General features: G+C 29.9%; 2 protein-coding genes and 1 pseudogene across 7 annotated transcripts in view; all 3 read left to right on the top strand.

The window, feature by feature from the left end:
• LOC111281225 (ABC transporter G family member 35-like) overlaps window positions 1-204 on the top strand; it is a 9541-nt gene extending 9337 nt beyond the window's left edge. The window contains exon 22 of the mRNA XM_022868890.2: window positions 1-204. This exon is cut by the window's left edge and continues 386 nt beyond it. The gene's annotated coding sequence lies outside the window, so the exon portion shown is untranslated.
• Window positions 205-25701: 25497 nt separating this feature from the next.
• On the top strand, window positions 25702-39125 carry LOC111280588 (NADP-dependent malic enzyme-like; annotated as a pseudogene). The gene is made up of 19 exons (XR_016335042.1): window positions 25702-25900; window positions 32807-33086; window positions 33732-33853; window positions 33955-34029; window positions 35144-35296; window positions 35403-35508; window positions 35595-35660; window positions 35867-35962; window positions 36056-36127; window positions 36241-36324; window positions 36411-36508; window positions 37136-37183; window positions 37286-37339; window positions 37450-37548; window positions 37678-37939; window positions 38112-38186; window positions 38270-38351; window positions 38545-38695; window positions 38756-39125. The product of XR_016335042.1 is annotated as an NADP-dependent malic enzyme-like (transcript).
• Window positions 39126-46901: 7776 nt separating this feature from the next.
• LOC111281135 (transcription factor MYBS3-like) lies at window positions 46902-53200 on the top strand. 5 transcript variants are annotated; one of them, XR_016335010.1, is made up of 5 exons: window positions 46902-47374; window positions 49614-49825; window positions 50438-50985; window positions 51726-51831; window positions 52710-53200. XR_016335010.1 is itself a non-coding variant. In XM_022868769.2 (4 exons), the coding sequence occupies exons 1-3, from the start codon at window positions 47059-47061 to the stop codon at window positions 50966-50968; spliced, it is 1059 nt and encodes a 352-aa protein (XP_022724504.2). In that variant the 5' UTR covers window positions 46902-47058; the 3' UTR covers window positions 50969-50985; window positions 51726-52399. The 5 variants fall into 5 exon arrangements, 2 of the variants coding, with proteins under 2 accessions (XP_022724504.2, XP_089613128.1); XR_016335009.1 differs by lacking the exon at window positions 52710-53200 and adding an exon at window positions 51993-52399; XR_002689092.2 differs by lacking the exon at window positions 52710-53200 and adding an exon at window positions 51993-52399 and having other exon boundaries at window positions 51726-51913.
• Window positions 53201-72089: the final 18889 nt, after the last annotated feature.

The following is a 72089-nucleotide window of genomic DNA, read 5'->3' as shown; positions in this document are numbered from 1 at the left end:
ATGTGGTGTCGGTTGTATTGGGGCGATGTTGATCTTTCTAGGAATTTCAGATACTGTTTTGAATTATAAATTGCGTATGATAATAGTATAGATGATCATGACGATGAATTTTAGTTTGCAAAAAGTTTCAGGAGTTGTACCTGGAAATGTACAAGTTGTGTTGGATAACACTATATACAGTCTTAAAGGAACAAATTATTTCTATGTTCTTGCATTGCACCTTTAGTTTCCTTAATTTATTCCCTTCAGCTGTTTCATTTCAGTCCTTAGATTAAACATAGAAAAACAGATCAAAAATTCAGAAAGACAGCTCCATTTTTTTTTTTTGTCACTCCAGGTTTTGTTTAAAGCAATATGAGTTAACTTTACAATGGCCTTTTAAGCAAAATCTCTCGCCATCCATTTAGTTCGGAGAATAATTAACGGGAGAAATCAAGTTACACTAAAAAAAAAAGTTTTATATTTTTTTAGTAGTTGATTTCAAGAGATTTAAAAGATAAAAAAGATAGTAAAAAAAAAGTTTAATTTCATCTCTTGCTTCTATCGAAATTAATAATTAAAAAATTTTATACTAGTATAACTTGATCATTCCCCTTAATTAATATATATATATATATATATTTATATATATATATATATATGAAGAGAATTAATTTACGTCAGTGTGAAATTAAAAAGTTTTACACTTTTTTAATTATTAATTTCAAGAGATTCAATGAATGAGGGAGCAAGTGAAAAAAAGAAAAAAATGGTTTAATTTCATTATTTGGATCTACTAAAATCAATTATTAAAAAAAAGTGTAAAATGTTTTAGTATAGAAAGTAAAGATCCACTTATATTAGTATAAGAACCACATATTTTGTTAATTTTTGGATCAAAATTAAATTTATAACACTTACACTAGTATAACATTTATATAGGAGGGATCTACCTACACTAATATAAGTGTTACACCTTTTTTGGCTTTTAAATCAAAATTAAATCTATAATACTTACATTAGTGTAATATTTATATATACTAGATCAAACATTTTTTTGCCCTCTCTATTCACCATTTTCTTTTTTGGTTGCAAAATTTGCTTAAATAAAAAGAGATGAAAGGTAGAAAAAAAGAGTCAAATAGGGATGATACGTAAATACCTCAATTGGTTTTTTTTTTTCATAAAATTTATCTAATAAAAAAATAAAAACAAAGAAAAAAAGTAAAAAAATAAAGTGAACAAAAATAAAAAGAAAAAAGTAAAAAACTTATAAAGATTGCCACATTAACATTTCCATTGAGTTCAAAAATTAATTTTTTAAATTAAAATATCAAATGATAACTTTATTAATATAATACATATATAAATATCAAATTAAATTAATAATAAAATATACACTTTTATATATACCACGAAATAGGATATGACAAAGTACTTAAAATACGTTTTTAAATCTCAACTCATCCCAACTTGATACTGATTTATAAACAAATCTACTATTACTATATCAAGATGAATTGAACCCATCATATATGAATTATTTTGATATTTTTCTCAATTGGTATAATTTATTGCAAAATTTATCTAATTAAAAAAATTTAAAAATATGAAAGATAAAAAAAACAAAATGAGATGCCATGACATCTCCATTGGCCTCATTTTTTTTTTTTCACATAATTAATTTAATAAAAATGCATTCAAAAAGTGAAAAAAGAAAAGTTGAAAAAAAATAAAAAACAAAAAATATGATAAAAGGGAAAAGAAAAATCATTAGGGCATTATGTAGATATCCCAATTGAACTTAAAATGTTAGTATCTTAAATTAAGGTATTCAATAATAACTTTATTAATAAAAAAATGAAAAAAGCAAAATTAAAAAAGAAAAAAGAAACAAAATGCAAAACACAGAACACAAAACACAAAAAATTTATCTAATTAAAAAATACAAAAAAAAAAAAAAACACAAATGGCTCATTTTGTTGTAAAATTTACCTAATTAAAAAACATAAAAAAAAATCCTATCAATTAACTCATTTTGTTGTAAAATTTATCAAATTAAAATACATAAAAATTTTGAAAGGAAATAAACAAATGGAGCTACAACATAGACAACTCCATTGACAATATTTTTTTACAAAATTTATCTAATTTAAAAATTAATAAATAAAAAAGCAAAAAGCAAAAAATAAAAAATAAAAACAAAAAAAGAAAAAAAAATTGTCCTCTTATCTTATATGGTGAGGTTAAAATCCAGCAAATACAAATTGTTTTTCATTTTTATCTATTGACCCCTTTTGTTCCAAAATTTATCTAATTTAAAAAAAAGAAAAAAACAAATTGGGTTGTCAAGTAAGCACTTCCATTAAGTTTTTTCCATAAAATTTGTCTAAATAAAAAAATAAAAAACCAAAAAAGGGAAAAATGAAACATATGGTGCCATGTAGATACCTTGAATGAGAGTAAAACAAAAGTAAAAATTAGAAAAAAATTATATAATTGATGGATAAATGCATGAATTGTTGAATTACATCTTAATTATATATAAATATAATATTGTTATTAAATTAAAATACTAAATAATAATATTATTAATATAATATATATAAATATAAAATTAAATAATTAATTAAAAAATATATAGATATATATATATATATACACACTTTGTGTAAGATAATATATCTTAAATTCGCCTTTAACCTAACCCAATTTAAAAAAAAAAAATTCTTGACTTCATCTAAAATTTTTTAAAAACCTACACACGTTAGTTCAGAACAAATCAAAACTCATAAAATATAAATTGTTTTATTATCTCTATATTTTTTTGCACAAAATTTATTTAATTAAAAAAGTCAAACACTTAAAAAAAAAAGAAATTACAAGACATAAGAGCTAAATGAGGATGCAACATGGATTTATTAAATTAATGTATTAAATAATAATTTTATTATAATAATATATGTATAAATATAAATTAAATAAATAATATATATTTATATATCCGAGTAAGATAAAACACTTTAAACTCGCATCAAATTAGACAATGACTTTTGAAAAAAGAACTTTATTCAATCATAAATAAAACTACACTTATTGGATCCCAACAAATTGAAAATTACTGGATATAAGTTGTTTTGTTATTCATACCTTCATTGATATTTTTTTTAAAAAAATTTATTTATTAGCTTCCTTTGTTGCAAAATTCATATAATTAAAAAACAAAAAAAAAAAAAAAACAGAAAAGGCAAAAAAGGCAAAGAAAATAAAATAGGGTATCAAATATATGCAAAAGGCAAAGAAAATAAAATAGGTTATCAAATGTGCACATCTTTTGGCTTATTTTCCAAAACATATATAATAAAAAAACAAAAAATTGATTTTTTATTAAAAATAAATTAAAAAAATTCGTTAACTACAAATTAAAAATGTAAAAGCAAATAAAAAAACATTAAATATAAAGTAAAAAAAGGAAAAGTAAATTAAAAAAACAAAAAATGCAACACGTGACATAATGTATATGCAAGACTTATCTTATATATATATATATATATATATATATAAGATTCACTTATAATAGTGCGGGTATGCCACTTTTTTTAACCCTTGAATCAAAATGGTTACGTGCAACTGTTATAAATTTAATTTTGATCTAAAGATAAAAAAATGTAACATTTACAATAGTGTAAAAGATTTTCTATTTATATATATATATATATATATTTTGTAGACACCTACCCTAAAAGTAAATAAAAGGATAAAATATAAAAAAAAATAGAAAAGATAAAACAGGTGATAAGATTTGGTTTAAAATTCAATTGCTTTTCGAAATTAAAATTCAAATTGAATGGGATAGGATGCTCAGTTTTAAACTGAGATCCTATCCTCATCACCATTATTTAATAAAACTGAGCATCCTATCCTCATCACCATTATTTAATCCATTGGCAGACCATAAAAAAGGAAGGGCACTTGACAGAGGAAATGAAGGGAAGGAGGAGCCAAACCTAGCTCTCTCGATCATCCTCGGGCCTCAATCGGAGAATGGTCTCCATCAAAAATAGCCTTCATTTTCCATAGTATCTTACACCCAAAAATCACCCATAACAAAACTCAAAAACCACCACCTCTGCCCTTCTCTATCTCAGCCGAATATACTGCCTCCACCACCATAATCTAAACCTCTCCCTCTATTGACCATCATCACCATTTTTTTAAAGCTAATACCTAAACTGAATCACTACTCTATACGGCCATTGAAACCACCCTAGCCACAAAATCTTGATAACAGGGACCAACCCATTGTGAACCCATCTTCATATTCACCATCTTGCCCAAAACCCAATCTCGTAAATAGAGAACATGGAAACGAGCATCAAACTGCACGCTGACGGTGGAAGCACCAATCCTCATCGACGGTCGATCCTGTCTTCATCATCAGCCTTTCGTCGAACAACCATCTCCTATAAAAAAGAGAATCAGAAACAAAAAAAGAAAGTCAGAAACAAAAATGTGAAAGAAAAAAAGAGGTTTTTTGGGGTTTCAGTTTAACAGTTTTCCTAAAGGCTTCGACGTTCCAAATTCAACGAAAGATAGACAAGAGCAAGTATAAGACTATACCTTAAAGCAGCGATCATCGAAGTAGCAGAGCAAATATGGAGGTTACGACTTTCGAATGTAGATCTACAATGATCTAGATAGTTTTAGAGGAAATCAGCTAAAGTATAAGAAAGAAGAGATCGAGATAAGTTTGTGATAAATTTTTAAAGTAGTTTTGGTACCGGTGAACAGCAGTATACAACGACGATCTCCATTAGATTATGGGTTCTGAATGGTAGTGTTTATAGTACCTAGAAGGAGAAACGAGAATATGTGTTAGAAAGAGAAAAGTAAAACTGAAAATTAAGAAAAAATATCAAAAGAAGATTTTATAGTATTGGTAAAACGGTGTCGTCTTAAATAAAGGACTGGGTTCTATTTGACCCACTTTAAGGATCCGCGTAGTACTCCACGGGTGACCTGATCTGCTTTGCGAAGCCATGCTTTAAAGTCGTTTAGCCGAGTCTAAGCCAATTCTCTAGCCACACCCATTTCCATAGCCAATTCATTTAGCAACCGAGCTGCCAAACCATTTCAGTACAAAAAAGTCAAGCCGCTCCTTGCTAAACCAAGCCAAGATTTTTGGTATTTCATTTTGGTGTTATTCTGCTTATTTGTTTAATGTTTTGTTGTGAAATAAATAATAATAATCTCAAAAATATTAAAAAAAATTTTCAAAATGATGTTTAAGGAAAAATTAAAAGTAACAATTTTTTTAAAAAAATAAAAAAAATTCAAAATATGTTTCAAAATAAATGTTTTAAGAAAAAATTGAAAGTATCAATTTTTCTTAAAAATAAAAACTTCAAAAAATGCTCTTTGAGAAAAAGTTAAAAGTATCAATTTCTCTTGAAGATAAAATTTTCAAAAGATGTTTTTGAGAAAAAGTTGAATGTATCAATTTTTCTTAAAAATATAAATTTCAAAAGATATTTTTTAAGGAAAAGTTGAAAGTATCAATTTTCTTTAAAAATAAAAACTTTAAAAAGCATTTTTGAGAAAATGTTGAAAGTATCAATTTTTCTTGAAAATAAAAATTTTAAAAAGCATTTTTGAGGAAAAGTTGAAAGTATCAATTTTTCTTGAAAATAAAAATTTTAAAAAGCATTTTTGAGGAAAAGTTGAAAGTATCAATTTTTCTTGAAAATAAAAATTTTCAAAAAAGATATTTTTGAAAAAAAGTTGAAAATATCAACTTCCCTTGAAAATAAAATTTTCGAAAATGTATTTTTTTTAAAAAAATTGAAAGTATCAATTTTTCTTGAAAATGAAATTTTCAAAAAAAGTATATTTAAGGAAAGTTGAAAGTATCAATTTTTCTAAAAAATATTTTTTAAGAAAAGTTGGAAGTATCAATTTTTTAAAAAAATAAAAATTTTAAAATACTTTGAGGAGAGTTAAAAGTATCAACTTTTTTTGTATAAAGGCATGAATTTTTTAAATAAAATAAAACAAAATAATGAAAGAGATCCCTATCAAAGGTTGAAGCATTATTCTTTTTTGTTTTTCTCTTTTTCTTTCTTGAAAATCTTTTAATGTTAAATAATCCGACGATGGAATTTCTGCAAGAGAAATAATAGTTTTCTTATATACTCTTGAGGTAAGAGAATTTTATTAATTTTCTGTTAAAAGTATTAGAGTCAATTAAGAATAATTTTCAATAATTAATTACTTAGTAAAATTTTTAAGGTTTAATGGATAACACGAAATCGAGTTGGTACCATCTTTTGATGGACGTTGTAAGGGTTCTATAACCTTTCTCACACGTAACCTGTCAAAAGTATTGGAGTCAATTAAATTTAGGATTTCTCTTTAAAAAAGGATAGATTTAGTTAGGTGGCCAATCGCACCTAAACAAAAAATATTTGTGACGATTCCTTACGTCAATGTTCAATAATAGGTTCATGGATCTAGACGTTATGACAATTTGAAGACTCTACTGAGGATAGGTCGAAAGTCAAGCCAGTAAATAAATTCGTGTTATCCAAAAAGCATAATAAAATTGAATTCTTTGTAAGGATTTTTTTTCTTTTCCATTCATTTTATTTATTTATGTTGCTAACTATATCATTCATATACATGTGCATAATATGAGCTCTATACCCGAGCTCCGTCCCTCTAGGAAAGAGTAAGGTACCTATACTTTCATGAGGTTTTAATGCCTCCGTAGTGACTAGCAAAATACTTTCACTCAAATTGAACTTTTTTCGCTTACAGCTTGTAATGGATGAGGATTAAGGTGCTTTACTAGTCTATGATGGACAATGATGTAAGGAGCAATTTGAGAACCTTTAGATTATCAACCTTAAACCACATATAGTGAGCATAAGGAACCTAACCTGTAGTTAGAGCCTTACCTTCCCTTTTCGTAGAAAAATCCAACAGCTAAGTTACAATTTTTACAATGATTGATTTTTCTTGAGTTGAAATTAACTGTTGTTGTCATGTTGTATGAATTGTCATAATAAGATGCATGTTAGTTGAATTTTTTTCTTTCATCTATTTCTCTTTCATTTAAAGTAAGATAACATTAGGCTGCATATATTTTTGGCATTCATTTCGCATATGTTAACTTGAAATCATATTAAGATTATTTTTATAGTCCTTCTTTCATGACATGAGCATGTAATAATGCAAGCATTTTAATTTGTGGTAATCAAAGGTTCAAGGATAGCTCGACCATTTACAAATTCAAGCCAACTTGCATGTCACCTATATAATACTCAATCACGAGCATGGCAAATGGAACAGGAACAAAGTACCCATATGGATAAGATCGAGAAAGCCTAAGAGGAGATAAAAGAAGAGTTAGCAAAAATGATAAAGATGCTAAAAAAATTAGATAAAGGTAAAACAGTAAAAGAGACCCTCAATTTAAATGAAAAATAAGATATTGTGGATCCTCTACACCCCTCCGAGTTTGGCTCAAATCAAAGCCAATCTCCTCAAAATACACAAGCCCCACGGATGCCATTTTCTGGGGCATATCCTAAAGTACCATTTCATAGCTACACTAATCCTACCTTTGGGGCAAAGGCATATGATCCAATGGAGGTTCCTGATTTCAATGATCCTAAAGAGAATGAGAGACTGAAGATGAAAACTTCTAAGGTGATGGAAAATTTAAACATGCAACAAATGCACCTTTTAAAAGAAATAGTGCAAGTTATCGAAGAAATGAATTATTTTGGCTCTATAGATGTAGTTGAACTATGCTTAGTTCCAGAAGTGATTATCTCACTAAAATTTAAAGTCCCTGAATTTAAAAAATATGATGGGACAAAATGCTCGATAACTCATGTAACTATGTACTATCGTAAAATGGCAACCCATGCTCATAATGAAAAATTATTGACGCATATATTTTAAGATGGTCTTATCAACTCAACCGCAAGATGGTATGTCCAGTTAGATCTAGCTCGTATCCATTTTTGAAACAATTTGGCAAAAGCATTCATCACCCAATACCAACACATTATAGACTTAGCTCCAGATCGTCTATCTTTACAAAATATGAAAAAGAAACCTTCTGAAAGCTTTAAAGAGTATGCACATAGGTGGAGAGATATAGCTACTCAAGTTTAACCCCATTTTATTGAAAAAATGATTATTTTATTTGTAAGTACATTGAAGCCTACATATTATGAGAATATGATTGGGAATACTACCAAAAATTTTATCGATATGGTGATCTTCAAAGAAATGATAGAGAATGTTATTAAGAGTGACAAGCCTGAAAAAAGAAAGACCTCAAGTACAAATAAGGGTAGAATGTCTAAGAGAAAAGAAAGTGAAGCTCACGCTACGAGTTTTAAACGACAACAGTTTAAAAATTATGCCTCATACACATAGCCAATATATCCTGTCTATTATCCAACCATTAATCATGTTGCACCAGTTTCTTACCATTCTGTTTTACAACTAGCTTACCTATCAACTTTTCAAACACCCACATATAGGCCTAGTCCTATTGCTACCCTAGTTTCAATGCCTAATAACTAAGCGGTTGGTTTGAGGAGATCTCGAAATAACCAAGAAAGGGCTTACATTGACCTTATTTTTATGACTTACACTGAGTTATTCTCAGAACTGGTTAAAAATAACTTAGTATCTCTAGTTATTCTAGAACCATTAAAGCCACCCTATCCCCAATGATATGATGCTAATGCCACATGTGATTATCATAATGGGAATGTGGGTCATTTTATAGAAACTTACCCTGACTTCAAGCATAAGATGCAAAGCTTGATTTGAAAAAGCTAGGTGAGCTTTTACAAATTAGAAAAATTAGATGTCAGTAAAAACCCTTTACCTAATCAAACAGGGGCATAGTTTTGGGGAAAGACAAGAACATTGATACTGGTTGAAAGTTACTTAGATTTTTTTTAGAGTAATGTTAAGATTTCTTTTATGTAATAAGATTTCATTTTTTATCATTTTAATAAAAGGTAGATTAATGCATTTCATTACATTTTCTCTTTCATCTAAACTATTATTTTTGTTAATTTCCATATCTATTTTATTCCCACTCTTAAATTCCAAATGGTGAATGTTTGGACAATTATAAACAATAATTCTATGATTTAATTTTGAAAACTCATTCATATTGGTTTGTGGAGATTATTTGAGCAAAAAGCAATCTATGAGCAAATATCATTCATGAAAAATAGACATGTCTTGGAAGCATCTAATCAGTTTATCTTTGTTCAAAATATAGTCTTCAAAGAAAAAATTCACATTTGAGATGATAAATGGTCGTATTTCTTTTACCGTTCATAAAAATAAAATCATCAATTGCTATCCCTTTGAGCCTATTATGATTTTTTTAAGGAACCCTAACCGAGGATCACCCTTCACACTATGGGGCAAATTTTAGAAAAAAACCTACTTGAAAGAAAATAAAAAATCACAAAAGGTCTCAAAGATAGAGAGTGAAAAGAAAAAAGAATCCTTCATACAGAAAAAAAAAAAGAAAAATAAATGCCATAAATGATTTGCGACAAAATAGTGAGAATCTTTTTGTGAGGAATAAGATGAATAAAAAAAGAAAAGGTAGTGAAATGATGTGGTATGGGATAAAATGCCAAATTGCATCACATGATGGGAAATAATCCTTTGGTTTGAACCCTTTAAACACATATCTTGAGCTTATTTCATCCATTTCTTTCATGACCCCTCACCATAGCCTACATTATAACCTTTAAAAATTTATTTTGATCAAATGTGAATACTCGAATTGAGTAATCATATGTTGGACCAAGGCATGCTTATGATGGAGTAATGGAATTATGCTATGGGGGGAAACTAATAATGGATGGAGTGAAAAAGTGAAAAAGCAAAAAAATAAAAAAGGTGAAAAAAAAAAAAAAAAAAAAAAAAAGACTCAAATTGAAAACTCGAAAGGGCAATTTGGGTAAATTTTTTTTTGTTGAGCTAAAAACTAGAATGATGGTTCAATATATGAAAGGTCAATGTCATTTGAAGATCATTTGAAACTAAGGCAAAGTGTGAGAGCTCAAAATGATTTTGAAAGTCAACAGAATGAGTTTTTGAAAAAGAACTTTGGATTAATGTTAAAATTTGTCTGAATATTCATTATTTAGATATTATTATACCATTCAAACATTTACCCTAGTGACATGCTTTGAATTTGTTCCTTGATCTATTTATTTTTGTACCAAATCTGTTCTTGTATTGATTATTTTTTTCTTTTAATTCACTTTACCCTTACTCATTTTGGCTTCCCTAGAATAAATCAAGAAATTATATAATTGCATTGTATTTGTCATGGATTGAAATGATAATAAATGAATGACAATGTCCGTAAAAGATTCATGCATTCCTTTAAAAAGAAATTCAAAATGACAGGGGCAAAAAATCGAAAAAGATGAAAGAAGGCTAAGAAGTTGATTTGAGAAGGCAAATGTGATACCCAAGTGGTGAATATGGTGATGGATCAACCAATATAATATGTAAGTTGTGACCAAATGCTGGAAATAACATGGATCAATTAGCAAAATGGGTGAATTGATGCCGAAAATGTACTATTGGAAAGTTAAAAAAGAAATGTGAGATGGTAGAGTCTTGAAAATCTTATTACCATAATTATTTAGAATGTCATGGTATTGATTTTAATGACATTTGCATTTCATTGCATTTGCATCATGGTTTAGTCATGCATTTGCATCATGTAGTGAACATGTGAATCATGGTTTAGAGTATAGCATTTGCATTATTGTGAGAATATGGGTTATTGTATTTGCATCGTTATCATACAAATTTTTTACTTTGGTAGGAGAAATTTGAAATCTTGAAACCTCAACTAAGGAAAACCTTTCATGATAAGATTTTTTATGAGGAAAACATTCAAAAGTTTAAAAGCTGTCAAGTTGCGAAACCTTTTCAAGAAACATTTTCAATGTTGAGGATGATTTGTGAGACCTCCAGGCATAATCTCTAAGAATTTTCAAATGAGAATATTTGAGTTTCAAATGAGGATCTTTGACTTTTTAATGAAAATCTTGAAATTTTTTTATGTGAATCCTTAAAGTTTTTGAATTAGAATCTTTGAAATTCTAGTTGTGAATCTTTAGAAGTCTTTTGAATGCAAATCTTTGAATTTTTTGTATCTTCAATTCTTGTGAATCGAAAAATCTTACAAATCTAAAATTTTTGTGAACTAAAAATTCTTGCGAATCTCCAATCTATTTCTTGTGAATTTTCAAATCTTACAAATCTCTAATTTCGTAAATCTTCAATTCTTACGAATCTTTAATTCTTGCGAATCTATTTTCTTACAAATTTTTGAATCTTATGAATCTTTGAATTGTAAACCTTTGAATTTCGAATTTGTGATTTTTTTTTATACTCAAATTGTGAATCTTTGAGTTTCAACTTATATTGTGAATTTTCGATTATGAAATTTTTGAATACTTCAAGTCCTGAACCTTTGAAGTTTTGAAATTTGGTAATTGTTGTAAAGTCAAACTTCGGTTCAATCCAAGTCATTTTGTTTTAATTTCAACTTATATCATATCTTCTTTCAATTTAGTCCAAGTTAATTATTTCATACTTTGGTTCTATCCAGGTCATTTTGTTTTAGATTTTGACCTATGCTAGATCCCTCTTTGGTTCAGTCCAAGTTAATTATTTCAGACTTTGGTTCCATCCAAGTCATTTTGTTTTAGATTTCGATCTATGCCAAATCTTTCTTTGATTTAGTCTAAGTTAATTTAATTATCTCATACTTTGATTCCATCCAGGTTATTTTGTTTTGAATTTCGACCTATGTCAGATCCTTCTTTGGTTTAGTCCAAGTTAACTATCTCAGACTTCGATTCCATCCAGATAATTTTGTTTTGGATTTTGGCTTATGTCAGATCCTTCTTGGGTTCAGTCCAAGTTAATTATCTCAGACTTCGGTTTCATCCATGTCATTGTTTTGGATTTCGACCTATGCTAGATCCATCTTTGGGTCATTCCATTTTTAAACTCGATTCAATCTACACCAAAGTGTTTTCTTTCTTAAATAAGGCCATGATAGGTGTTTACATCTTTACATAATCTTTATTTCACAGAAAATATGTAAAGAGAGATAACTGTAGATACCCTACTCTGAAAGTAAATAAAAAGATAAAATATTTTTAAAAAATAGAAAAAATAAAACAGGTGATAAGATTTGGTTTAAAATTCAATTGCTTTTTGAAATTAAAATCCAGATTAAATGAGATAAGATGCTTAGTTTTAAACTGAAATCTTATCCTCGTCACCATTATTTAATCCATTGGCAGACCACTAAAAAGGAGGGGCACTTGATAAAGGAAAGAAAGGGGAGAAAGAGCCAAACTTAGCTCTCTCGATCATCTTCAGGCTTCAATCGGAGAACGGTCTCCATCAAGAATAACCTTCATTTTTCATAGTCTCTTACACCCAAAAATCACCCATAACAGAACTAAAAAACCACTATCTCTGCCCCTCTCTATCTCAGTCAAATATACTGCTTCCACTATCATCATCTAAACCTCTCCCTCTATTGACCATCATCATCATTTTTTTAAAACTAATACCTAAATTAAATCACTACTCTATATGGCAACTGAAAACCACCCTAGCCATAAAATCTTGATAACAGGAATCGAAACCCATTGTGAACCTTATCTTCATCTTCACCATCTTGCCTGAAACTTACACCCATAAATAGAGAACAAGGAAATCGGGCATTAACCTACACACTGATAGTGGAAGCACCGATCCTCATCGATAGCTAATCCTATCTTCATCATCAACCTTTCGTCGAACAACCATCTCCCATAAAAAAGAGAGTCAAAAATAAAAAAAAAAAGTTAGAAATAAAAAGTGAAAAGAAAAAAGAGGTTTTTTAGGGTTTCAGTTTATTAGTCTTCCTAGAGCCTCCGGCGTTCCAAATTCAATGATGAGATAGACAAGAGCAAGTGTAAAACCATACCTTGAAACAGTGGCCATTAAAGCGACAGAGCAAAGATGAAGGTTGCTACTTTCGAATGCAGATCTATAGTGATCTAGACAATTTTAGAGGAAATCAACTAGAGTATAAGAAAGAAGAGAGTGAGATGAGTTTGTGGTAAAATTTTGAAGTAGTTTTGGTGCCAGTGAATGGTAGTATACGGTGGCAACGATAGCAATCTCCATCGAATTCTGGGTTTTGAATGGCAGTGTTCATAGTACCTAAAGAGAGAAGAGAGAATATGTGTTAGAGAGAGAAAAGTAAAATTAAAAATTAGGAAAAAAGATTGAAAAAATGATTTTATAGTATTGGTAAAACGATGTCATCTTAAATAAAAGACTGGGTTCTATTTGACCCACTTTAAGGATCTGCGCAGTACTCTACGGGTGACCCAATCCGTTTCGCGAAGCCATACTTTAGAGTCGTTTAACCGAGTCTAAGCCAATTCTCTAGCCATACCCATTTCCATAGCCAATTCATCTAGTAGTCGAGCAGCCAGACCATTTCAGTACAAAGAAGTCAAGCCAGTCCTTGCTAAACCAAGCTAAGATTTTTGGTATTTCATTTTGGTGTTATTCTGCTTATTTGTTTAATGTTTTGTCGTGGAATAAAAAATAATAATCTAAAAAATATTTTAAAAAATTTTCAAAATTATATTTAAGGAAAAGTTGAAAATATCAATTTTTTTTATAAAATAAAATAATTTTTTCAAAAATATGTTTCGAAATAAATGTTTTAAAGAAAAGTTGAAAGTATCAATTTTTCTTAAAGATAAAATTTTCAAAAGATGTTTTTTGAGGAAAAGTTGAATATATCAAGTTTTCTTAATGATAAAATTTTCAAAAGATATTTTTGAAGGAAAATTTGAAAATATCAATTTTTTTTGAAAATAAAAACTTCAAAAAGCATTTTTGAGGAAATGTTGAAAGTGTCAATTTTCCTTGAAAATAAAAATTTTAAAAAGCAATTTTGAGAAAAAGTTGAAAGTATTAATTTTTCTTGAAAATAAAAATTCTCAAAAAAGGTGTTTTTGAGAAAAAGTTGAAAATATTAATTTTTTCTTAAAAATGAAAATTTCAAAAAACGTATATTTAAAGAAAAGTTAAAAGTATCAATTTTCCTAAAAAATATTTTTGAGAAAAAGTTGAAAGTATTAATTTTTCTTGAAAATAAAATTTTCAAAATGCTTTGAAGAGAGTTAAAAGTATAAACTTTCCTTGTATAAAGGCATGAATTTTTTAAATAAAATAAAACAAAATAATGAAAGAGTTCCCTATCAAAGGTTGAAGCATTATTCTTTTTTGTTTTTCTCTTTTTTTTGAAAATTTTTTAATGTTAAATAATCTGACGACGGAGCCTCTACAAGAGAAATAGTAGTGTCCTTATATACTCTTGAGGTGAAAATTTTTTTAAATTTTTTACCAAGAGTATTAGAGTCAATTAAGAATAATTTTTAATTAAAATTTTTAAGGCTTAATGGATAACATAAAATTGAGCTAATATCATCTTTCGATGAACATTATGAATGTGCTAAGACACAGGCACAGAGGCAGGCCTATGATCGATCTATGTGAATTAAACTACTCGATATCTTGATCTTGACGGAATCACTACTAAGACTAATTCTATAGGAGATCGAGAATTCATTCCTTTACTTCTTCTACCAACCCTTATGCCCTATCTTACCTTAAAAGATAACGCACAACATTGAGTTTTATTTGAATGTCGTTAAAGTGCCTAAACAAAAAAATATTGGTGGCCAATCACTCCTAAACAAAAAAGATTGGTGGCGACTCCTCACGTCAATGTTCAGTGATAGGTCCACAGATCTAGACGTTATGATATATCTATATATATAGAAAAAGAGAGAGAACGGGATTAACTTTCATAGTACAAAACTAAAAAATTTTATACACTTCTTAAAACCATTGATTTTAATAAATGTAAATAATGGTATTAAAACATTTTTACTTAATCCTCTTATCATTTAAATGTATTGAAATCAATATATATGTAGACACTCCATTACATCCGGAGCTTGTATATGATTTCTCGATTTCAATTTTGTTAAGATCATTGGACTTTTCAGATGTTTATTAAGCCTTTTAGGCTTTGAATAGGCCTACCCTAGTTGGTATTTGGGCTTTAAGCCTAGCAAATAGCTTTATCTTGTTTAGGCTTTGAACCTAATATATGGTTTACTTTGGTGTAGGCTTTGGCCCAACAGGTATTTTATTTTTATTTATTTTTTTGTTTATTTTTTTAATAAAAACTAAGCTAAAAAAAAAAAAAAGGGAAAGAAAGAAATTAGAAAGTTTCATGGGATTTAATCCCATAAATCAAATTTGTGTAAAATAGGAAACTAAATCATGAAAAGTGATGATTGAACCAATTCTTAAGGAATTAATCAAGTAATAAATGGGATTGAATCTGTTTTTGACAGATTGAATCCTTGTTATTAAATAAAATCCCTAAGATTTTTGATGAAAAACCTCATAAATTGTATCGAAAACCATACAAAGACACATGGGAAAAATAAGTAAAAAATTACTAAAAGCATATTTTAGGTTTTGAAGAGCTTATGGGTTTTAGGATTTCAATCTTGAAAATTTAATTTTATGAATTAGTTTTTTGGTTTTGAATTATGTTTGTAGTTTGAGATTTTTGAGTTGATTTCTAAGGAATCGTTTGGATTCTAAGATTAGGTAGTTTTTTTTTTTAATCTGGAAATTGGGATGAAAGTTTGAAGTTTTCGATTGAATTTTTTTGCTAAAGTTGAACATTTTGGCATAAAATCTAGATTCTGATGAAATTTTCTAGAATTTGGTGTAATCTTAATAGACAGGCTGTTGTGTTCTTCATTAATTTTAGAGATAGAATAAAGAAAATTTGGGTTTGAGTAAAAAACAATTGAAGCATTTTAAAGAGGTTGAAATTTTCTTAGCTTATATAGTAGTGCTAAACGATGCTGTTTTGCTAAACGATGTCGTTTTGGCATAGAAGTTTCCTCATGTAAACCTAAAGAGATTCGCATCTCGCTCATTTTTCAACCCGACCCGTTCGTGGTTATTTACTTATTTTATTTTATTTTTTGTTTTGATTTTTTATGGTTTTATTTTAGATTTATTTTATTTATATTTATTTTTATTATTCTTAATTGTTAACTGAATAACTTATTTTTGCAAGATATTTTTATGAATTTTATTTTATTTACTTATTCATAAATTTTTTTTTTAAATAAATTCGTGAATCATATCAAACTATCGGAGGATTTTTCATTGATTTAAATTTTTTATGAATTCTATCAAACTAGTAAAGAATTTCATAATTCAATTTTTATAGAAAAATAAAATAAAATATTTTGTTTTAATCCTACAAAATTATTAGAAGATTTAAATCTTAAATTAAATCTTACCAAATTATTGGAAGGTTTGATGAATTTTTTAAAAATAAATTTACAATGAAATCTTATCAAACTATCGAAAGATTTGCATCAAAGTAAAACTTACCAAACTATTAAAGGATCTTACTAATTATCTTTCTAAATAAAAATATTAATGAATTTAACAACAAAGCCTCTTCAGAGTGGAAGACTAATCTCCATAAATGCTTTTGAGGTGAGAAAATTATCTTAAATTACTACTAAACTATTTGAGTAATTTTAATATCAATTTTTAATAATTAAATTATTGGTTAAATTATAAGGAAATCTTGAGATTTGGATAATTTGAAATCAAATCGATATCATCTTTTGGATGGATGCTGTAAGGGTGCCATATCTTTTCTCATATATAATTGCACTCTCGACCTAAAATTAATTTCATAGACTAGAATCTACTATTTAAATGTACCTAAGTTAATCTTGAAACTTCTCTTTAAATGGAATATCTTCAGTTAGGTGGTTAATCACACCTAAATAAAAAATATTGATGGCAACTCTTAAAGTCTACATTTAGCAATAAGTCCCCAAATCTATACATTATAATAGTTTGGCGACTCCACTAAGGACAAAATGAGTCAGGCAAGTAAATGATTTCTTATTATCCAAGCTTACTTAATAAATTTAAGAATTTTCCTTCATAAGTTTTATGTATTTATTTTTTATCATACTTTTCATTCACTTACATGTATATAACATAAACTCTATATCCGAGTTCAATCTCTTAGAAGGGAGTAAAGTACCTACGCATTCATGAAATTTCATGTTTTTGCATCGGCTAGCGAAATACTCCCACTCAAATTGAATCATTTTTGCTTGTAGCCTATAATAAGCGAGGATTAGGGTGTCTTACTAGTCTGTAATGGACAATGATTTAAGGAACAATTTGGAAACCTTTTAGAAATGACCCAAGCTATATATAGCTAACCTTATGATCTCAACCTGTAGGTAGAGCCATTTTCCATTTACCCTTTAGAATTAATCTAAAATTTAGAGTCATGTTGTTATTGTATTGCATTCATTTTATTAATATGTTTATTTTTTATTTTATATTGAGATAATTAACCAATTTTTTTGTTTGTTTTTCTTTTCTTACATATTCATAAACATGTATACAGATTGCATATCATTTCTACCCTAAAGATATCTTCAATAAAAGCTTTCATAGACCCCATGGATCATCTAATTTGCACTACATCTATGTTCTTCAAGTTTAAGTTTCCTAGCGATGTGAAGATAAAGTAAAAAAAATGAAGCAATAAGAGAAAGATTATATACCATATGGTTGTATCTCTAAGATTATATACCATATGGTTGTATCTCTACCTTGCCTAAGAACATTCGATTACTCCTTAAACAAAATCATTTGAAAAACCTATCGGACATATGGAATAACATGGTTCCTTCAAGACAACAAGTTTTTTATTAGAAGTTTAGACATATTGCATATCTCTTATCGATGATGGTTAAAAATTCATTCATTAAGGCAATAATACAATTTTGGGACCCCTCATATTGTTATTTCATCTTTAATTAAGTTGATTTGATGCCAATCATAGAGGAGTATTCGATTTTGGTGGGTATGCATCTCTAGTATCCAAATAGAGTTAATGTAAAGAAGTAGAAGCTAGAAATCGTAAAAAGTTAGCCTATATTTTAAGGATAAAAAAAGAGCTCATAGATTAACATGTTCAAGAAAAAAAAGGGCATAAAGGTATTCTATAAGAATTTTTTTGAAATTTCATTGCCAAACATCCTAGATGACCAAGGAATGAATATGTTTGCCTTTGCAATATATAGGATGCTGATCTTTCTCATAGTTTTAGGTCATATTGAGATAAAAGTGATAGATTTGTTTAAGCAAATTAAAAGAGGATGCAACCTTTCACTAGTGATATTGGCAAAAATTATCAGATCATTAAATTGTGATAGACAAAATGATAAAGCACGCTTCCTGGGTTTCACACCATTATTATTTCTATGGATGAAGAGCCATTTCGAATGTAAAAAAAGTGCTTTCTCCAAACTCTATCTTCCCAATCAAAATCCAATCAATGATTTTTGTGAAAATAAATGGCTAAAAGCAAAGTTCAAGGAAAAATGAAAGTATTTGCTATAGAAGCTTACAACTCGTTAGGTGAAATGGTTAGTTCTATGAATGAATCGAGAACCCAAGTTGTATCAATATAGAGATGAAATAAGGGTTTCACTTTTAGGCTTATAGGGATCAACAAGTTATGCACCGTTAATAGTGGGAAAATAATATGAAGCTGAATAGTTTGTTCTAATGACACACAAGCTCAACTAATTTGACTATTTATATAGAGAGCTTAAAACATTTCAGAAGATTAATAGCATGATCAAAGCCTGGAGAAGCCCAAAAGAGTGAGTCATGTGTCATTTACTAATAAAGTCACTAATGAGTATTTGGTGTGGAGAGTCAAAAGGGACAAAGAGGTTGTGTTTACTCCTAAAGATTATTGCTAGCCAGTGAACTCAAAATTAGATGAGATATCCTCAGAATTAGAATTTGTAAGGAAAGAATTTGAAGTTGAGAAATACAATATAAAGCAAAAAATTCTAAGGCTTTAAGAAAAAAAAAAGCAACAAAAGAACAAAGCAAAAAAGCTAGAAGTCAGAGTTTGCAAGATCTCCAAGGAACATGATACAGTAGTTAATGATTTGGCTAAACTTCATTAGCAATATAAAAAGTTAGAAGCTGAGAATAAAGCCAAAAAAGTTGTTAGGAAACGAGATAATACCCTTAAGGAATTGATGAAGTTGCATTAAGAACATACGGGGCTACATTTTCAGGTGAAATCCAAAGAGATAAATACCGCTGATTTGACTTATAAGAATGAAAAGTTGAAAAGAAAATGTTCTCAAATAAAAAATGATTGTGTTAAACCCCAAAAGAAGAATAAGATGCTTAGAAGGTATATCTTGACACTGAAAAAAAAAATTGAATGAACAAAAAGATTATATCATGACACTCATAAAAGAGCATAGGAAGTTATCTTACCAAGTATGGTTTGGTAAAAGAGAAAGCTTGGGAAGGTAAAAGTACATAGAGCATCTTACAACCTAAATAAGCAAGGCAATGATCAAGGTAAGAGAAATGATGGAAGAGGCAAAGGCATTAAGAATATTGATCACACCAGTAGGAGAGCATGAACGGTGGTTGTTGAACTTCATTGAGGAAGCCAATGATCAATATGAGCAAGTTAAATATTTTTATAAGTGGAGAATACTAGACTTGATGTAAAATAGACTTTTATGGAATAAATGAAAGTTCACTTTTGTTGAAAATCTTTAAAGGAGCAAATAATTTTTTTTCTTTTTCATGTATTGCATTCATTGATTCATAATTAATTTTTGATCATGCTAGTCCATAATAAGATCACTAATTTCAAATTGTGGTATACAAGGTTTAAGGATAGCTCAATATTAGTATAACACCTAGGTCTAAGCTAGAGAAATGGAACAAGAATATGTAAGCCATGTTGAGAAATTAGAAAAAGCCTAAAATGAGATCAAGGAGGAGCTAAGTAAAATCCTTAAGGCATTAGGTAAGTTGAATAAAGGAAAGATGGTAACAGAAAATGTTTCACATAATGTTGCTGACCCTCTATACCCTTTAGGTTTTGGCCTGTATTAAGCCTAATCCACTCCAAGCTTTCTATCACAACAATTTATATTTCTAGTAGGTTATATTTACTTAAGAATATCACCTTCACCTAGTTAAAGGAATGTTCAAAATTAAAATAACTTTGTCTTTACTGAAAAGGTAGTTGAACCGATCTAAGTTTCTAATTTGGACAACCTAAAAGAGAAGTTGAAAATGGTTGAGGCTTTAAAAAACTCAAATGCGTATCAAAATATGAGCATGTTTAAATAAAGGTTAAGAGCTATGAAAAGTATCAATTTTTATGGCTTCATAGATGTTGCTGGGCTTTGTTTAGTTTCAAATGTGGTTATACCACTAAAATTTAAGGTACCAAAGTTTGAAAAGTATGATGGTATGAAATGTCCCATTACATATATTGTCATGTACTATCATAATATGACAACTTATGCTAGTAATGAAAAATTTTTTATGCATGTATTTCAAGATAGTTTGACTGAGTTTACTACAAGGTGGTACATCTAATTGGACATAGCCTGTACCTGATCATGGAAAAAGTTAACTTACTTTTTTATTAACCAGTATCATCATATCAAAGATATGGCTCTTGATTGTCTTTTTTTGTAGAGTATGGAAAAGAAAGCGATTGAGTCATTTAAAAAATATGCCTAGAGACTGTTGGACATAACTGCTCAAGTCTAATCACCCTTAATAAAAAAAAAAAGAGAACGATTTTGTTTGTGAGCATTTTGACATCACCCTATTATGAGAAGATAATAGAGAATGTGATTAAAAGTTTTACTAATATGGTGATTTCAAGTGAGATCATTGAAAATGCCATTAAGAATGGTAAAGTTGAGTAAAGGAAGCCCTTTACTGCCAAAAAAATGCTTAAAAAAAAAGTGAAGCTTAAGCCATAAGTTTCGAAGGGCAACAATTCAAGAACTACATTCTTTATCCATAACCCATTTACCCCCAATCTTACCTTACTATAAATAATGCTACAACTTTCTCATATCAACCAGTTCTATGACCTTCTTATCCACCCACCTGTCAATTAACATTCAAACCATCTGCCAACACATACAACCCTAACGCTTCAACTGCTATAAGACCCTCTATACATCCAGCCAACCCAACAAGTGGTCCATGGGAACCACGAAATAATTAAGAAAAGTTCACATTCAATCTCATTCCCATGACTTATATAAAATTATACTAAAAACTCTATAAAAATCATTTGGTCACTCCTGTCCCTATAAAATCACTTGAACCTCTTTATCCTAAGTGGTACGATTCTACTAATCATTATGATTATCATTATAAAATTGTTGACCATTCTACTAAAAATTACAACACTTTAAAGCACAAGGTGTAAAATCTGATTAAAGAAGGGCTAATTAATTATGATACTAATGAGAGGACAACACCCAATGTTAGTGACAATCCATTACCTAATCATGTAGTGAATACTTTGAATGAAAATAAAGAACATTACAAAAAAAAGAGAATAAAGAAAATTAAAGCCTTTTTCAATCAATTATTTGATGCCTTATATGAGATTGGTATGGTACAGTCAGTAAATTTATGTACCTATTGTAAAAGATATGTTTCGAATCAAATGTGTAAATACCATAGTGGGGCTTTAGGCCATTTTGTTGAAACTTATAAACAATTCCATGAAAAGGTGCAAAAATTAATGAAATTTTATCAAATTGAGTTTTATGAGGAAGGGAAAACTTTAAAAAAGGCTGAGCTGTCTATGATCGATAAGTTATTGAAGTGGATGCCAAAACTGGTAACCATTTACTATAATGAAAAACTAAAGTCAATCATAGACAAGCTTATCCCAAAGTAAGTAACTCTTAAAGTCCTAAGCATATTCCTCTATAATGATGAAAAGGCTGTGCCATTGAGGTATGGCTATGAAGTGACAATTTAGGGGTAGGAGTAGATCATGCCCAAACCAGATGCTGCCAACATAATTAGTATAGGTGGCATAACCGGAAGTGGAAAGTGTTATACTTTAAAAATGCTAAAAATTACAAGAAAAAAAATAGTAATGGAAAATGGGTTAAGTTGAGTTAATTCCATAAAAAGGTAGTCCAAAACTTATGTAAGAAAAAAAATCATGTGAGTCATTGAAGCTGGTAAAGCACAATGAGTATTCTGTAATTTAGCAGTTAAACAAGATACCAATTATGATATCTTTGTTATCACTGTTATTGAACTCGAAACCACATTGCAATACCTTGTTAAATGTGCTAAATTAAGCTTATATGGCACATAATATGTTTGTGAAATATATGAACCATTTGATAGGAAATCCGATGGTGCCATATTACATAACCTTTAGTGATGATAAAATCCCACCTGAAGGAAAGGGAAGCACAAAGGCTTTAAATATCATTATTAAATACAAGAGTCATATTATAGCTAAGGTCCTTATTTTGGCTATTAATGTTATGCCCAAGTCCACCCTAGTAAGATTGTCCATTGATATGTCCCATATAAAAATAAGTTATATGATCGTTTGAGCTTTGATGAGATTATGAATAAGGTACTGAGAACCAATAAGATGCCTTTAGAATCGGGCCTTGCACATTTAATGTAAAGTTTACGGTTATGGATATCTTTTTATATTATAGCTATTTACTAGATAAGTCATGGATTCACATAGTAGCTGCTGTTCTGTCATCCTTACAACAAAAAGTTAAGTCGATGTAGAAAGACAATTTGTAATCATGGTTGAAGCAAAAGACTTGTTGGTGACTCAATCTATGAATACTCTTTATGTAGAAGCTGTAGATAAATCATTCGAGTGTTCTTATCAATCTTTTGAACTTGTCAATACAATAGGTGAAACATTTAAATTATATCAACTAAATTTTACTAAGATCATGGTCAATCAAATTGTTAATAAACATTGGTACCTTGGAGTTGGGCTAAAAAAAATTTACAAGAGATAAAAGAGCCACCCATGCTAACATACAATAGCGAAAGATTAAGCCTAAGGTGTAAAGCTGGGGAATGAAAAATAAAGGGGATGCAAGACAATAGAAGAGGAAAAACAATGGCAAGAAGCATGCCAATGGTTATCTCACACCTGTATGAAACTTTTAGGCTAGAAGGATATATATATCCAAGGTCAAAAGAAAATGCTGAAGAGAAATTGAGTATTAAAGAAGCTTTCATCGAGTTATCCATCCAAATGATAGGCAAAGAAGATACAAAAGTCTAGGAGGAAGAGGTGTTAGTTTGTCCATGTCCACCAGGCTCTGAATTAAAAAATTAGAGTGTCATCAAAATGTCTGCTATCCTTGATACCTTCATAATGTAATTATAACTCTCAATTGCTTATACCTGATATGGTCTTTTATGTATAGGTCTCTTATCATTTATTATCTTAATAAAAAATAAGAGTATGCATTTTGATTTATTTCTTCTATTCAATTTTCATTTTCTTTCTAGTCAAAGCATTTCACCAATACTTCTCATTTCATTTAATTTCAGGTCCTCAAATGAATATAAAGGTTATTATGATAACAATCAATGATTTAATTTTGAAAACTCAATTAATGCTGATGAACTATATTACCTCCAAATCTAATGAGATTGATTGAATAAGAGAATAAATCTATTGAGCCTCATAAAAAAGTCACTGAGATGATAAATTTAAGAGATGATGAAAATAAAAAGAAAGTTAAGGTTGGCATATCCCTTCCATCAGCTAATAAACAAAAGTTAGAAGATCTTCTTTTAAAGTTTGTTGATGTGTTTACTTAGTCTTATCAAGATATGCCTAGGCTTAACACTTAAATAGTAGAGCACAAGTTAACTTTAAAGCCTGAATGGAGGCCTATTCAATAAAAGTTAAGAAGAATAAAGCCTGAAATGTTGTTAAAAATTAAAAAAAAGATAAAAAATAGTTTGATGGAGGCTTTCTACAAGTGGCCAAATATTCTAAGTGGATAGTTAATATAGTACATGTTTCTAAAAAAGATAAAAAAAGTATGAATGTGCATGGATTACCGAGATTTGAATAAAACCAGTTTGAAGGATAATTTTTCTTTGCCTCATATAAACACATTGATAGATAACATGGCTCGATATTTTTTTTTTATGGATGGATTCTTAGGTTATAATCAGATAAAGATGGCCTAAGATAATATGAAAAAAATCACTTTCATAACTATGTGCGATACATTTTGCTATAAGGTTATGCCCTTTAGATTGAAAAATATTAAGACAATTTATCAAAGGGCTATGGTGATATTTTTCCATGACATAATACACAAGGAGATTAAGGTGTATGTAGATGATATAATCATAAAATATCATAAAAGAGAAATCTACGTAGCTAACCTCAAAAAGTTATTTGAGAGGTTAAGGAAGTTTCAGCATAAGCTAAATCCATCCAAATGCACATTTGGGGCTAAGTCAGAAAAGTTGATAGGTTTCATGGTTAGTGAAAAGGGATTGAAGTAGATCTAGACATGATACATGCCATCAAAAAACTATTTCTCTAAGTATGTCAAAGAAAGTTCAAAGTTTTTTAGGCAAATTGAATTACCTCTCCCGGTTCATTTCCTAACTTACCTTCAAATGTGACCCCATCTTTAAGCTCTTTCAAAAAAATAATCTTGGTGAATAGGATGAAGAGTGTCAAGAGGCTTTTAATAGGATTAAACAGTACCTATCAAATCCTTAAGTGTTGGTACCACCTATTCCAAGACAATTGCTAATTCTATAGTTAATCATACGTGATAAGTTAATAGGATGTGTGCTAGGGCAGCAAGAAGAGTCCAAAAAAAAGACAAAAGTCATTTACTACTTGAGCAAAAAATTCATAAAATAAAGTTTAAGTATTCATCATTGGAGAAAATGTGTTGTGTTTTGGCTTAGATAGCTAAAAGACTCAGATAGTACATGCTTTACTATACCATTTCGTTTATAGCCAAACTAGACCCAATCAAGTATATTTTTAAGAAATCATCATTATTTGAAAGGATTGCAAGATGGCAAGTAATGCTCTTGGAGTATGATGTTGTATACATAAGCCAAAAAAAATTAAAAAAAAGTGCCATAGTAAAATTCCTCACAAATATGCTACTGAAAATTTTAAACCAATGAAACTTGATTTTTCATATGAAGAATTAATGGTTATTTTTTAGCTAAAAAAAGAAGAAGATAATGAGAAATCCTGGAAAATGTACTTTGATAAGGTTATTAATGCCTTGGGCATAAAATTGGGGTAATTTTGATATCTCTCAAAGGATGTTATAATCCCATTATAGCAAGGATGAATTTTAATTATACTAATAATGTGACAGAATATAAGGCTTGTGTCATGGTTTACAAGCTGCTTTGGATAAAAAAATTAAAGTATTAAAGGTGTTCAGGGATTCAACTTTGGTTATTTATCAATTGAAGAGAGAATGTGAGATAAAAGATTCAAAGTTTATCCCATATCATAAGTATATCTTAAAGTTGTACACATAGTTTGAAGAAGTCCAATTTGAATATTTACCCTATGAAGAAAATCATATTGCATATGCCTTGGCTACTCTAACGGTGATGACCCAGATTGATAATAATACTGAGATTCAGCTCATTAAGTTAGATGTTAAAGATATACCAATACATCGCACCAATGTGAAAGAGAAAAAATATGGAAAGCCTTGGTACTATGACATTCTGCAATACTTAAAGAATAAGCAATATCTAGATCAAGCAACAAAGAATGATAAGAGAGTCTTGAAAAGATTGGCTATAGGTTTCTTCCTAGATGATGATGTCTTTTACAAAAAAAAAATACAGATAAGGTATTATTGTGTTGTGTAAATGCAGTCGAGGTAAAAAAAATAATTGAGAATGTGCATGCCGAGGTATGTGAGGCACATGCCAATGGACATATGATTGCAAGATAAATTATAAGAGCTAGATACTATTGGCTAACAATGGTGAGTGATTGCATCAATTATACTCAAAAGTGTCATAAGTATCAAATTTATGCTGACAAGATCCATGCTTTGCCTATTACTTTATATGTTTTAAAATCACCTTGGCCATTTTTTATGCGAGGCATAGATGTTATTGGTCCTATTACTCCTAAGGCATCGAACAAGAATAGATTCACTTTTGTGATGATCAATTACTTCACAAAATGGGTTAAGACAACTTTTTATACAAATATGACATGATTAGTAGTTTGTAAGTTTATAAAAAATAATAATCTGTAGATATGGACTCTTGGAGATAATCATTTCAAATAATGCTAAGAACTTAAATAATAAAATAATGAAAAAGATATGTGCTCAGTTTAAAATTAAGCACCATAATTTGTATCATACCATCCAAAAATGAATGAGACAGTAGAAGCTGTGAATAAAAACATTAAAAGGATCATAGTGAGAATAACTAAAACATATAAAGATTGGCATGAGAAATTCCTTTTGCTTTATATGCCTATCGAATGTCTACTGGGACAACTTTATTTCCTTAGTTTATGAAATGAAAGTTGTATTGCCAGTAGAAATAGAAATCTTATTTTTAAGAATGTTAAGAGAAGTGGAATTATAAAGAAGCTGAATGGATTCAAAAGCGCAATGAACAACTAAACTTCATTAAAAAAAAGAGGCTAGTAACACTATGTCATAGTCAATTATATTAGAGAAGGATGATGAGAGCTCATGACAGAAAAATCCAACCTTATCAATTTCACAAAGAAAAGTTGGTTTTGAAAAGAATTTTCTCAAATCAATATGATAACAAAGAAAAGTGGACCCTAAATTAGGAAGGGATATTGTAAAAAGCACTTTTTTAAGTGGAGCATTAATTTTAACAAAGATGGATGGAGATGATATTCCTAATCCCATAAATTTTAATGCCATGAAAAAGTACTTTGCTTAAACAAATAAAAAAAAAGTTTAAATAAAAAACCCAAAAAGCCAGTTTAAACTAAAAAAGGGTTTGTCCAAGTTGAAAACCTGTAAAGGTGACTTGGATAAGGAGAATATGACATCATTTTGGAGGTTCATCAATATGAAAACTAGTATATTTTGAAGAGCTCTGAAATGCTGATGGCATTATGTAGTTGAGTTTTTGAAAAGAATCTGAGCTATGTTGTCATGATTATCTGATTATTTATTTTAGGGCATTGTTATCCCAAATAGCCATTTTTGTATGCCTTTACCTTGTCCAATTGTAAAAATTTATCCCAGATAATCATCATTTATAATCTAGCTTTTTTTCTAAATAAAAGATATTCATTTCATTTTATTATCTATAAAATGCTTTCAATCCTTACCTTTTTCTTTCTATTTAAATGCTTTACAAGGAATAAAAGAAATGTATAATCTACATCTTATATATTTTGAAATTGAGATAATGATTAATAATTGAATAATGTCATAAGAAATTATATATTGCTTTAGAAAAGTTGAAAGAGACAATGGCAAAATATAAAACCTTCAAAGTTTATTATGAACATTGGTTTTGAAGAGAAAAGAAAGAAAATTCCCCTAAAGAAATAGGCTAGTGCCCATTTTGAATAATAAAGAATGGAATTGATTTTGTTCCCCTTGTTGGAAATTTGAAGAGTTTGAAGTTAAAAAAAAAAGTCTTGAAAACCTTATTACCAAAATTAGAATTTCATGGCTTTGCATTGGCATAATCTGGTATAAGCAAATATTTGAATAATCTGCATTATTGTTTAAGACATACATTTGCATCATTTAATGAGAATATGGATTTGTTACATTTACATCATTTGCATTGTCATTTATCACATACAAATTTTTAACTTTGATAAAAGATTCCGAACTTATGATTCCTTAGATGAGGAAAACATTTTTCGTATTGTGAAGGCCTTTATTTTAAAGGATCTTTTTCTTTAAGACATCCGAAGATCATCTATAAAACCTTTGGGTATAATCTTTAAAAATTTATGGATCGTTTGATCTCATATTTTGATACAAACTTAGTCTAGTCATTTTCAACTTTGGCTCAATCCAATCATTTATTTTTTTGATTTGTGGTTCAATCTCGATCACTCATTTTTAATCTCGGCTCAATCTATATCATTTATTGTTTTGACTTGTGGTTCAATTTTGGTCATTCATTCTTGGCCTTGGCTCGGTTTAGGTTAAATTTTTTTTTACTTGCGATTCAATCTTGGTTAGTCATTTTTACTTTGGCTTAGTCCAGATTCTTTAAGTTTCTGACTTATGGCTCGATCCTAATCACTTTCATTTTTAATTTTCGCATAACTTGATCACTTTTATCTTTAACTATGGTTCATCCAGTTATTTTCACATTCAAATTTGGCTTTGCGCAAATCATTTAACTTTGAACTTTGACTTGAAATAGGCAATTCATTTTTTGAACCCAAACATAATGGCTGTCTATATTTTTACATTATTTCTATTTCATAAAAATGTGTAAAGAAGGGTAGTTGTAAACATTTCATTTTGTCTAGGCTTACATTTAATTTCTTGATTTCGATTTTGTCAATATCGTCAGGCTTTTGAGACATCTATTGGGCCTTTTGGGCTTCAAATAGACCTATGCTAGTTGGTATTTGGGCTTTGAGCCCAGCAAATAGCTTTATCTTGTCTAGGCTTTGAGCCCAATATATGGTTTACTTTGGTGTGGGCTTTGGCCCAGTGGGTATTTTATTTTTATTTTTTTATTTATTTGTTTATTTTTTTTAATAAAAACTAAACTAAAAAAAAAAGGAAAGAAAGAAATTAGAAAGTTTCATGAGATTCAATCCTAGAAATCGAATTTGTGTAAAACAAGAAACTAAATCATGAAAAATGATGATTGAACCAATTTTTAAATAACAAATCAAGTAATAAACGAGATTAAATCTGTTTGTGACAAATTCAATCTTTGTTATTGAATAAAATCCCTAAGATTTCTTATAAAAATCTTTTAAATCGTGCCTAAAACCACATAAAAACACAGGGAAAAGAATAGGTAAAAAATTGCTAAAAGTGTATTTTAGCTTTTGAAAAGCTTCTAGGTTTTTGGGGTTTTAATCTTGAAATTTTGATTTTAGGGATTAGTTTTTTTGGTTTTGAATTATGTTTGTGGTTTGAGATTTTCGAGTTGATTTCTAGGGAATTGTTTGGATTCTGGGATTAGTTAGTTTTTTTTTTTTCTTTTTTTAAAGAAAAAATTTGGAAATTGCGATGAAGGTTTGAAGTTTTCAATTGAATTTCTCGACCAAAGTTGAAGATACTGACGTAAAACCCAGATTATGGTGAGCATTTTCAAAATTCGATGCAATCGTAATAGACTGGCTGCCATGTTCTTCATTCATTTTTGAGAGAAAACAGAGAGAATTTTGGGTTAGAGTGAGAAATAACTGAATTTGGCCAAACTATTAAGAAATCTACATCAAACTATTAAAGCATTCTAAAATTTTTTTTTTAAATAGGACAGATTCAGTTATGTTGTCAATCGTATCTAAATAAAAAATATTAGTGACAACTTCTAAAGTCAATATTTAGTTATAGGTCATTGAATTTATACGTTATGACAATATATATATATGAGAAATGATCAACGTATATAATATAAAATTTAAAAAAATTATACATTTTTTAACCATTAATTTCAATAAATTTAAAAAATAAGAGAAACAAGTAAAAATAAAAAAATAATATAATTTCATTTCTTAGATTCTATTAATATCAATAATTAGACTTTTTTTCTGTAAGTTAATCTGTTATGTCTATGCTTGTAGCTGTAGTCCTTAATTTATCATTATCTACTAGTGGCTGAAACTTACCTTTATCATTTTGTCTGATAAAAAGGAAATAAAGAAAAAATCTTAACGATTGAGTTACAAAATATATAACACATATTATTATGAATTTCAATCATTAAATTAATTTTTTTTTATCTTATCTCGTTTCAGTCCTTACTAAAATAGTATAAAAGTTTATTGTTAGTTTTAGTGGCACAGGTGTTCTGAGTATTTAGTTTCATAATCCATGTAATTTAAATATAATAATTGAGTTTCTTTTTTTAACTTAAACGTTTAAAATAATCCATTTAAATAAAACTTTTAAAGTAATCAATCATTTGATTTAATATATTATCATAGCTCTTGAATTTGAAATTTTGAATCCTCAAAAAAAAAAAAAAAAAAAAAAAACATTTCTCTCGTTTCTCAACTTAATTGTATTTTTTGGTTTTAGTGGTGTGTATCCGTGTTGGATATTAGCAAAATATTTTTAAATGAAAATTTATAATATTCCAAAATTATAGTAAAAAATTCTAATTGACAAGATCATAACCTTCGTAACTAAGGAAAATTATTTTATACATCTATTCTATAACAATAGTAAAATCATTTTAAAAGAAACAATAAACATTAAGCAGACCCAGGAAAAACCATTAATTCCAAAGGTCTAGAATGATGTCAATAGAATAAGTTGTGCAATTTAAATTTAAATAATTAAAAATGAAAAATTATCTTCATAAAATTTAGAAAATTATCTAATTAATCTTGTCTTTAGGAATTAATTCTTAACTTTATCTTTTACCATAATTTGTTGTGCTAATTATAGGTATATAAGATTTTTTTTTAAGTGAATATTTTTATAATTTATAGGTGTGGATGGTATGATTTTTTTGGCAATATTACATATTACTTTTTTTAATAAAAAATTATCATTTCTGCAAAATTTGATTGGTACTCATATGTTAAACATGTTAAAAATCATGCAAATTTAGCTCCCTTAATCCATCGTTGACTCTTTGCCCCAGAGCGTTAAAAAATTGTTTCATTTTTTAAGGGAAAAGTAAAGGAAAGACGCATTAATTGAAACAAACAAGAATAAAAACACAGAAAACTATTGGCTTCTAACAAAAAAAAAAAAAAAAAGGAAAATGAAAGGGAAATCCAAGAATCTTGGGATTGAGATGCACAAAAGTCCATGAAGAAAACATGACATCCACACAAACTTTTAGCTATAAAGTGAAATAAATATGCTGATGGAGAGTTTTATGTTTCAACGAGCATCACAACATGACAAATCTGGATGAAATCTTAATCAAACGGCTGCAAACTATACATAAAAAAATAAAAACTAGATTCTCATTAATTTTATATCCACTTAAAAAAAATTACAATAACATTTTTAAAAAATTTTGATTTAGAATCGCATTTATAAGAATTTTTAATTCCAAAGTTATTAAGTGACGATTGAGACGACATAAAAGAAGACTTAGAGAAATTATTTTAGAATGCGTTTTATGGATGGATGAAATCAAATTGGGTTGATTTTTTAATTATTCAATTACAACATTTAATATAAAAATAAATTTTAGAAATTTATTAATCAAATTCAACTTATAATCAAGAGACACGTTAAACTGGATTAGGGGTTAAATGGACCAAATTCATTTTTTTAAATAGCATTAGGCCCCGTTCGTTGACCCTTACACTCAGGCCTCATGCCTCTTTCGTTCATAACTTGTAAAAAATTTAATCTAATTTAATTGTAAACATAAAATTTTAGTTTTAATAATAAATAAATATATTATTATTATTATTATTATTAAAATAGATTGAGATTTTGTGATAAATTTTAGGAACCAAGTTCATTTAAAAAAAAAAAAACTAAAAACTTTAAATAATCTTTCCGGCATCGTATCCCTAGCCACTTGCTGATGACAACCAAACCAGTTTCTCCCCTTCCGGTCATCTACTCATCTGCCAGTCCAAGGTTGTCAAATCGAAGCCAAATCTCATCCTTGGATCCCAAGATACATCTTTTTTGTTTCTGGATAAATACCAAGATAAATCCTTGTCTCGATAATAAAAGAAAAAACATACCCCAGTAATATCAGATCCCAACCACAAAACCAAACTCAAACACCCAGAACGCAGCACAATAACACAAACCCCATTAAATCAAAGCTTGGAAGAGGGACCGGGGACCCCGCATTTTTGTAGGTCCAACTGGGGGAGATGGTGCCGCTTTTGTAATAAAGGGACAAAAAATCAGTTACCCACGTCATTTAGAGAGAGAAGAGAAAGCAAAGCAGAGAGGAAAAAACCGGACACGTTTTCTAGGCTTCCTTCTCTGCTATCTCCTGTTCCCTCTCTGCATTGCTTGTGCTCTCTTTCTCTCTGTTTCGCATAAAATCAGCCGGTAGAGACAGAAGAGAGCAAAGCAATGCACCTTTTATATATACATTCAAGACTCTTTCTTTGCTCATTCTATTGAGGGAGAGAGGAGATTCATAGACTTTGTCTTTCAACATTTTTCTATCACCATGATCTCCTTGCATAGAACCTGTTTTCTGGTAATTTAAAGCCAACCCATTTTTATTTTGACAATTTCTTGAATACCCATTTCCTAGAATTCAATTCTAAAGCCAAAAAATTTTTATTTCTCTTTTTCATGTTTCTTTCAATCTGTTTCACATTGAAAATCAAGTGGTTTTTTTTTTTCAAGGTCTTTTCTTTATAGCTTTTTTTTTTTCATTCCAAAAAACAAAAATATCAAAACTCAACCTATTGTTTTGCTAATCTTTGTAAGATATTCAACATCTAAGCCTTTTAAATAGCATTAAATATCTTAAGATTTACCGGAAATTATAAAAACAAAAAAGTCTCGTTTGTTTTCAATTTAATTTTGTTACTGTCTTATTGAAACAGACAACACTGGCATTTCTGGGCCTTCAAGCCCTTTCTCTTACAAGCTGAAGAAGCTGCCACCAGCTTCAGTCGAAGTGACAGCTTTAGGCCCCAACAGAGAAAGAAACGGCCGTGTTTTGATCGAAAACAACAACACATTGAAAGAAATAAGAGGAGATAGCACTTCTGTTGCTAAAGTGGACTTCAATCCCACCATTGCCAGCGGAGACTGTGACGTCTACTATGATGACGCCGCCACCGAGGATCAGATTGTCACCCTTTGGGCTATCTCTGTTGCCAGGTAAGATTCTATATTTTTCCTTTTATAATAACTGTTTTTGTTTAATTTGGATTTTTTTTTGGCTTTTTTTTGGTGTTACGAGCTTAATGTTTTTGCTGGGTTTGTCATGGTGATTTGAGATTTTATAAATATTTTTGAGGACTAGTATCATTGTTTTGTATATTTTTAAATAATAAGATGTTCTTTTAAGTGTTGGGTCTTATTTTATTTTCTGGTTCTCTGCCTGAATCTTTTCTTTCTTTTTTCTTTTTTTCTTTATGTTTAAGTTTATGGTTTTCTTTTTGATGTCCTTGATGTGGAGTCTGTGTTTTGTATTGAATGCTAGATCTTGATGTTCTGGCTACAATAATTTATTCCGAGGCTAATACCGATCTTTGCTTTGTTGTTGAAATTTTGTAGTTCAGAAATCAAAAAGAAAAGAAAATTTTATTTTGTTGATTTTGTAATTTTTAGTTGATATTCTGTTTTAATAATTGATTCTTTGCCTGGCACCACCTTTGTCTTTGTGTTAGTTCTTTGGGATGATTGAAGTTCCTGTAATGCTAGAATGTACGATGTGTTTAATAAGCTACTCTATATCAAAATCCAATAAGAATTTGCTTTTTTATTCTTTCAAAGTCCTAAATCTTCTTCAATCTGCTGCAGTGGGTATTCTTTGTTGCGACATCCTCAGCACAACAAAGGGCTTGCCTTCACTGAGAAAGAAAGAGTTGCTCATTATTTGCGCGGCCTTCTTCTCCCCAACTGTTATTTCTCAAGAGCTCCAGGTTATCTACCCTGCTTGTACATTATTTTGCCTTTAGTTGATTATTCTGTTTAAATTTGGTTCATTTTCCATAACTGTGCAATATTTATGAACTTTCAACAGTTGAAGAAAATGATGCGTAATGTCTGCCACTATCAAGTTCCTCTGCAGAAGTACATGGCCATGATGGATTTGCAGGTACCCATTCACTCTATTACTTTTGCTTTTGCTTGTAGAGTTGTACGTCTCCATCCTGAACCTAACGGATCATTTCATTTTCTGGTATGCAAAAAAAAAAAAGAGATTTTACAAAGTCAATTCTTAGGAAATCTTGAATCAGGCTATTTGTCCTTACTTCAACAAATGAAGTACAGACCTTTTCGATGAAAGAACTTTTGTTGTCTTGGTCCCAATTCAACACTAAACAAGTCTGAACTAGTTGAATTCTTGTGTCAGAAATTCTCCGAGTTAGTTTGCCATTTCCATAAACAATATAATTGACAACTCGAAGTTGCATATTATCCTTTTCCCGAAAGGGATTATGGGGGAAGAGTGTTGCTAAATTTATACTATCAAATATTTCATACAGGGTTACCAGTGTTCCAAAACAAAATACTTTTTCTTGGTAGGTGTGATCCATCGGACAGGATCCAATTTTTTAATTTTTTTGATTCCTTAGAGCTTGTTTTGCCCGTTCCTGGTGGTATCAAGATGCTACTGTGTTGAGATATCTTATCTGTTTCTCCGGGAAAATGGATATTCTTAGAAAGTTTTCAGTTCAATCCCTTTTTGTTTTCTCTCCACTCGAACCAATCTACCCACTTGGTTTCTTGTATTTAAAGTGATTTGGGTATCTACTCCAATGATACTATTGTTCCGTACCATTATGAAAGAAGATTCGGATAAAATATGCACTTCCTTAGGAATGAAAAAATCGACCTACTTTCATTTGGTACTTTGGCTTAAACCTTTTTTTCAACTGGAATTATTGCTGCATGTTTATTAGTAGTCAATATGTAGTTGCACCCAATAGCATGATTTTATTACACTGTAGTTTATCATATGAATAATATGTTATATTTTAATAGCGTGGTACTGTCCTATTAATACAAGTTGATGTAAATTTGCATTTATGATTTTATTTCTATATTTAATTGCAAATCTTTACTTCCTCTTGCCATTAGCTCCCATTCTTATTCTGTTTTAAATATTTCCAAAAATTCATATGCACTATATTGTACTCGGAAAGCAATGATATGCGGTGCTTTAATCAATTCCCATGAAAGACTTTAACAGTTGCTCTCATTTTCAGGAGACAAATGAAAGGCTGTTCTACAAACTTCTCATTGACAATGTTGAGGAGTTACCGCCAGTTATCTACACTCCAACTGTTGGTGAAGCTTTGCCAGAAATATGGAAGCATCTTCAGGCGCCCTCAGGGCCTTTTTAGAAGTTTGAAAGAAAAGTATGTTTCTCACATGAGAACTGGTTCCTCAGATTATAATTGACATGGAACTCTTGAATTCTTGTTTCTTTCCCTTTTTGTTTACTCTAATATGTACCCTATATAGGGGGAAGATTCATGAAGTTCTGAGAAATTGGCCCCAGAAGAATATTCAAATCATTGTTGTCACTGATGTGGAAAGGATTTTGGGTCTAGGGGACCTTGGATGTCAGGTTTAAACACTTGGAGACATCTGCTCATAACTGCCTCTTTCTCTCTCGTGTGCTGTTGACTTGTTAATGGTAATTTATGTCCTCAGGGAATGGGAATACCTATAGGGAAGCTTTCTTTATATACAGCACTAGGAGGGGTTCGTCCTTCTGCTGTAAGTATCTGTAATGATCAGTCATAATGTGGTTATTACCACTGTTTGCTTTATTTGTAAGAACTAATGGCAGCTCCATTGCATGTTGTTTATATTAAGGAAGTAATGAATCCGGCAAAGCTTCACAATTAGCTATATCTTACTGTTAACCATGTTAGCTTTATTGTGTCTCATGTAATTGTTCATTAATTACCTGCCATTTGCAGTGCTTACCTGTAACAATTGATGTGGGTACAAACAATGAGCAACTGTTGAATGACAAGTTTTATATAGGGCTTAGGCAAACGAGAGCTACTGGGCAGGTACATAATCTTATAGTGCACTTGCTTTGTTTTAGTTATGGATGCAATCAAAATTTTGTCATACTAAACTGACTTTGCTCTTTGTGACTGTAGGAATATGCTGAACTTATGCACGAATTCATGACTGCGGTCAAGCAGAACTATGGGGAGAAAGTTTTCATTGAGGTAAGTGGACTCGACGAAGACATCTGTGAATACTGGCTGGATTATATGACTTGAATGTTTGTTTATATGTTAAGTTCAATCTTTTCTGAATCTTCTTTAAATTTTTTTTGCAGTTTGAAGATTTTGCAAACCACAATGCATTGGATTTGCTTGCTAAATATGGCACAACTCATCTGGTTTTCAATGATGATATTCAGGTTATTATTTGAGCTTTGTTTTCTTAAATTAATTGGGCTTAAACATCTCACTTATGATTTGCATAAATTACATTTTCTTTTTGCAGGGAACAGCATCTGTGGTCTTGCAGGGCTTGTTGCTGCACTGAAAGTAGTTGGTGGAACCTTGGCTGATCATATATTCTTTTTCCTGGGTGTTGGAGGGGCGAGTTGTTATTACAATTTGTTGAACGTCCTGCAGTCATTCTAAAGAAGGTTTTCCCCTGTAAGACATGCCCTTTTGTTGACAATGAGTATAGCTTAGAGAAGCGTGAACAACAAAAGTGCAATGGATAAAGATTATCCTATAAGTGGATAATAAGGAAAAAACATTAAGTTAAAAGATCAGAGAAATTCTCTCCTATAATTTCACTTCTAATGCACTTATTATTAAATTCCTCCAAGGGTGGAGGGCTTTGGAGTCAAATGAATCTTAACTATTTCGATTTTGTTGTAATAGTTCAATCGTATGCCCTGAGTTCATTAAAAAAGCATGGAACAAAAACTCTAGTATTGTAAATTATCCCCTTTCTTCTTCTTTTATATTCAAACAGTTGAAGGAGAGGTAGATCTCTCAAATCCTTTCGCTTTACTACTATTACAACCTTAATTGCAGATAGGTGAACATATTTAAGTCTCTTCTCAAAGAGAATATTTGGTGAATTGCAGCCGGTGGGGATTGTAGTTTCCATTTAAGTTCTCTTCTCACTGGCATCTCTCTTGCTTTAATTTTTGTTACTCTATGCACTACTGTGTTATTGCCGCATCTGATTTTTGGTTCGATGATCTACAGGCTGGCACTGGTATAGCTGAACTCATAGCCCTTTAAATTTCAAATCAGGTTACTTTCAGCATTAATGATCACAGTTTTTATAATTTGTTTTGTAGTTTATGTAAATTACATTATGAAGCCATTGGAAATAATACTTGATTATACATGCAGACAAATATGCCACTTGAAGAGGCTTGCAAGAAGATTTCACTTGTGGACTCCAAGGTAGTAAAAATCTGATCTAAGTCTCTAGTATAAAGAAGATTATTCCTTATTTTCCATCTTGGTTTCTTTCTAATGATTAATATGTTGCATTCATTTTGTTCTTTTGGCAGGGATTGATTGTTAAATCTCGAATTGACTCTCTTCAGCATTTCAAAAAGCCCTGGGCTCACGATCATAAGCCCATCAAGAAACTTGTCGATGCTGTTAATGTGTGAAATCTCTCGCATTTGTCTCCCTTTCTCACTCCCCAAACCCCCAAGAAAAAAAAAAAAAAAAAAAAAGAAACTGTAGAAACAAAATGTTCTTAGACTCTTCACTCTTTTGTCTTATTTTGACAGGGAATCAAGCCAACAGTATTGATTGGAACATCAGGAGTAGGAAGGACATTTACTAAAGAAGCTGTTGAAGCTATGGCTGCCTTGAATGATGTATCGTATCTATATAAATTTTCTTTATAAATCAGTGAAACAATTAACCTAACCTAACCTATTGTTTATGTGACTGCTGCTGAAACCTATTATATTCTCTCTTTCTGATCCAACATCACAATCTAAATGTACTGCTGAAGAAGCTTATACTTGGAGGTAATTCAATCATGAAGCTTGTATATTTTATTTATCAACATTTAAAATATTATTTAGATCAGCCTTTGTGAAGCCTGTAGAAAGAAGTGTGCAAACTTATTTGTTCTCTCTAATATATTATTTGAACTTACATATGACTGTTAACTAAGTAAATCTAAATGGTTTTTCCGATTTCTGTTCACTTGCAGGGTCGAGCCATTTTTGCCAGTGGAAGCCCATTTCACCCTGTTGAATATGAGAACAGAGTTTTTGTGCCTGGGCAGGTAGTACCTAAAGCGGATATTCCCAGTTGTTGTTATGTATTGCATTGAGGGCTGATTTGGGTTGTCATATTTCTGTCCTACAGGCAAATAATGCTTACATCTTTGGTCTCGGTTTAATAATGTCTGGTGCAATCCGTGTTCATGATGACATGCTTCTGGCAGACTGTAAGTTCACATTTGAAGTTTAGATGTTTTGATTAAAAAGATGGTGGAATGCAAGATGCTTTTGATAACTGAGCTATCCTAACCTTTTAACCATGTCCAAAATTTGTATTGTTTTCCATGATTTAAAAGTAGTAGCACAGCACCACTAGGTTCGTTGCAAGTTGTTAAACCTTTTCTTTGTTTCTGGTTACAGCGGAGGCTTTGGCTGCACAGGTGACACAGGAGAACTTTGACAACGGACTCATTTACCCACCATTCAAAAATATCAGAAAGATTTCAGCCCATATTGCTGCCAATGTTGCAGCTAAAGCATATGAACTTGGTAAAATTCTTTCTTGTTTATAGTATACACAAGCAACTTCACTTTATTTAATCTGAATATAATTATCTCATTGTTTTATAAGTTTGGCTACTCGCCAGGCTTAACCTAAAGATCTGGTGAAGCATGCTGAGAGCTGCATGTACAGCCCTGGCTACCAAAGCTACTGGTGAAGTAGCAAGAATGCCTCCACTTTAACCATTCCTTGTGGTCTTTTATTTTGTTTTTTTCATTTCTCATTTTTTAAGCTTTGTTCCTCCTATTTCTTCTTTCCTGTCCTGCAAGTTACTTGGTGAGTAAGAAGATGAATGGTGGGTGCTGGTAGTTTAGATAAATGAAGTCAAATATAGCATGAAAAACTGTTGTTATGGACATGAAAAGTTTCAAATGAATAGAAATTTCTAGGTGTCAAAAATGGTGTGCTTTTCCAAGGTCTTTATTTCTCTCATCCTGCTCAAAATTTTCTTCAGAGTTTCAAACTCTTCCAAGTTTCAATGCAACAATATTCTGGTAAATCAAACGAAAATTGACCCTTGAGCTTTTACGTGGACTGAGGTCAGCAGGGTGGGGGATTCGGTACTTTGGTGGTTGGACCGAACGTTCTTTTTTCCTTTTGTGCATAGAGGGCTGTTGTTTGAAACAGAAAAAAGATTGTAGAAAGATTATAAGTATTAAGATTTGAATTTATGAATTATCAAATATTATTTTTTTAAAATGATTGTATGAATAAATTGATTTAAAATTTAAACTTTGAATTTATGATTGGACCAAACTTGCTGAAATAAAAACAATCGCTTAGCAACAGGACAAGATGGTGACATATTTGCCTTCTGCATGAAGCCATGTTTTTAACTAATAAGCAGTGGCTCATTTCTATACAATTCAGGAAGTAAGAAATATGATTTAATCGGCATGGATTTTTGGACGAAGCTTTGTTCAATGGTGTGAGGAAATGTCCCCCAAAATTTAAACTTTTGATATTGGGAACGGCCGGACGGTGCATCAAATTTTAACTTCTAACAATCATTGCCAAACCTTACAAAATTTATAGACCTGTAAAAAATGTCATGCGTTGGTCACCTATATTAAATCAGCCAATAAGTAAGCATGAAAAAATTCCCATGATATCATAACTCAATGATAATAATAATGATTTATCTCACGAAAAATTCAACTTTTTTTTTTTGCTTGTTTTTTCGTGGGTGTGATTATGGATGGCAGATGGTGTGATCAAGGTAAATTTTGATCGCTTTAAATTTGATATGATTATATATAAAATATTTAAATTTAATTTGATTTAATTTTATTTTTAATTTTTTATATCCGAATTTAACATAATTTATATTATATAAAATCATACTCGATCTTATTTGATTGAACTAAAAATTAATAAAATATTATTATTTAAATATAAAATATATATTTTTAAATATAAATATAAAATTTAATAAATATAAATATATAATTAATTAATTGAAAAATAATTTTTTATATATATTAAGTCGGATAAAATAATATTTATCTAAAACTCAGATCCTAACTCAATTTTAAATTTTTTTATCACTCAACTTGATCCAATATCTAATTTAAAAAAATTATTCTAAAGAATCAAATTGGATCAAAGTCTATTGAATCAAAATACCTTTCGTATGTGCGATGGATAAAGGGCAGTCAATGGCAGCTGTTCAGGATAAAGCCCTCTTTTTTAAAACCTAATCTCATCTCTCTTTTCCCTTTGCATATTATAATCTTATCTCCCTCGCTTTTCTCATTTTTAATTGTTGTCGTGGTCATCTTTTTAAGACAGGTATCCTGATAAACTGGATTTATTGTTTTTCATTTTTACTACATTTCCTTTTTAGACAATGTATGAATTAGTAAGTTGTATTAAAGTTTAAGATGGTTATGAAATTTGACTAACCTTTTGTAGGATTTTTCGAATTATGTTTTTAATTATGTAGGATCGTTATAAGATGTACAATGCTTGACTTTACAGATAAGTGGTCCAAATTATCTAAGGTCATAAGACCGTCGATTTCAAGCTTAAGAAAATCACAAATTCCTTTTCTTCGTTTCAATTTGTTTCTAAATTGACCCCCCAAAAAAATTGAAGAAAAATCAAGTCTAGTCTTTTCAAGTAAAAGCTTGCCTATAAATTAATTAATTTAAATATTTTTGTGGGTTAACTTTAAATAACTAGATCCTTTTTTTTTTTAATTTAACATTGAACATCAAACTTCAAAGGCATAAAATGCAATTAAAATAGTTGGACAAGTAAATTTTAGTAGTTTAGAAGAATAAGTGCTCAAGGTGATTGAGTTAGTAAAATTTAAATATTTTATTTGTAAAATTTAAAATTTATTATTAATAATTTATTAATAAAAAATATGTAAGCTCAATGTCGGAGAACACCGTAATTTTGATATCATTTGTTGGGTTACAAGCCTTCAATTCAATTATACCAACGGAAGTAAAATCAAACAATAAATCAAACACACAAGAGATAATAATTTAACGTGATTCGGTCTAATTGACTTACATCTACGAATGAGAAACAAGATCCATTAGTTGTAGAGAACTACAAACTTATATCAAATCATCAATCTCACTCAATAATCAATATTCATAAGATATTTTCAATCTCCTTTAGTCCTATGGAGTATTCTTAACCCAAACTCTTGTGCATCCTTTCAACATAACCAAACACATACCCATATGCTCCCATACATCATACCTATATGAACTTCATGTCTCCTCTAGTCCACTCACTAATAAATATACACATTCATAAGACGTAAAGTCTCAATACTCTTCCATATATCATATCTATGTGAACCTCATGTCTCATTTAATCCACTCACAAATAAATATACACACCCATAAGACGTAAAATCTCAATATTCTCCCATACATCATACTTATATGAACCCCATGTCTCTTTTAATCTACTCATAAATAAATATACACACCCATAAGACGTAGAGTCTCAATACTTCTATAAAATATCTATTCCACAAAATCTTATAACTTTCTTACATATTTTTCTTATAGCTAACTCTGTAAAACTTAACATATTTATAACCATACAAACTTACCCATTAAGAATCTCTTTCCCATTAAAATTCTTCTCCTATAAATCAAATTTACTTATTAAAAATCTCTTTCCTTTTAAAATTCTTTTTTTGTAAGTCAAATTTACCTATTAAAATTTTTTTCTCTTAAAATTCTTTTTTTATAAGTCTTCTTATCGATCAAATAATATCTCACAAATCTTAAACAAATCTCAAATAAATCTTAAATAAATCTCAAATAAATCTCTTATGAAATTTGAACCATTATTCTTAACATCCATTATATTATATTTTGATCTTGAAATTAAAAAAAAAATCCACCTTAAACTTTTTTTTTTTGGCAACAGTAAGAGTAAATTGTTGGTACGATTAATTATAATTAAAAGATTGATTTGACGTGGAATTGACTTTGAGCAATTTTTTCCCTTCACCTTTCAAATTTTGCTAGGTTCATTTTTACACAATTTTTTTTTATTAATATTATTATATTATGTTTTACAGACAAGGAAGAGATCTAATTAAAATGATCATAATAAAAGTAAAACAATGATTGGATTTCAAATTGAATTAATTTAACTCTATCATTTTCTTTCAAAAAACATTATTCACATAATTTAAAAATTAATTGAATTAATTTATATAATTTTTTAAAATATAATATTTAATAAATTTAAATTTTTAATTTTAATATCTATAAATTTTTATTCCCAAACTATGAACGTTTTTGTATAAAAAAATTTATCCGCAGGAAACTCGTATATTAAAACTAATTAGATCCAAAACCTAAATTTATATATATATATATACCTTTACTTTTGTTTTTTAAATTTGATAAGGGGGACAGAGCACAAGGGGAAGGGGAGATTGAAGTGAAAACCTATTTTGATGTCTCCTTAAAATTTACTTTATCATTAAATCAAAAAACTAAAGACAAACATGATTATTAGCTTAAAGTGTCTTTCACACTCAAACAGTTTCCTTTGGGAGGAGGAAAGAGGATCAAATCAAATCCAACGCCCCCCACATGCAAAAGTTCACTGATGCAAATGACTTTTTTTTTTTTTTTTATGTTTTCATTTAAATATAATAGTTTATCTATTTATTTTATATAAAATATTAATAATTTATATATTTATATTATTTTTATTCGACAAAATTTTAATCTCAATCACGCTTATAAAAATAGTAGTAAATCATGCTTTTGAAGATAACATACTTTTTTTTGCCGATCCCTCTCCATTGAAAGAATAGAAAGGATAGAAACCCTTTGTTTTTTTCTTGCAGACAAATGAAAAGAAACAGTCCACAAAGCTTGACTTTTTTAATTGCTAGCTTAGGTTTGCTTCATCCCATTTCTTCTCTCTCATAATCCAAAGAAAAAATATCCAATTTTTTTCTACATGTCGTATCTAGAAGCGCCAAATCAAGTGCTTTCATATCTCCTGTACAAATTTATCCTCAATCTCTTCTTTTTTTTTAAGATAAGGTCCTTTTTTTCTTTTATGATTGGGACCTATCTATCTTTTGGTTAGTAGCCTCCCTTAGCAGAGAAAATGTCTTTTGTCTTTTTTACAGATTTTTTTAATTTTTTAATATTATGTCATATCAACCCTGAAGTATTTTTTATGCCATGGATATCATATGCGATTATTAATTTGTCCTGTTAATAAGTCGTTAAAAATTAACTATAGAATAATAAATAATATTTATTTAAATTTTAATTATTAAAATATAAATTTTTATAGTTGAGTTATTAAAATAAAAAAATCGTTCAATTTACCAATTAAAACACATTGGATATGGTCCAGAATTGCAATGGTTAAGAAATTGGCTGGTGGGTTGGGATTTTGTGGTCCATTATTTCTTTCTTTCTTTATATATATATTGTTAAGAAGAGCTAAAGGGGTATGTTATTAGGTTTATGCCTGGTAGAAAAGCTTGTTAAGAGCCAAACTTATCCTAATTAAGGTTTAAGGACAAATCATATGGATGAATGATGATATGTTTGATAAGTATTGTTAAATTTTAACAACCTTTTATTCTACAAATTATTTTTTAATATGAGATAAAATCTAACAGTGGTAAGAGCTCTTTTGATTCATTTCTTTTAGTCAAAGTATTTATAAAACAAACACTTTCTTTAAAGATTATCAAGTCTTAAAGATGGAATGAGCCAACTGAATCAAAATCTAAATATTAAAGTCAAATACCTAAAATGAACATTCAATTGAAAATTTTATTAAATACATTTAATACTGTATATATTTTTATTTATTTATTTTTATTTAATACATATCAAATATAAAAATTATTATATAATAATTTATGTTGATATATTCAAAATTTTTTTATTTTTATTAAATTTATATATAATATTTAATTTTTATCATAATTTTAAATTATATTATTTTTATATTTTTTATATCATTTTTATATTATCTTATCTTTCGTATTTAAAATTTTCATATATTTTATTCGACGTATCAATCTCCACCTAAAAACCAAATGTCGGCTACCACTTGATTCCACGTGGCATTGTTTAAGTGGTCCAGTAGTCTCCCATTTGGGCTTCTATTTTACTAGGAGTCCTGATTGATTTGAAACACTTTCAATATAACGACAAACCAAAATTCTAAAACAAAATGGGGGCAGTTTGGTCATTAAGAAGAAGATGATTTTCAGACATGAAATGTTGGAATAATGAAATCCTAAAAATTTGTCCTAAAATATTTAGTCAGATTTGGCGAATCTGTGTGCCGCCTAGAGATGACAACTCATTTCGTATTTTGTGGGTTTTGTCTTTACTCGATCTCTTAAAATAATTTTTTTTTAAATTTATCTTAAGATTTTTTTAAAAATCAGATTCGATCAAATTAAATAATAATAAAAAAAATTTAAAATTAAATTTAAATTTAAATAAATTTGATTCGATTTAATTTAATATATATATATTTTTTAATTAATTATTTAATTTTATATTTATATTTATATTAAAAAATAATATTTTATTAATTTTAAGTTAAATTAAATTAAATATAATTTATATAATATTATATCAAATTAAATTCAACTATAAATAAATTAAAAATATATATCAAATCAAATCAATTTAAAGATTATAAAAATAAAATAAAATAAATAAAAACTTGATTAAAGTCATTACTATCTCTAGTATCACCGTATTTTACATCCTATCTTGACCATCCATAAGTACTGAAACACAAATGTTGGCCTCAAGCATTATGTCGGAAAACTCTTACATTGATTTTTACATACAAAAACTTAGAAAAAAATTCACAAATCCTTTCTTTTCCTAAATATCTCAACCAAAATAATATTAAAATTTTGAATTATTGAAAAATAAGTAGAAACTGTAGAAAATCATTGCGAATGATATATTTTCTAGTAAGCAATCTTCTGAAATAAAGATTTAAATTTAAAATCTTTTTTCTTCAATAAATATAGATATTATTGTGTAATTTAGATTAAAATTGGGTAATCACACCGATAAATTTGAAATTTAATTAGTTGCTTCTAAACTATTCTTTTTCTTATTTGTGGACATAATTATAGAATCTAATGGGTTTATCTTTAGACTTTAGTTAATACAATACCTTTTATTAAATAATGTATTGATTTTATTTTTTATCTAAAAAAAAAGTTTGGATTTGAATTCATAGATTCACTTGTTTGATTTATGTTATCATTTTTTGAAATAACATTTAACAATTTTAAAATTCAAAATCCAACGTGACAACTGTAATTTTTTTTAATCTTTAGATTACTACATGTTTTTTATAAAAAAATTGGACTAATTATTTAAACATAAAATGTAAGCAATTATTATTGAACAAAATACTTAATATATTAAAAAAATAATTTGTGTCGTTTACAAGTTTTTATTCCGAACCCAAAAGAGGATTATGGGGAACAATGTGCATTTTATTGTTGCAAATAGCAAGCTGGTCTGCCTTATACATGCAAATTCGGTTGTGTCTAAACCGACAGGCCATGTTTCTTTCATCCATATCTTCATATTTTTTATCCAAATGCATTGGACTGGTCATCTAATATATAATTTATCAAGATCCTCTTCACTTAACTGTTAATAGTTTTGTCATAAATTTAAATTTGATTTATACAGTCTAAAGATACCATGTCTTTAACCAGAAAATGTCAATCCTAAACACATATTTTAAATTACACCTAGATAAAATTTGTCATATACATGCGAAATGTCCTTGTCAAAAAACCAACATTCAAAAAATTGTCATATGAACAAACAAGTGGTTTTTTTCAATGAATTTTTACAAAGTTTAATTTAATTCTCAACATTTGTAAAAATTTACTTGATAATTCACATCTAAATCATATGAAAGCCAACAGCTGATATTATTAGGCATTTTAAAGAATAACGACTATGTTTCTTTATTTATTTATTATTTTTAAATTATATGATTTATGTTAAAGGTATTTTTTAGTTCAAAAAATAAAATAATCTTTTCTCCCATTAAAATTGATCAATTAACAATTACGAGTGTTTTTTACTTTTAAGCTGAATTGACATGTTAATTCGACTTAATATATACAATATCATATGAGTTCAATCATGTCGTCAATTTAGCTTACAAATTTTTTATTTTTTATTTATAAATAAAATTATTTAAATAATATCTAATCATCTTGATTTTTATTTAATTTTTATAATTAATTTTTAATTTAAATATCAAAATACAAATACAAAAAATATTCAAAACTTTTATCCTTAATCGCTCTTTCTTATAATTTCATTGTTGTACCTCTTAACTCAAAACTCAACGCAAACAGTTTACTTTATTGTAAAATTCAAAAATGAAAATAGCGAAATTTTAAGATTTATATTTTCATAGTTACATTTTTCAAGTAAATTTTGATTTAATTTTCGAAAACCAAATCCAAAAATCCGAGACAACGGGAACACGCGCAAAACACGATGAACCAAAAAAACAAAAAGAGACAGGACGTTATGTTCGTCAGAAGGGCGAATCCGTCATTTCATTTCTGCAATAACGATCCACCGTGGTCCTCTAATCATCCAACTCTGATCTAAATCTTTAAATTTCCCAAAATACCCTTCACCAACCTTCTTCCTCCATTTAATAGGCCTACCTCCTTCATTACCATGCAATCTCCCCTCTCTCTCTAAAAAAAAAAAATTCTTTTTTCTCTCTCTAAATCTATTTAGTTCTTTATTAACCTGTATTTATTTTCTAATTATATTGACTAAAAATATAAACAAAATTAGTTTTTGTTTTTTTGGGCTTGGCTCGGGCGAGTTATGACTCGGCGATGCTCGCATTGCAGCAACAACGGCCACAACTCGCGCACGTGTCCCAAACGCGGTGGTGGCGGAAACGGCGGAGTGAAGCTATTTGGCGTTCGTCTGACGGACGGGTCAATAATCAAGAAGAGTGCGAGTATGGGAAATCTGTCGTCGGCGCACTACCATAGCTCGTCATCAGCCGCTGCTTCCCCTAATCAGGGCTCTCCTTTATCGGATCACGTCCGTGACCCCAGCCACGTGCCCGACGGCTACCTCTCTGATGACCCTGCCGCGCATGGCTCAACTAACCATCGCGGAGAGAGAAATAAAGGTGATTAACTCAAAACGCTGTGATTTAAGTTTGTTGTTGTTTATTTATCCTTTTTCGGGGATTTCAAGGCATTTTATTTGGATTTTGGATAAGGTTTTTTTCCCCGGTTGTTTTTTTATTTATTTATATCATATATTAAATTATTGTTTTTTAGTAAAAGTTTTTTCTAAGAAAATTTGAGTGCCAAGTTTTCCCTTTTTCCTTGTTTTGGGGTTTTAGAAAATTATTTGGGCATCATTAGTATGAGGAAATGGTCTTCTTTTGTTTGATTGTTAGATTTTTTTTTAAATGGTATTAAAAAAGTAGAACTGTACTGTTTTTAGTAATTTATATTTATTTTTTTATACAAATGAGATCCCAATCTAAAATAAAGAAAGAAGTTGCGTACGCTTAGATTCAGGTCTGAATGTCATTTTTAATGTGGGTGAACTAGCTGAGCTATATGAATTCATTTATGTTAGTTGTTTAAATAACCAATTATTGATTAGGAAATGAACAATTATTCCAGAAATTGTATTAAGTTAATAAAGTTGGAGAAAGGCTATTTATTCATGTTTTAGTCAATTTCTTTAATTTACTAAAAGTGGGTATTTTTCCTTTCCCCTGTTTTTGATTAGCCTCGCCTAGTTTAACATCTTTCTCTACATATATATCTTTAAAAAAAAAAAAACTTTTTATGTTCTTTTTTTTTTTGGGGGCAATAAACCTTTTATGGTCTTGTTATGGGTTGTTTGGCCTTTTGGGGACCACATGAATAAGCGATATTAGATAATTGGATGCTTTGTAACTGTAATAATTGAACCTCTCTTTTACTTCACCATGTCTGAACTGTGAATGGAGCTTTCAAGGAAAAATTATCTTCAAAAACTATTGTTTAAAGGAATGCAAGCTTTCCTTTTCAGGGTCAAAAGTCTAAACGATGGGTTGTGCTTTATGGTTCAGAGACTAGTTTGTGTTATTATGATCTCCGCAGATATCTAACTGGCTAGAGTAACCTTGGAAAAGGAACAATTTAAGCTGTCTTAAGTGGTTTATTAGCATGTCTGTGCATGTGTGAGCACCTGCACTTAAACGCTGGCTCTTGGTACATGATGTGAAGCTATAGTGACTTTTTTGCCTTCAAGTTTGATATTGAATCAAAGAGCTATTATTAAATAACTCATGATAGAAGAGTGTTTTGAAAATGAGAAGTGCCGTGTCTCTGATAGGTGTACTTACGGCCTTAGATTTAGACCAAAACCATCCTTAATGAATATTTAGTTCTGAAACTAATATTTCAATAATTTATACTTGCTGATTCTAGTTTCCTCTATAGCTAGGTTCCAACAGAATTGTCATCCCTGGGAAGAAGAAAGTAGTTTGTGGGTAAGAACATGGATTCCTTTTCAAATTAGTTGTCTTTCACTCTTTCTTTAATGTAATTATCCACTGAAAGTTTGTTCCATACTATTAAGTATTTTAAGCCATACATTAACTTTAATAATTATTATACGTTTTCTTGTTAATTTTGGAAATGACACTACTTGCTGCTGCATGGTTGAATAAGTTGATTCTTGTATTATGAGTTATTTGAGTGATCAATAGATATGCTTCTTGACAAGTAAATTGAGAGTATAGTAGTGGTTTGGAGGATTGAGGCTTCAACAGTGTCTTACCTCATTGTTTCGGGAGATGGGCTTATGCCTTAGTTAAGAGCAGCAAATTCTGCTCAAGTTTCTGCTGCAAACTTTGATTTAGTCAATGCCATATGATTTTGTGTAGATGTTTCACTTGGGCCAGTGTCTGCAATTGCATGATACAATATGATCTGTGGATATTGCTACGTAGTAAGCAACAATTGATATGTTCTGCATTTTAAGGTGATTCTATCCCCTATTTTTCTTCCTTGTGTCATGGCTGATGAGGACATCAAAGTCTACCAGATATGCCTCCAGTAGTACAGGCATCTGGGTAACTAGTTTGCATTTTGGTTATCTTTTTGAAGTACTTATTTTAGTTATATGCATTATTTGCTTTCAAAGCAAGGAATGAACTTCCAAGCAGGCTAAAATATTGCTTTGTTTCTGTTTGAACATCAATGATTAGTTGCCCTTTGGTAGGTTATAACTTTGACTCACCCATAATAGTGGAGAGACAATGACTGGTTATAGGTTTTACTGGTGGGATGGATATATTTGTTGACTTAAGTAATTAGCAATGATATTTGGAGATATATGCTTAAAATTTGGTAGCCTTACAGGTGTCCCATGGACTGAGGAGGAACATCGACTCTTTCTAATTGGCCTCCAGAAATTAGGGAAAGGGGATTGGCGGGGGATAGCCCGCAACTTTGTTATGTCAAGGACACCTACACAGGTGGCAAGTCATGCCCAGAAGTATTTTATCCGTCACAGTAATGTTACCCGAAGAAAGAGACGTTCAAGCCTTTTCGACATGGTTCCAGATGATATGGTTTGTCTTGCTTCTTTATTTTGTTTTAGTATTTTTGCTAAAAGCAGCAACACATCATGCACGTTAGATTTGTCATACAACCCAGCCTATCTGCAGACAACCACTTGATCACTGTAAAGAAGATAAATTTGTAATAATGCTAAGGAGAATATCTCTGTTCAGTGTCCATTACTGAAGCTATTAAGTATTAGCATATCTTGATCCCAAATGTGCATGTGAAAATAAAATGATCTCACTCTATAGTAGATGAGCTTAACGGCATATACAATCTAAATTAGAGGCATCGATTTGGCTGTGGATGGGTTCAGGTTGTGCTATGTAGGCTTCATGATTTTGAGCCAATTTTAGTTTGGGTTTTGTGTAGTTTCAGATTAACCTTTGATGCATTTGCTTTGCTAACAAATAGCAACAATTTTGGTTGTAGGTCAGATTGGGTTCAGGTTATTCCATATTCATGTCGTTGGGTTCATGCTGTTGAATTCAGATTAAATTTGCATTGGGTGCATGGTGTGCCATTTGTGCTTGGGCTAGCTTCTATATTTTTGCTAAACTAAATGTATAGTTTTTTTTCTCATCGATTCTAGTTTGATCAACTTTTTTGTTCTTTTGCAGGATACAGATGCACCACCAGTGCCTGAAGACCAAGTTTTGCTGCCGTCTTCACATGTTGAAGAAGCAGATAATTCAAATACAATACCTTCTTTAAATCTCTCTCTCAACTCTGAATTTGAGCATGGAGAAGATGCAGCACGAGAAACATTTAAAGAAACTGAAGAAACAATGATGGGATCAAGTGGATTCAAACCAATGGTCCATGGTTTCTTCCCACCTTATGTACCTGTTCCTTACCCATTTTGGCCACCAAATCCAGCCCCTCCTGGGGAAGGGAAGGGCATAGAGGCATCTCAACATCAGGTACTGAAGCCAGTTCCATTGCTTCCCAAGGAACCTGTCAATGTAGATGAACTAGTTGGTATGTCTCAGCTTAGTATAGGAGAGACTGAAAATGGCCATAGAGAGCCTTCGCCACTGTCCTTAAAACTGCTAGGAGAACCATCGCGACAATCAGCATTTCATGCAAACGCGCCAGTTGGTGGCAGAGATTTGAGCAAGGGCAAGACTGGTGCCATTCAAGCAGTCTGAACTGCAGGGAAGGAGTGGTACTTACATCTTATTTTGGTTAAAATTTTTTGCATTACCATATTTTCTCCAAGTTATTTAGTTTTATTTTTTGATACTATGAAATTTCTGGTCGTTATAACATAGGTGGAAATGTTTATTCATTCCATCTGTAAACAGCTAGTAGTCCTAATAATCAAATGGTTTTAGCTGTGAATGCCTTGGCTCTCATATCAAGTCCTTGTATATTGGCTTTGACTTTTATACACTGTTCTTCTGGGCTATTCTGTCCTTCAACTCCATAATCCAACGAGCGTTGATGGGATAATTCCGGCAATCCAAACACCATTGACGTGGAGCATTTATCAATGGAAATTACGACTTTCAAAAACTGCTAAAGTCAGTAAAACTATTAAAACACGACCGACTATCATCATAGTGAAAATGTAAATGAAAAGTGTGGGTATCAATAGTAATGCCCAACATTCCCTTTATGAACAATCGGCCCTTTGTATCATGTAAAACTGACGAAATACAAACTCAAGAAACACACAATTTGACAATAGTTTAAGCCGTCTGGCCTTTGTAACGGTATCCTGAAGTATGGCCCGAATATTTCATGCGCAGATGTATACGTTGTTGCTATCCCCTATTTATCTATGACAAGCACACACATGCTTCACTGTACAGTTCAAATCCATGCATTGTTTAAGGTTTCCTGGTGCCTCCTCTCTCTTTTCTTATCACTTTGCTAAATATGTGGTCTTTGTCTTTTTTGCAGATAGTCCGAGCAGATGAGCTAGAAAGGATCACTAGTAGCGAAGGTGGAATTTTTAACTAGGGCTGTTTAAGGGTGGAGGGAGTTCTTTCCATGTCAAGAGCAATAGGTTTTTCTCGCTTCTACACCACCCAATTCTGTCTTGATTTCCACTGCATGAGCAAGTGAATTGCTATACAACTTTAATTCATGTTAGTAATTTGTTTTTCAGCCAAAACAAAGGTTGTTCATTTTGTGTTTTGAATTCTTTCAAATATTATAGCTACCCAGGCTTTGTTTTCATTCAAAGAACAAAACCTGGAGGCACATAGTTGAACCGATCTGCAAGTATGCCGAGCAGTGTAGCAAATCCTACGTTGCTATTACTCTTCATTTTTCCTGTACAATCTGTGTCAAGTTTGTATCCAACACCTCAAGTGGGCATGTACGTGAGGCATGATACTCCAAATATAAGGAAAATCTTACGGAAATTTGAACATACCTGTCTCATTCACACCAAGTCCAGGCACCATGGAGCAATTCATTAGATTTTAAAACATTGTATATGTTTATCTTACCATAGACACTACTTTCTTGGGTTTCATTTCAGATTTAGAATACACTATGTTGGTGATTTTTAGGACTTCTATCTATTGGTTGACTCTTATCCTGTAAAAATGAAGCCCATTCTAGAGTCATTTCATATATTTCGCAACACATGTTTCTTGCTTTACTTCATAGAGTTGTCAACTTTCTTCTACCAAAATGGTTTTCCAGAAGAATTGCAAAATTAAATCAGATGGTGTTATATGTATCTACCAAGTTGTAATGTATGTTACAGACGAATTAACTCTTAAAGGATACTGCATTGTCTCCCCCTCCCACTTAAATTCTGGTTGGCCTAGAATTTCACAACTCAAATTTTGAAGCTATATGTTAAGTACTAATGTTTTTACCTTTTTAGCTTCATGACCCCGACCGAAGAAGATGAATGCTTGATTTTGGCAGGTGATGGCCTCTGGAATGTTTTACCCAAAGAAGAGGTTGTAAAGTTTGCTCGCAAAAAACTAAGACAGCAATGGAGGCTTTTTGGGATTAATGATAGTCCATTCCCACCATCTTGGTATGTTTCTCAGCAGGTTCTTAAGCAAGCTCTTGATGCATGTAGTTATGATAACATCTCCATCATTGTTGTTGACCTGAAAAGGTACTCTCTCTCTCTCTCTCTCTCTCTCGACACGCTGATCTTCATTTCTGAATGTTCTACTGCTAGCTTCAGCCATTGATTCTAGCCTTTATTTCTTATTATTGATTATTTTAAGTGCTACGTGCATCATTTAATGACATTGGTTCAAGTCAAATAACACTTAATGGATTGTGAATTGCCATATGGAATTATACATTTATAGTTTGTTATGAATCAGATCCCTTAGCAATCCTACTTACTAGACTGTTAAAATTAACATTCAGAATGTAGTAAGGCTTTCCTCTGCCTGAGTGTTAAAGATCTAGGTCACTGTACTCTGTTTTTATTGTGTATGATACATGATATCAAAAGAGACTTGTTAGAAGAAAGTAATTCTGTATTTACTAGTTTGAGAACATACTATGTAGATGTGCCTTATTTATATACAGAGGATTCTCACTAATTAAAAGAGAATCACATACGATATTGTAAATCTTAGATATTATTCTAATTATAGTATCATAATCCCTAATATCACGTTTGACTACATAATTACAAAATATCACATTAACAAGATTGATCTTAAAAGCACTTTTTTGAGTTGCTTAAGCTGTGCTACTGCATAATTCTACTGCATAATTCCCTTCTTTTGGAATAAGAATTCATCTTCAAGTTTTTATTGCTACTATTGCGGTTGAGGACTCTGATCAGAGTCAGCTAGGGTGATGCATATATAGGCTTCTTACGTCATAATTGATGCTGGAGCGAGAGAGGTGTAACGTCCCCAATCCAACATTGAAAGAATGTATGGATAAGTAATGATACATATGTAAAAATTTAAACTCAAATTTATGAGGTATTTTTTGTAGGATAAAATTGTAAGACTTTCAGGTTCAATACTTTTCAAGTTATCATTTACATAATGATAATATATATAAATTATATATAAATACATAAAGAGATTTTCACTATAATTATTTAATTATTAGACTCTATTTAGAATTCTAAACTAAATATAAATAAATTAAATCTATATTAAATCTATCTATCTATGTTAAAATTAAATCTATCTATTAAATTAAATCTATATCTATATCTATATAAAAATAAAAAATTATATATAATTTAAATGTAAAATATAGTAAAAATATACTAAAAATATACTAAAAATAAAAAATAAAAAATATGGTAATATTATATTTAGTATACTAATATTATACTAATATATATAATACTAAATAGAATAGACTAATAGAATAAAGATAACATATAATAGAATAAAAATAAAATAAAAATAAAATACATAGTTCAAGTTGTTATTCCTCTGTGGTCTAATTCGCTTAAGACTACCAAGCGGACAACACGAGAAAATAAAAACAGACACCTGGGGAGCCTGCGAGGAGAAGGGCCTTTTTCCTAATGATATTTAATAACGAAATTGAATTCACTTGGTTGACTCTACAGCTCGGTGTTATCCTCTATTCCCTTTTCACTTAGATAGTTGCAGAAGCCTAGAGCATCTCAAGAAAGGACTACTGCAGAGTCTTCTTGAGATTTACATGCTTTCTGTAGATGATGAGAATCTTGCTTTAATATCACCATGGAATATTTAAACCAAGTAAATCCTTAAGAAGGTTGCTAAATTTGTTACTTGTCTTGAAAGTGATGTGAAGAAATCAGAAAGTAGAGACCATTGATGCTGAAGATGATGAAGATACAGTGTTGTAAATAACGTGGTTTCTAACCTGGAAAACCTTGAGGTTTATATACCTTTCAAGTATTTTGCCTTTACCATTGGTAGATGGATGGTAATGATCGGGTTTGTATTGCTTTTTGAACATTCTACTAGTGGAAAACTGAACCTGAAATTCTCAGCGTGACAGCCAAAATTAATCTCTTGCCTGCACATCTGATGCAAGGTTCTCAAAGGGCATTTGATACCCTTCCCCTGCAACCTAGTGATTCTTATATTCGTGTTATGTGAAATACTGATAATTCGTATATTTATACCGTGTTTACACGAAAATTGTATCATAATTCATGTCGAAACAAAATCACGAAATACATTTTTTTTGTTTTATTAAACTCATATATGGTTTTTTTTTTAAATTTTAAATCATATCATTTTCATATATTTTTTCATATCGTTTTCATATCGTATTTTAGATTGTTAGATTGCTACCACCCTGGTAAAGGCAAGGTTTGATCTCAAACCCTTGGACCTTGATACAACCATTGAGTAACTTACTCCCAAAGGCAAGCTGACACCTTCATATATCATTTCAGTAGTTACATAAGGGAAAACCTGAAAGTAAAAACTTTTACATTTGTTGGCAGCACCATGGCTCTTTCTTTTGAATTTGAACCGTGCTTTACCTTTTTTTTTTTTTTGGTTGATGTGCTATCATCATATCAGTAATTCGGTGTGGCTTTATTCATCATTCGGTTCTTCCTTTCTTGTCGGGTTTGCTACGAGGATCATGTCTCATTCTGTTTATTAAAATTTTGGCGGACGAAGCCCAAAAAGGCTAGTCTATAGTTGGGGGTTGTGACTTTCTACCAAGCAATTCAAATAGAGAGATTCTAAAGAAGATGAGCACAATTGATGCTGCAAGGAGAATATCTATGAAAAGGTAATTAGTGAAAAAGCAACCTTAAAGTTAAACTTCTGTATGATTGCATCAATGCCCACAAGTTAGGATTATTCCTTAAGCACATTCCTGAAGATGGAAAAAAATGGTAGATATTTTTCGAGAAGCAGACAGCTATAATTCCTTTGACGTGGCAATCCTTTTCAGGCATCGGCATATCAACACTTGTTCCTTTCTTGTCATTGAACCTAGCTGCTCTAATTTTTCAGCCAGAGTCATTTCTTGTAAGCTTCGTTGGATTTTTTTTAAAATTTTTTTATGAATGGGAAAATCTAAGAGGAGACGAGATTCAAACCCTTGGACCTTAGCCCTCTCATTGAGGGGTAACAATTACCGCAGGACTAAACCTGGATTGTTTACATCAACTTCATTGTTAATGAAAAACAGTTTTGATAAGTGGTTAGTGCGGTTAGTTCGTTAAACCACCTTTAACTGGTAGCATTAACAAGTCTAGATTCAAATTTTCGTATTTTCAAATCTCAGTACTTGTAATATTTTACACTATTCGGAGGCTATGGCCTCTTTTATTAACAAAAAAAAAAAAAAAAAGAAACAGTTTTGATCCTCAGGCACTTAGCTGCTAAAATCTTTTGATAGTTGTATTGATATATATCCGATGTCAATATCGCCGGCTTCACCAAGCTGGAACTTAACTTATTATTCAACAAAATGAAAAACAAAACGGAAGGCAAACAATTTTGCCTTATTTTTTTGTTTATTTACCTTCATGCAGAACAGCGGAAGATTTGGTGGGCTTCCAGTTGATTTATATCAAGAAAAATTCCCCTTCCAACAAGTACATATATTGCTCCAGCAAAATAACTTATTCTTGAACCTGAGGTTTAATCCTACTGGTTTATAGGTTCAAATTTCAATACATGCAATCTCTTTCCTTATCTCCAAAGTACCACTAAAATAACATACTCTCTTAAATTAGAATTTACTTAGAAAAAACGTTCCCTTTGGAAGTAACGTGTGCATTAGTCTAAGTCTAGTCCACAACTCCGGTGAAACATTATCAGTTGTCAATGTGGAAAAAGAAACATTCTTTCTTGTATCAGTATGGAACTCCCTGGATCTGAATTTGCTGTTGTTAGATGGTTTCAGACAAGGCACATCTAGAAGCTACTTTTTCCCCATACCTTCCTTCATGGGAAGCCATAAGGTATTTGGAACAATATAATTACCAGAAGAATTCTGTTCTTTTGGGATTCTGATATAACTAGAATGATCTTTTTGGCCCTTGGATACCGTATAATGCTGGACTACTGTCAAAATTTTAATCTTTTTCCTTTTGGTTGGTAAAAGAATAAAAGAATATCGTCTAGGAAAAGGAATAAGCAAAGGAAAACATTATTGTCTTTCCTTTCTTAAAGATCTTGGTAAGGGTCAGCTCAAGGCTTCAAGCAAGTTATCAGTCATATTCATGATGAAAATTTGTTGACAGATAGAGCATTTATTATTTGTATAAATTAACTTGGAAAATTATGGTTGTCATTAGATTAGATTTTAGATTAGAAATTCTAACTTCAACCCATAGCTCTCACCTCTTGTATCAGAAAAAGAAAACTTTTTTTTTGTATACAAAAGAGACCACAGTTTGAGAATAAGAGAAGGATTGCAAGTACTAAAATTTGAAACTCAGATGTGAACCAACTGAATGAACCTACATATCCCGGGAACAGAACTAAACGAAAGCAACTTGGAAAATGGAGAAAATCGTCTCCCTTATTGTAACTCCAACTATACAACCATCAAAATACTTTATGCACTGAGTTAACTACCATTTTAATGAATTCTAGAATTCTTTGATAGTGTATAAATCTTATTCTTCAATCCTTTGGCTAGAAAAAGTAACAACCAGACTAAACTGTAACTGCTGGTTTTGCTGATGCAATTTTTTTTTCTTTTAGTTTGAGGGGAAAGAACTTTGATACACAAAGCAAACTTAATAGTAGCTGCTTGGGATTTGATCAGTGTCCAGGATGGGATTCTTATCAACATAGGAGACAGTGATAGAAAAAAGAGAATCAAAATTGATGCCCAGAAAAATAAAACACACACAAAATCATATTCTGATCCTACTCCACCAACACCTCCTCACAGCTTTTAACTGATCTTTTAACAAAGGAGTAGCAGATGTGACCACACATTTTGCAAAAGAACAAAAAAAACAACATGAAAAGCGAGTGGAGGGAGAGGGAGAAGTACTGTAAAATACTTTATCTCTTCTCACTTGAGGGGGTGATAGAGGAATAAAGGCAGAATCTCTTCCCAAACACTTCTTCTCTTCTTCTTTTAACATGCTGCTGAATTTTGCAGGCACGGAGAAAGACATGACAAGGACCACTGCATGGAGAGAGAGAGTATATAAAGTTCTTATTTCAATCATTACTGGGATTTTCTGTCTTTATGGATTATTTATTTTCCTCTTTTAGAAACTAAAAATGATTCTCTTTCTTGTTGATGTGCCTTCATATTGCTATTCTCCACCTATCAAATCTCACTCACCGTTGTTAACAAAATTTGTTTTCCATTTAAATTAATACAATATATATATATATATATATCTTTAGATATTGAAAAAAAAAAGCTATAATTATAGCTGCGTAGCTTAAGAAATATGCAGTTTGTGGCCTTTCTAATTGAGCCTTTCTAGTTGAGGGGTATAGCTTCTCTTTTATGGCTTCAGTCACTACTAAGCACTTTTTAAACTGATTCTATAAAGAATCCTTATTCCCCTACCTGTACATTGCCCAATTAAATTGAGATACATAGCATATATTAAATGCTCCATAGTAAAACTTCATTCGATATTTCAAAATCATACTTAAAACTATAGAGAAAATATTTGACGAATAGTTTATAAATAAGTTCGATTTATTTTTTTATTTAATAAACAATTACAAATAATGTTTAGATTCATTAATTAAATAAACAGTGATTACAAACACAATAAAATTTGTTCATGTTTAGTTTGTCTAAGTGTAAATAACAAATTGTTTTACGAACAATTTGTGAATAAATTTGATTTTCATTCATTTATATTTATTTATTAAACTTACCAAATAATCATGAACAATAATTATAATTCATTAATTAAACAAACATGACATAATTCATTTATATTCGATTCTTTTCCAACCTAATTAAAACATTGGTTTACACTTTAAAACTTTTTTCCCATATAGAAAAACATTTACAATTCACCAAAAGTTTAAATTGGCTTCAACTTTCTTGAATACCAACTCATTGTTTTACAACTATTGAGAAAACTTGCTTATCTCTACTCAATTCCTTAGAGAATGTAAATTATTAAGTCAAGATTTAATATCTTTCACTCTTTATTTTGTTTATGAAATTTTAAATTAAAAATTATATTCGAGCATTTGATTCATTACTTGGTATATGTTTTAATATGTTTCTTTGAAGAATTGAGTTTAAATTTTTATTTCTCAATTAACATCAAGGGTTTATATTTGATACATTAGTAGTATATAAATTTTATATATTTTCAGTAAACCATAGATTGTCACATCATTAGTAAATAGATTTTAAAATATTAAAAATCCTAAAATGTAAATACTAAAAGTTTATTTTAATTTATTTTTAAGTACTTTTCAAAGTTTAAATTTACTTATTAGTAACGTGATAATAAGTGATTCACTTACAATATATAGAGTTTATATTCAGTCTATGACATTGGGTTTTGGACACCCACGTTTTATCGAGCTGAATGAAGAGTGTTTTCTTATCATAACAAATATGACTATAAAAAAAGGAATTCTTTTATTTTATAACCTCAATACATTGTGTACAATTATACTATTTCAAGATCAAGACAATTGGTTGAGTCCCGTGAAACTATTTAATAAAATTACATTGATTTCTTCTTTTTATAAAACAAATCAATTTCGATTCTTGAATAATTCACGTCACTTATGCTTTTATTTTAACAAAAGTTTCCCCTTTTATGTGAAAAAGGCCAATATCAATAATTATGATTTTATATAGGGGCAATTCTTCATTCATTCACAACAAAATATTAAACCCTTACCAAATAAAAATAAAAACCTCAATTTAAACCATATGAAACCCAAAATAATAATAATAATAATAAAAAACTACTAATAATTACCAGTATTATATATCTATTTATCTTTGTCATTTCATGGACGGTAAGCAATGAAATTACATGAGCCCTAAAGATATGTGATCCCATGCAAATTGCAAAAGGGTAGAGGAGAAGAGGACTGACTTTTGCAATGGAGTATCCAAGAAAAAAAATAAAGAACACAAAAATGAAGTGATGTAAGTTAAAAGTCATTTTCATTATGGTGCATGGAATAGCAGCAATGAGCAATGTTCATATCAAATCAATTTTTGGAGCTATTTTAAGATTCCCGTCTTTGTTTTACAGTAGGCAATGAATTTGTGATAACAAATTGGCAGTTGTGTGATTTGAGTGGACACTTAATTCATACGCATTTGCAAATTTTTGGCAAGAAAGATTATAAAGAACTCATTCACTTTAATCAAAAGATTTGGTCATTGGATATGTGTTTGTGGATAGAATTAAAGCTTTATTATGACATACACATGAAAGCTTTAAATCAGCAAGTCGTCACGATTTTCTTAGAAACTATAAATGTGCATAACATATATGTATGGATGAATAAATTAAAGAATAGAAAAAAATTATTTTTATAGATAATTGAAAATCGTATTAAAATCTAAAGAAGAAGTAGATACTAATCTGCTTTATGAAAAATTATGAAGAATATAACCTATATAAATTTAGCTATGGTGGCTTATACCTCATTGCTCACAAAGATTTCTATTAACATTACTATTGCAATAATTTGAAACAATTCAAAAACGAGTTCTTACAGCAGCAGCAACTAGTTGAAATAGCTATTATGAAGATTAAAATAAAATTTAAAGAAACATTTTTTTAAACACTTTTAATATTTTTTTTTCAGATGTTATTTTCGTTGATAAAATTAATAAATTTGTTAATAATTATATATATTATAAACAGATATTTTAAAAAAAATTTAAATCCCGCAATTGATCTTGAAAGATTTATCCAAAGGAAGTAATGAATTTGTAGATCTATATAATTAAGCCTAGCGACCTATTGTTCATTTAAAAAAAAAAAAAGGAAAAAAATGTCATATGTAGCGAAGCATTCGTATATCATAAAGTTTTGCAATGGCTGGCCAATAATGTAACTTCGCCGCCAAATTCTTATTTGTTATCATTAGGAAAAGGATTTCAATGACAGGGTTTAATAATTAGAGAATTTAAGAATTTAAGATTGATTAGAAATTGATTAGAAACTTATCAGTATAAAATAGATTACCTTACGTGCATGATCTTTTTGTTAGAATCGAACAAGTCCTCCCCACTTTTGGCTTTGTTACGCTGGCTTTGCGGCTTTCCATTTTCTACCAATCTTGCTATTTTTGAAACAAGTAACATTAATGTAACTAATATAATATTAATTAGCAATATTAATATAAAGTAACCAATATATTTTCCTATAATATCATTCTTCTTAAGAAATATGAAAATAGTAATATATATTGCAAACACTAAATTTATTCGAATTTTATCAAGTTTTTTAGTTTGAAATCCGATTTCAATTTCTTGAGTCCGGGACCCAAGATAAAACCCATTTGAAGGCTTGTTTTTGTTTATTTAACTTTATTTTTTATAATAATAATTATTAAATATTAAATATAATAATAATAATTAAAATAATCAAATCAAATAATAATAATAAAAATAAAGAAGATAGCACAATACTGTGCACTTGTTATAGACCGAAACTCAAGCTCCAACTCATGCGGTTTCAGAACCTAGAAATGGACTCTTTTGACGTCCCAAATCAACCTTCAATCAGACCAATGCACGAACAGTCACCAGGGCCAACCGCCCTAAACTGCTAGTAAATAAGGTTGCACATAACCTGTTTAATAGAAAGCTTAAGACAATAGAAGAGATAGGCAAAAATAAACTTGTATTACTCCAAGTTGTGGTGTGTGTACAATAAAGATGGGGGCACCTCCTATTTATAGCCAAGGCCCCCTTACATCAATGGCTAAGATAATTCTTATCCTAGGGTTCACAAAAAGTCCAACATATACAGGACAATACAAATTATTACAACTAGAGAGTTCAAATTTTATATGGACTCTATAAAAAAAAAGTTTAAACCAGCTTGGACTCTATCTTCAATAGTGCCCATACGAGGCCCTTTTCTGGGCTTGCGCCCGGGCTTATTCCCATGCTTTCGCTTGGGTTTGTCTAAAAGCTGCTAAACCGAATCCCCTAGCCCGAGCTCCTTGAGCTCGTTTCAGTTCCCACACACCCATTTTGGGTCACAGACCCGCCCTCAAAACCTCAATTGCACTTCTAGGCCTAATCTCCCTTGCTTTCTGACTTGGTCCCGATTGCCTTAAAACCGTTCCCTGTCTCAATCCATTGGGCCTGGTCCTCTTCATAGATTGTGACACATGACACTTACCTGTCCACTCACGTGAGCTACCACCATACCCTGCCATTAACCATTTACCTCTTGAGACCCATACTCTGCTAGCCATTAGTTGCATCTGCCACCATCCCTTTGTAGCGTGGATCATGGCGGGAAATATGGAGGTCGACTTTATAAATGAAGCACACAAATGAGGAAATAGGGAGGAAGAAAAAAAAGAGAAAATTTTGCCAAAAAAGACAACCAAAATTATCTTTAAAAAAAAGGAGCTTTTGTTAAACAAAAAAAAAAAAACCTAAACTCATCTAAAAAAGAAAAACAACAGAACCAAAAATCATGAATAAAAAAATCCAAACACAGAAAACCAAAACAAACAAAACAAAAAACATGGTCATTTTGGAGAAGGAACCTAGTGCTATTATCAAAAAAATAAAAAAATGAAAAAGAAAGCAAAAACTTTGATTTTTTTTTTTTTTTTTGTGGAGCCAAAGGGTTTTCCTTAGGTTTAGGGAGATTAGGGTTGTCTTAGGCAAAAAAAAAAGAAGGTTGGAATGGGGTAGAGGAGATTAGGAGGAGCAATTAGGTGTTTTTTTTTTTTTTGGCTTTTTCGACGATCGGCACGACGGCTAGTAACCAACAGCAACAGGCATGACGGCACAATGTCGAATTTCGGGCTGCAGCAAAAAGTTTTAAAAAATTTTTTTAGCTGAAGCTTTTTTTTTTTTTAAATAGAGGAAGGAATGATTTGAAAAAAAAATCAACCTTTGTAACTTGGAAAAAAAAACAAAATGACACCATTTGGAAGCTTAGGAGCTGTGCACGGACTTGGAACTCAACTCAGGGTCCAAGCACCCGACTTGGCAACTTGCATCCTCTTTCAGCCCAGATTGGTCCAATTGAACTGGTACTAGGAGTGTAAATGATATATAATACTTGTAAGCTACTCAGGTTTGATTCAAATAAAATTCGAATTCGACTCAATTATTATTGAGTCGAGCTCGAGCTCAAGTAGCTCGACTCATCGATTGAGCTAAGTTCAAGTATTTTTATACTTAGCTCGAGTAGCTTGTGAGCCTAGTTGAGCTTTTATATTTAAATATATTTTTATTATTTTAATTAATAAAATATCTCAAACTTAAGCTAGAGTATAAATAATCAAGCTTTTGTCACATATAAGAATTAAGTTTATTTTTACATATTAATCAAACATAATCGAGCAAGTTCAAGTAGCTTGATTAATATCTCGAGTCAGGCTCAAGCTAGAAAAATAAAATTCGATCGAGTTCGAGCCGAGTTTCGAGTCTTGAATTTTGAATCGAGCTTGAACTCTAGCTTAAACTGTATTGGCTCGAACTCGATCGATTACTCCCCTAACCGGTACTGAACCCAATTGGCTTGAACCAGCCCAATTGGCTTGAACCCCTTACAAATAGACTTGAACTGCTGAACCGACCAATTTATGTATGTTTTATTTTGTTGTTTTTTTTTAATTTTCTTTATTATTTTACATTATTTTTTTAGTTTTTTTTATTTATGCTTGTTTAGAATGTCAAATTTTCTAAAATAAATATTTGTTACTTTTTTAAATAATAATAATAATCGAACAAAAAAACAAAAAAAAAGTTTTAAAAATTAAAGTTTAAATTTTTAATAATTTTAAATTTCATTAAAAAACTAAAATAAACATTATCAAAGAATAAAATAAAATAAAATAACAAAAAAATAATAATACCAATAATAGATGAAAAGAATAAATAAGTAAATAAACAAAATTTTGATGATTTTTAAATTCCTCCATTTCTCTAAAAAATTATAAAATAGTAAAAATAATTAAAAAATGAAAAAAAGTAAATTTTTATCTAATGATGAGATTATAAAGTACTCTAAGTAGCGATGCCTACAAAATCTTTAGGTGAGAAGATTTTTTTTAATACTACCAATGTATTGGAGTATTTATAAAAAATATTTAATACAATAAAATGTTCATTTTTATTTAAAATAAAAAATAAAGTTAACTAAAATATATATATATATAAATAATAAAAAATAGGAAAAAGAAAATTTTGCTCGTTGATGGGATTTTAAGGTATTTCGAGTAGTGATACCACAAAAATCTCTAAGTAAACAAAAATTTCAAAATATGACTAATGTATTTGAATATTTATAAAAATTTTCAATACAATAAAATTTATCTTTTCTTCCAAACAAATAATAATAATAATAATAATTATTATTATTATTATTATTAAAAAAACTAATAAAATTTTTTAAAGAAAAATAAAATGTGTGCATTAGTTAATTGTCATTCGCATTGCATGCATGATCTTATTTTTATGAAAAATAAATATAAGCCTCCAATTATAAGATTTTAAAGTACTTCGGGAAGCGATGCCTAAAAAATTTTTATGTAAGGAAAATTTCTTTTAATGATATCAATGTTCTAGAACATTTTAAGAATTATTTCAATAAAATGATTTTAATTTATTTTTCTAAAATAAAATATAATAACAATAACAATAAATAAATAAACCAAAATTTTGATAAATAAAGGAAGTCAAGAAAATTATTTGTAAACACCTAAGCTAAGGCCATTTTTGTTGGAATTAAAAGATAACACATAATTAATTGATATCATTTTAAACAAGTGCTATAAGGGTGCTAATCATTCCTACGCGTAATCGATTTTCGAACTCAAATTATTTTGTAAACCCTAAAATTATCTTTTTTAATAAATTTTAATAAATTTTAAGATTTATAAAAAAAGATAAATTTTAATTGGTAGCCAATCGCACATAGCCAAAAAAGATTGGTGGTGACTTCATTTTTTTTTTTGTTTTCCAAATTCTTTAAGTGGCTTTAAAACCATTACGATAATTTGGCGACTCTATTGGGGACGCCATTTTTTTAGAGTCAGGTTAAAAATTAATTATGTATTATCCTCAATTTTGATTTAAATAATCTTAATCGATATTTAATTTTAATTTCCTACATTTTTATTTTATTTTCAATAAAAAAGCCAATCGAAAAAATAAAAACAAATCAAAAACAAAAAAGGATAAATTTCACACACATTATATTTTTTTAATTATGTCTTTTGTTCATTTTTCATTTTATTTTTTTGTATATATTATTCTTAATAAATTATGAGACATTTGCACACATGACGACACATTACACTTCATACATGAGCTTTATACTTGGACTCCATCCATTATAAGAGGAAGTAAAGTACATATGTTCTCATGAATGGTAAGTGAAATACTTTCACTAAAATTGAACTATTTCCATTCGCAGCCTGTAATGGATGACGATTGATGTACTTTACTAGTCCAACGTGGATGATAGTTAAGAACGATTTAGGAATCTCTAGACCCATGTCAATTCGAACTAAGCATGTAATATGCTGTAAGAAGCTAACCTTAGGCAGAGCCTCGCTACTTAGTTGTAGAAAATACCTAATTCGAAAATGTGTTGGAATAAAAATTATGTGTTAAAAAGAACAAACCAAAAAATCTCACAAAAAACAAAAAAAAAATTTTTCCAATCTTAAATCAAATCCTCACACTAACATTTTATTTTTTTATTTTTTTTACTTTTACATGAATCATATCATATAGTTTCACATTAAGGTATTTGCTTTAGGATTTTTTTTCGAGAAATTCTTTCATAGATCCCTTAGAACTACAGATTTGTTCATCATCTGTGAGTGTCCTATGTAAGCCAGATAATGAAGTACATATTACGTCAAAAGAAGCTCAGCAAAAGAATAAAGATTGTTTGCCCACTAATTACGTGTCTGAGTTATCCGAAAAGGTGTATTTAGATCTCATCCAAAATAATTTAGAAGACTTAGCCATCATCTGGGGTCAATTAAATGAAGAAAGAAAAGAATGATTTTGTAAAAAGTATAGGTAAATTACATCCTTATTCTAGTGGTGATCAAGGAACAGTTGATCAAAGTAATTATATAGTTTTGAGACCCATCCTATAGATGCTTCACTTTAATCAGGAAGATTTGGTACCAACCATTGAAGAGTACTTATTTTTGCTCAGGATAAAATTACAGTGTCTAGATAAAGTATTTACCTGAAAGCATAAATCAGGTTACTGTAAAATGTTGGCCAAGCTTATGGGGGTTAAAATGAAAACCATAAATTCTTTTACAAAGCCTAAAGGTGAACATCTCAGTATCTATTAGGATTTTTTTTATAATTTTATTTAAGAGCATTTAGATAATGATCAAGGTAGGGTTGTGTTTGCCTTGGCATTATATGGTGTGGTAATCTTCTTGAAGACTTTAGGCTACGTTGAGATAATTATGGTAGACTTTTTTGAGCATTTTGAAACCTAAGCAATTAATCTTGCACCAACAATTCTAGCCAAAACCATTAGGACACTGATGCTGTATGTATGGGTCAAAATCACTTTAAATGTGGGAAAATTGCATTCTCAAAGCGATATCTACGAAACAAGGCACCAATTGAAGACTTTTATAAAAGTTAATAGTCGACATTGAAGACTAAAGAAGAATAAATTTTATTCCTACGAAGGTTTATTGAAGATGAAATAGAATGGATGGTCTCATGGATGCCTCGCGTGCCTATATTGTATCGAGAAAGAAATGAACCATGGATACCACTGTTAGGACTATAGGGTGTAATAAGTTATGCTTCGTTGATAGTGTATAGGCAATTTGGTGTAAAATAGTTTGTTCTGCTACTCATGGACTAACTCAAATAGAGTTTATTTATGGGAAACCCGATCCACCAAGAACATCGGAGTAGTTAATCCAAGGATGAAAAAAAATGTGAAGGATGAGATTAGGACTTCTCCTCAATAAAGTCACTCTTAATTACCAGATTTGGAGAGCGAAGTGACTTAAAGACATGATATTCCTTTCTAATAATGGCTCACATCAATCAACTAACCTTTTGGTAGAAGTGTGTTTTTCATAAGTCGAGCTTGTTAAGAAGAAATTGGAAGCTAAAAAAGAAGAAATAAGTAAAAAAAATTTAAGACTTCACAAGAATATAGGACAATTAAAATACGAACTAAAAGTACAATAGAGTAAACTAAAAAAAGTCATAAAAGAACAAGATGTGGCCAATAATGATTTGAAAGATCTACACCAAGAAAATAAGGGATTGTGAATCTAACTCAAAATTGGAAAAGTTACCAAATCTTACATTAGTCAACAACACAAAATGGATAAGCTTTAAGAGGAAATGAACCAATAGAAAGGCAAAACTTAAGAAAAGTAAGAACAGGTCACCAAAATTTTTGAAGAATGCCAAAATTGGGATACTCTATAGCGTCGACAAGATTAGTGGAATGCTAGAAAAAAAGGAGAGATTGAAAATTAAGCTCACAAAAGAAATAATAAAGCACCTCGAAGTACTGAATGAAAAAAAAATCATTTCACCAGGTGATCCAAGGGTTAGAGCAGTAATTGTAAGACCATAAGAATCATATTTCAACAATTATAGATGAATGAAAGAGAAAAAAAAGGATTAGATCTTCACAAGTGATTCGACAAGAGACGTCTACATGAATTGCAGAGAAAAAAGCTTAAGGAGATAACAATATATAGAGACCTGACTAGTTAAATTTGTAAGGCAGCAAAGAAAGCATGGGAAATGGTTGAAAAGGTAAAGACGTTAAGACGAGAAGTCAATCCTATAGAAGAATATGGACAATATCTAGTGAACTTTCTAGACGAGGCTAAAGATCATTATGAGTAAGTCAAATATTTCTATGGATATAATTCTAGAATAATAAACATCATGTCACAAAAGTTGTTTGAAATTAATGAAAATTTTTAGTATTGAAATGTGTTCAAAAGCAAATATCCCTCACTTGCATTCATGCATCATGTGCACCATTTTTATTTTAATAACTATATTTAAAAAAAAAAAAACCCAAAGAGAAACTAAAAGGAAAATTTTTAACACATGGTATTTTGATTTTTTGAAAAATTATAGTAATAAAGGTTTAAGAAAAGTTCATCCACTAAAAATTTTGACTCAGCCTATTCTCTATCCATATAACACCAAGACTCAAACAAGAATCATGAAACAAAAACAGACCAGTCAATTTGAAAGGATTGAGATGGCATAAAAAAAAAAACTAAAAAGGGATCTTAATAAAATAATAGGCATGCTTAAGAATCTTGACAAAAAAAAATGGTAGTAGAAAATTCTAACTTTCAAGAGCTATCATCAGATATGGCAGATCTTGTATACCTTTTAAGGTTTGAGCCTCAGCAACCCCAAGTTTCTCAAAGAGCTAAAATGTAAATTTTTACTCCCAGAAGATATCGATATCTTTATCCATGAATGAAATTTACACCTATTCCAGGATAGTTTCAAAATTTTGCTAATTCAGTCTTCGTAGAAAAACCATATGAGCTAATCTTGATTCCTATTTTGATGATAAAAAAAAAAAAAAAAGCTAAAGATGAAAATATCTAAAACAGTGGAAGATAGAATTATTCAACAAAAGATAAAATTATTAGAAGAAAGACTTAAGACCATAGAAAGAATGAATTTTTATGGCTCCATGGATGCAATTGAGATTTATTTTATCCTAAACATAGTTATTCCACCTAAATTTAAGGTTTTCGAGTTTAAAAAATATAATGGCACAAAATGTCTAATGACTCGTGTCACAATGTATTGTCATAAAATAACTGCGTATGCTCATGAAAAAAAACTATTAATACACATATTTTAAGATAACCTTTCAGGTTGTGTAGCTAAATAGTATGTTTAATTAGATAAGACTCGTATCTAACTTCAGGCTATCTGTCTCTGTAGAGCATAGAAAAAAAAATAAAAAACTTTAAAAAATATGCATAGAGATAGAAAAATATGACTATATAAGTATAGCCTTCCCTCACTTAAAAAGAAACAACTATCATATTTGTTAACACCTGAAAGCACTATACTATGAAAGATTAATTGGTAATGCAATTAAGAATTTTATAGATATGATGATCTTGGGTGAGATTATTGAGAATGCCATAACAAATGAAGCTCGATACAAGAGAGATAAATGGCACAAAGAAAAACGAAGCTCTTAAAAAGAAAGAAAGTAAAGCCTAAGTAATGAACTATGTGGGGTAACATATCAGAGGTTTCACTCCATATCATGCATTAGAGTACCAAACCCATTACCCTTTCATAAATAATGTGACATCCATCCCTCATCCATATTAGTTGGTATAACAATCAGTTTATCTATCCCATCTTTAACCATCTTTGTAAACACCCACCTATGCATGCAACTATCCTGTTACACCTACCAAACGAAGATGGAGACCCAACCTAAATAATGATCCAATAGCCCCAATAAATACCTAAGAAAAAGCCTATTTTGATCCTATCTCCATAACATATACTGACTTATTCTTTTGACTTGTTGAAAAATATTTACTAGCCCCTGTTATTATTGAACTATTGAAACTTTCATTTCCTAAATGGTACGATCCTAATACATATTGTGATTATCATTATGAAAATTCAAATCATTTTACAAAGAACTGCACTACTTTGAAGCGTAAAATACATGGGTTAATCAAGGAATGAGTATTAAACTTTGATACCAACTAGCGAGGGGCTTCAAATGTTAATGAAAATCCTCTACCAAATCCTACTAGACCAATAATAAATGCTTTGATTGATGGGTAGGCATACTATATAAATTGAGAAAGAGATGAAGTCAAAACTCTAATGGCTATGGTGTTTGAAGCTTTAGTTAAAGTGGATATGTTAAAATCAATAGAGCCTTATAATCACCATAGGATGATTAACTCAATCAAGAGTTATGATTATCACAAAGGCGTTTTAGGATATTCTATTAAGAATTATGATTAATTTCATTAAGAGCTACAAAGGTTGATGGACATGGGTCAGATACAATTTTATAAAAAAAAGTGAAAATTTGATAAATGTTGAAGTGTCTACCATTAATGTGAAGATGAAATTTATGCGTAAACCAGTGACTATCTATTATGATGAAAAGCTGACCCAATGCCAGCTAAGCTTATCTCCTGACTGGTAGTGACTATTAAAGTCCCTAGCCTTTTTTCATGCTAGAGTGACAAGACAATACCATGAAAGTAGGATTACAATGTTATGATCAACTCAGATATTGTAAACATAACAAGTGTAAAAGGCATGACCCAGAATGGGCGATATTACACTCCATAAACACTGGATAAAGCTAAGAAAGAAAAGTTAAGGTTGGAAAGGAAGAGAAAAATTAGAGTAACCCTGTAGCAATCTTTGATAAAGAATACCAAAAGTCAGCCTCAAAAAATAAAGCTTGTGAATTTTTTAAGTTGATAAAGTATAGTGAGTATAGCATTAAAGAACAATTGAATAAGATGTCAGCTAGAATTTCACTATTGTCACTCTTACTGAGTTTTAAATCGTACCATAATACTTTACTGAAGGTGTTGAATTAAGTATATATGTCCCATAATGTATTTGTTGAGTACGTGGAATAGCTTGTTGATAATTTGACGATATCAAATTACATATCTTTTAATGATAAAGCGATTCCTCTAAAAAGTTAAAGAAGTACCAAGGCTCTTCATAGTACTGTAAAGTGCAAGAGTCATATAATGGCTAAGGTTCTAATTGATAATGGCTCATTAATTAATGTTATGCTTATGACTACTTTAGCAAAACTATTTGTTGATAGATCTTACGTGAAACCTAGTTATATGGTTGTTCAATCTTTCGATAAGACTAAAAAAAATGCTGAAATATATAAAAATATCGTTGCAAATTGGCCCTTGCCCTTTTAATGTGAAATTTCAAGTTATGGACATTTTTTACTTATACAATTGTCTGTTGGGTAGGCCTTGGTTCATATGGCAAGTGTTATTTTATCCTCGTTGCATCAGAAAGTTAAATTCATTGTCGATGAAAAGCTTACATGTGTAATAAGAGAAAAAGATTTACTAGTAACCCAATCGATAAATACTATTTATGTGAAAGCAATAGATAAACCCTAGAATATTCTTATAGATCTTTTAAAATTGTCAACTTTACATATATGGCTAAAAGATCTAAATTGTATTCATCGCACTTGTCTACAATTACTAAAATGGTCGTCAAACAGCTTATTAAAAGATGATGACAACTTAAAGGTGGACTTGAAAGAAATTTGTAAGGAATCACGAAGTCGCCAACAATATATGAAAAAAAAGATAGATTCGGCTTGGGCTATAAACTGACAAGAAGGGTCAAAATGAAAATGATAAATGAGAAAAAAGAAAAAAAATGGCTAATCTCAGGGAATATGAGCCAAAGTTGGAGTCGATTATCATTCTTTGCCTCTATGATACTTTTCACTTGGGATGATGTATCTATCCCAATTCAATTAAAGCCCTAAGTGGAAAATTGGTTAAAGTTTTTTTCTAAGCTGGCCATTCAAATGATGGATTGAGAAGAAAAGAAACGCTGAAATGAAGAGCTATTCGTGCACCTTTGTGCTTTGAATTTTGAGCTAAATAATTAAAAAGTCATAGAGTTGCATGTTATCTTTAAAACTTTTGAAAAATAATGTATTATGAAACTTTAAATCCCTAATTGCTCTTTCTAAAAGCATTAGGAGATCTTTTGTGGTGTGTTTTACATTTGTCATTTTAATAAAATACTTAAAAGATGTATATGTTTTTCTTCTATTGCTTTCATTTTCATTAATTCGATCCATTTCTCTTTTCTTTCACCCATTTTCATTTTTTGCCATTCCACTATTGTGAACTAATATTCTCTTGATCTTACCCACTTACAAATTCTCAAATAATGAATATGAAAATAATCATGATAATAATCTTAGATTCAATTTTGAAAACCCAATTCATGTTGACAAACTTGATAATGAAAAAAATTCAGATAATTGGACACTGCTTCTTGATTTGCTAAAATTAATAGAACATGAAGATAAGCCAATTGAGCCCTATAGGAAATTATTGAATTAGTAAATTTAGGGAATGGTGAAAATAAAAAAGAGGTTAAAATTACTATATCCCTTTCAAAGTT

The sequence above is a fragment of the Durio zibethinus genome, chromosome 28 (genome assembly GCF_047325235.1).
Source record: "Durio zibethinus cultivar Kanyao isolate XHJ-2024 chromosome 28, ASM4732523v1, whole genome shotgun sequence".
Lineage (NCBI taxonomy): Eukaryota > Viridiplantae > Streptophyta > Magnoliopsida > Malvales > Malvaceae > Durio > Durio zibethinus.
This window is presented reverse-complemented; position numbering and strand designations above follow the sequence as displayed.

What these genes read in the sequence shown, in the direction of transcription:
- LOC111281135 (XM_022868769.2), top strand. Translation starts at nt 47,059, where the DNA reads ATGACTCGGCGATGCTCGCATTGCAGCAACAACGGCCACAACTCGCGC. An exon ending in TCGCGGAGAGAGAAATAAAG is followed by an intron (nt 47,375 to 49,613) that starts GTGATTAACTCA and finishes GTAGCCTTACAG; the next exon opens with GTGTCCCATGGACTGAGGAG. An exon ending in ACATGGTTCCAGATGATATG is followed by an intron (nt 49,826 to 50,437) that starts GTTTGTCTTGCT and finishes GTTCTTTTGCAG; the next exon opens with GATACAGATGCACCACCAGT.